The sequence below is a fragment of the Rhinolophus sinicus genome, chromosome X (genome assembly GCF_036562045.2).
Source record: "Rhinolophus sinicus isolate RSC01 chromosome X, ASM3656204v1, whole genome shotgun sequence".
Classification (NCBI taxonomy): domain Eukaryota; kingdom Metazoa; phylum Chordata; class Mammalia; order Chiroptera; family Rhinolophidae; genus Rhinolophus; species Rhinolophus sinicus.
In genome coordinates this window covers 56,080,937-56,153,025 of record NC_133768.1, presented here as the reverse complement: position 1 = coordinate 56,153,025, position 72,089 = coordinate 56,080,937, and the positions used below count along the sequence as shown (strand labels likewise).

Here is a 72,089-nt window from a genome sequence, read left to right as displayed (position 1 = left end):
TTTAAGCTATTAACCAGTCACTACCAAAAAAAGTCAGTATTATTGTACTGAGAGGTGAGTATAGAATTACTAAAGTCAATAGAGATTAGAAAACCCGCACATGCAAAAAGTATTTTATTGTGCCAATAATTTTTAAATGATAGGGTGGTAATGGTTTCTGATTCATAACTCTAGCAGAACCCTCACAGGAAACTTATGTGTCACAGAAATAGTTAAGCCTGTCACATGTATTTTTGCTCACTAGTCTAGTATAACCTGGAGACATCAGCTTCGTATTAATAACTATTAGAAGGCATTTTGGCATTGGAGAATTGACTGAAATTTCCTTTGATGACTAAACCATTCTCTTAGTTTTTCTTATTTGTCTTCAAAGACAGAGTCCAGCCATTGGAATTTCAATATATGCTCCCTATACCTATTGAAATGAATCTTTTGAAGTGGAAAGAATAAGAAGATTAAATTCATGGCAGTAAAAAGAGTGACAATCCAATTCAGTAGCTCAAAAGGGGCTCACATTTTATATGTGCTAAATATGCCTCACCCCTCTTATCATGCCACTTCACAGCTCATGCCACTTCACAGTTCCCTTAAAGCTCTCCATGGTTATTTTGACAGTGAAAACATTCTCTACAAACATCTCTCAAACTGCTTTGGATCATTTATGAGGATATGGAAACTTTTATTACTACTTTCTTTAAAGCGTTGAAATACTCAGAGGAAGCAAACACTTTAAGGAAAGTTTGCAACCTGCTTCTCATTTTACTGTGGATGAAGAGAATATATTGTGGTTAGAATTTTTATTTATTTATTTATTTATTTATTTATTTATTTATTTATTTAGATCAGATTGTGATGCAATATTATCAAAATAATAAGTACTAGAAACTTGAGAGAAAGTAGTATTTATGGTGGGTCAACGGCTGATTACCTGTTATACTCTCTCTAATTGTGTATCAAACGCAGCAAACTGTGTATTCAACATTTTATTGAACGTGACCTTACAGTTATAAAGACATTTACTACTCATAATGATGAGCCTTAGCCAAGCACTCAAGTACAAGTGATTTATTAAGGGCGTACACCCAGGACAATCATTAAAGAGAAGGGGCAGAACAAGGCATGCTCCAAGAAAGGATGCAATTTCAGATGAAGTCAGAGATTCAACTCAATACCTCTGGATCTCTGGAGTATAAATTATACTTCAAAACAGGGCCAGCTTCATGGACATGAGGCTTAACTGCACAGTCCTGCCCCACTTAGAAGGGCTCCTCTTAGTTGTTGAGCAAGAATCCCCCCATTTTTATTTTGCCAAGCCTCAGGTTATTTTGATTATTTGTTTTTCCCTATTTGCAGACAAAGATGCTGAAAACCTGTACTCTCTGTTTTGTCAGTATTTGGCTACAGGTGCTTAAGGGGCATAGGGTAAAACCTCCAGGAATCTCCATACGGGGCAGTAGATCCATTACCTAAGGGCGATCTCTACAAAGTTTGCTGGTCTAAATCTTTGGCACAGAACTTACTAAGAAGCTGAGAGATGGCACATGGATTAAGATACAGCACCAACAGTATGAGCTATGCACTGTTAGCACTTTGGGGCATATCTTGACAAACATCTTGACCTGGGTATGTGTGTCTTTTTCACAATGGATAGAGAGATCTACAGATTGTCGAATCAACCAAAAATAGATAAAACTTTACATATTTATAAGTGTCCGGTTCTTTATTTTGATTAATCTCTTATCTGGCTGCATTTATTCAGTAGGTTGTGTCTCCGCATCACCACTGCTATCAGACAGGGCTTATTTGTGTTCTATTTCCTCTCATTCATTTATTCAATACATACTGTTTAGCTTAATAAGTGCTCCAGCACTATTCAAGGGCTAGAAATGTAAGCCTCGCCTCGCCAAAACAAATTTCATGAAACTTGCAGTAGAAGGATACACACGGTATAAACAAATGCATGAGTGTGTATACGAGGTCAGACAATTAGTTCGAAAACTCATCCTAGAAAAAGTGCTTACAGACCTCATTGCTGAGTATCGATGTGGTCAGCTTTGAAGTACAGTGGTACCTCGGTTTTCGACCGTCTCCGTTGATGAACATTTCGGTTTAAGAATGCTGTAAATTTTATGGATCCATGGTATCATTAAATAGTAAAATTCATGCTAAATTTGCAGTTTTAGGTGTTGATTTTAAAGGTCTGGAATGGATTAATCCATTTTACATTACTTTCTATTGGGAAACTGTGCCTCGGGTTTCGAATATTTCAGAACTCGAACGGTCTTCTGGAATGGATTACATTCGAAAACTGAGGTACCACTGTACTTCCCTTGGGGAAGCTGTGCACTGACACCGGCACCTAGTCCACCCTTTAAAACAATTTTGGATCTTCGGGTAAAGAAAGAAGTCAATGGGGGCCAGATCAGATGAGTAGGGAGGGTGTTCCAATACAGTTATTTGTTTACTGGCTACAAACTCCCTCACAGACAGTGCTGTGTGAGCTGGTGCATTGTCGTGATGCAAGATCCATGAATTGTTGGTGAAAAGTGACGGTCATTTTTGTCTAACTTTTTTCATGCAGCCTTTTCAGCACTTCCAAATAGTAAACTTGGTTAACTGTTTGTCCAGTTGGTATGAATTCATAATGAATAATCCCTCTGATATAAAATAAGTTTAGCAGCATCGTTGCAACAAGTTCGCAAACATAGTTGTCAGAGCTCATGTATACATAAATAAATATAAATATATATATACCATATTTCCCTGAAAATAAGACCCTGTCTTATATTAATTTTTGTTCTAAAAGACGCATTAGGGCTTATTTTCAGAGTATATCTTATTTTTTCATACACAACAATCTACATTTATTCATGTAAAACAATCTACATTTATTCATTTATTCATGTACAAAAATCTACATTTATTCAAATACAGTCATGTGATCTTCTTCTGGAACATCGTTATAACTCTCCAAATCCCGAATTCTGACTTCAATTTCTTGTGACTCCATTTCCTGTAGAACCATTGGCTCTAGTCTCTCATGTCCAGCAATAGAGCTCTCCTTAAATGAGCACTTATTGTCCATGTAGCCTGCTCGTAGTGCATTGGCAACATAGCTGTCAGTGATTTTATCCCATGAATTCTTCACCCAAGTCCCAACCTCTTGCAGGCTAGGCTTCACAAAATGTCCACGCTGATTTCTCTCCATTCTTTTTTTCAATTTAGTCATTGATTTCCATGCGCAAATGGTCCTTGAATGGCTTGTTTATTGCAATATCAAGAGTCTAGAGATAGGCAGTCATCCTGCGGGAATCATTATTTGATCTATTCTTTTCTCTGCAAGGAAGTTCTTCATGTCTTTAGTGCAGTGAGTGTTGGCTGAATCCCAGACTAGCAGACCTCTTTGGCCACCTCACGAAACAAGTGGCAGCATTAAATCAACCCATTTTTTATAACTGCTTGTGTGCACCAGGCTTTTTCAGTTTCAAGAACATAAATGCCTGAAACACATTCAACCTTATCTTTCTTGCCCTTAGTGATGATTAGAGGTGGGGCTTTCTTTCCATCCAGGTGAATTACCAAAATGCAGGTAAAACATGCACTTTTGTAACCAGTGGAGGGAATGTAGATTGATGAGGCACCCCTCTGATCAATTGTCGTTTGAGATCCTTGGCCCATAAACACTGCAGTTTCATCCATAGCAATCATGTTGGAGAGTTGGTATTTAGAAAAGTCGATGCCATCAACAAAGGACTTGAATGCAAGTGCACATTTAATATCTTCAGTATCTTCCAGGTTGAACAGTGTTGTTGATCTTAAAGACAGTTCATATCGCTGAAGGAAGCCTTTCAGCCAGCGTTGTGATGCTTTGAATTCTTCTGGGGATAATTCTAACTGTGGTGCCATTGCAAGGGCAAATGCTTGAATATCAGCCCTGCACACAACCAGAGACTTTGCTCTCCTGTCAGCAATCCATTCACAGATGATGTCTTCCAGCTCAGGAAATAATGGTTGCTGAACTGATCCACACTTGAGCTTTTCAGCATTTCCCTCATCCACCTGTTGACGTTATCGTACTCTGCTCACCATTCTTGGATCATTCAGAGATGCAATTTCTCTTTGCAGAAAGCCATAAGATTCTTGCACCAGGTGTCCTCCATGATTTCTCTCTTGTACTCGACAGAATAACTCTTTCTTTTTACACTCATCTTGTCTGGGGGTCAAAATATCATTTCCTTTAAATCTACCATTAAATCAAGTGTTAATTGAAGACTCATGAAACAGGATTGGCAACAGAAATGATGACTGTTAAGAATGATGGTCCACACAAAAGCAACAAAAAATTGCAGGCACCAAAATTCAGAAAGCGTTTCTTTATTTCACACAAGTGCATTAAATATGTCCATTACAACACACGCCATATTGAATTATGAAACTTCATATTAGACACAACCCCGTCCATTAATTATCAAGTGTGCACATTATTCGTGTGTTCTTTCTGTACTCCAATTGGTCATTAGGCAATAAGTCTCGAGTTCATCTGTTTACATAGGCGTTTACCTCTCGTCCAAAGGTGCCCGCTTGGGTATTTACAAATACTTAATTATAATTTATATTATCATTTATTTTAAGTATTAATGTCAATAATATTATTTATTTATATATAATTATATATTAATATTATTATTTTATAATTCAATATTTCTGTCGTGTGTTGCAACGGATGTACTAAATGCGTCCATCTGGCTGACAATCTTAACTAGGCTTATTTTTGGGTTTGGGCTTATTTTTAGGGTAGAGCATCCAGAAAAATCATTCTAGGGCTTATCTTCCAGTTAGGTCCTATTTTCAGGGAAATATGGTATATATATTCAAATATAAATAGATGCAGTGGAGAAAAATAAAGCAGAATGTTGAGAATATGTAGTGCCAGGTACACATTTAAATATTTGTTGATCAAATGACTGCTTTGTGCTCTCAACTTCTTTTTCTACCTCTTTGCTCTTCCACTAACCAACTATATTAACTTGTTGTATCTGTAAGTTCTACAGAGAAATAGAACCAATAGGATATACATACATACATATATATATATATATATATATATATATATATATATATATATATATATATATGTTTACATTGAGATTTATCTTAAGAAATTGACACACACAGTTGTAGGGGCTGGCAAATTTGAATTTGTAGGGCAGGCCAATAGGCTAGAAACCCAGGCAAGATTTGATGTTGCAGTCTTGAGTCTGAAATTCATAGGGCAGGCCGACATACTAGAAACTCAGACAAGAATTGATATTGTAGTCTGGACTTCAAAGTCTGTAGGACAGGCCAGCAGGCTGGAAACTCAGGCAGGATTTCTGTAGTTACAGTCTTGAGGCAGAATTCCTTCTTCTCTGGGAAACTTCAGTTTTGCTCTTAAAGTCTTCAGCTGATTGGATGATACCCACCCACGTTATCTAGGGTAATCTGTTTTCCTGAAAGTCAACTGATTGTACATGTTAATCACATGTACAAAATACCTTTATAGCAACATCTAGAGGAGGGTTTGACAAAACAACTGGACACAGTAATTTAGACATATTGACACATAAAATGTAAACATCAGGTTTAAGATCTCCGGATCAGCTTTTTCCCTTTTGAAATGAAGATAAAAGTCCCTTACAAGGCTGCTGGGAGAAGAAAATGAGAAATTACATGTGATAGGCATCCTCCACAATGGCTCCCATGCTCTCCATCTCCTGTTATTCATGCCCTTGTATAATCTCCTCCCCTTGAGTGTGAGCAGGATCTATTGACTCACTTTTAACAAATAGAAATAGAATATGGTAGAAGTGACGGGTGTCACTTTTGAGATTAAGCTATAGAGAGACTTGGTTTCCATTTTGCTCACCCTCTCTTGCTCTTACGCAATCACTCTGACTGAAGCCAGCTGTCATGTTGTGGGCTCCCTATGGGGAGGCACATGTGGTGAGAAAATGATGTCTCTAGTCACAGCCAGTGAGAACCTGAGGCCACCAATAGTCACGTGAGTGATCTTGAAAGTGGACCACCCCCCTCATGAAACCCTGAACTACAGGTACCCAGTTAATCCACATCAGAATTAATGACCTGCAGAAACTGACATTAAAAATGTGTGTTGTTTTGAGTCTTTAAGTTTTGGGGTGATGTGTTACACAGTAATAGATAACTAACATACCATAATGGGTGGTAAATGCCTAGCAGTCTCTGGCACACACTAGGTGCTCAATAAATGTGATTGGAAACTGATTCTAACTGACTTATGGCTTTATGTGAAAGTTCTCCCAGAGAGATTTGCATTTTCACAGAAGAATCCATTCCAAAGGCATGATTTTGTCATGGAATTTTCCAGCAAAATAATGGGATGGAAGGCACTTCTGAAACCACTTGAGGTCATAACACAGAGTTGGCCACGAGTTTGATTCCAGGTGAGGCAAAGAGGTAGTTCTCTCCCTCTTGAGAGAGGGCCTACTAGCTGATAGTGTCCCTGATTCAGGGGCTCCGGCAACTTCCTAAAAAGAAAAAAAAAAAAAAAAAAAAGAATATGTAGTGTCAGGCTAGAGGGTGTCATTGTACATGAGGTAGTTCAGAAAGGTTTCTCTAAATTGATGGCAATACAACAGAGTCCTTAAGGAAGTGGAGAAGACATGTACATATCTGGGGTAAATGCATTCAAGGAAGAAAGAACAATGAGTGCAGACTCAGAGACAATAGCATACTGAGTGTGACTGAAACAGAAAGAAGGCCAGTTTGCCCAAAGCAAGTGAGCCCCAGGCAGAAGGATAAAAGATAAGGTCAGAGAGGTAGGCAGAGACCAAATCATCTGTGACTCTGTAGGCAATTATAAATGCCTTGGTTTTTACTCAGTAACTCCCTGAAGAGTATTATGATCTCACTCACGTTTTAAATGGACCACTTTGTATTTTCTGTTGCTTAGGACATGAGGTGTGAGAAAAAAATGGAGATTTCATATATGTTGTCAAGAATTAGTGATCCTTGTGTTGATGGAACTTTTCTGTTTCTTGACTCCTGTGGTGGTTGGTTGCATGAACCCATCCATACATGTGACAATATTGTGTACAACTAAATACTCACACATTCACACACACACACACACACACACACACACACACACACACACACACTCACACACACACACACACAAATAAAAAAAAGTAAAACTGGGAAGTCAGAATAAGATGTTTGGGTTGAACAATTTCAGTATCTTGATTCTGATATTGTAGTGTAATTTTGCAAGATATAACCATTAGAGGGAAATTGATAAAGGGCACCTGGAATCTCAGTGCTATTCTTACATCTGCATGTAAATCTATAATTATCTCAAAATAAATTTAATTAAAAATATGTTGCCAAGAATTTTGGCCTGAACAACTGAAACTGAACTGAGTACTTGTTTTCCCACCACTTCACCAAAAAAATGTGGGGTTTTTTTTGGCCAATCTGATAGGTGAGAAATGGTGTCTTACTTTTTTTAAAAATGTGCATTTCTCTATTTATGAATGAGCTTGAGATTTTAAAAATATGTTTAAGAGTCACTATTATATCTTTCTGTGGTCAATTGTCTATTAATGTCTTTCCATTTTTTCTATTGGGTTTTGGCCCTTATTATTTAATACTACAATACATTGTTTATTAGGGAAAGTAGCTCTTTGTCTATAGTATAATGTTGCAAATATTTTCTTTTTGTCAGTTGCCTTTTGACTTTACTTATGATGACTTTTGTCATACAATTTTTTTTAAAACTGTCAGACTTATCAATCATTTGTTTAATTGTCTCTGGATTTTGAGTCAGAGTTAGGAAATCTTTCACTGGACTAAGATTAAAGAGAAATTCAGCTGTATTATACAGCATGGTGACTATAGTTAAAATACTGTCTTGTATAATTAGAAGTTGCTTAAAAGTCCTTATCAAAATAAAAAAAAACATTTTTGTCACTACAAATGGTAATGAATGGTAACTAGACTTATTTCAGTAATGATTTAACAATATATACAAATATTGAATCATTATGTTGTATACCTGCAACAAACGTAAGTTGTATGTCAATTACACTTCCATTAAAAAGGAAAAAATAGATTTCTATCAAGAAAAAAATCACCATGTTTTCTTCTAGTACTTTTAAGAGTTCATATTGTATATTTAGATCCTTAATCCATTTGAAGTTTATTCTTTTGTATAGTGTGAAACACAAGTCTAATTTTACATTTTCTACAAATGATTACACAGAAATCCAAGAATCATTTATTAATTAGTCCATTTTTTTTTCAAATCAAAACCACAATGAGATTCCACGTCATACCTGTTAGAATAGCTATTATCAATAAGAGAAATAATGACAAGCATTGAAGAGGTTTTAGAGAGAAAGGAACCCTCATACATTGCTGGTGGGAATGTAAATTGGCACAGCCACCATGGAAAACAACGTGGAGATTCCTCAAAAAATTAAGAATAGAACTATCATGAGACCCAGCATTCTCCCTTCTGTGTATCTACCCAACAAATCTGAAAACATTTGTCTATACAGATATATGTACCCCTGTCATACGGGGTGACAGGCGGGGTCTCTGGTCCCGCTCCCCACATAAGAACGCAGGATATGGTGAGGACAAAAAGGAACACCCACGGAGCCATAGATAGGGGAGTCATACTACTATAGTCTCACGGGCAGCTGGGTTGGAGACACAGGAAGCAGGAGCCACACTGTTCGCAACCCTCACTGCACCACTTGTAGGCTCAGCCACCATCTTCTTGCTAGCCCCCATTTGCTGCTAGTGTAGCCACAGCAGTTATATTAGTGGCCAATGGCTCACTGGTTACAGCTGACGGCCAACCAGCCACAGCTGATGGCCATCCAACCACAGTTGATGGCCATTTACTACCTGACTCAGCACCTTTCTATGTGAGGCCGAGAGCCTGGAAACTGCATTCTGGGTCTCTGTCCCCACAACCCCTATGTTTATTGCAGCATTGTTCACGATGGTGGAGACATGGTAACAACTTCTACTGAAGTGTCCTTCAGTAGATGATTGGATAAAGAAGATGTGGTGCATATGTAAAATAAAATACTGCCACTTGTGACAACCTGGGTGGATCTTGAGATTATCATGCTATGTGATAGACAAAGTCAAGAACCATATGATTTCACTCATATGTGGGATATAAAACTGAAAGCAATGAACAAGACAAACAAAAATTCATAGACACAGACAACAGTTCAGTGGTTACCAGAGAGTAAACGGGGGAGGCGATGGTAGAAGATGGTAAAGGAGATCAAATATATGGTATTGGAAGGAGAATTGACTTTGGGTGGTGAACACACAATGCAATATAGAGATGATGTATTATAGAATTATACAGTTGAAACCTATACAAGTTTACTAACGAATGTCACCCCAATAAATTTAATGAATTTTTTTTTTAAAACCTGAACTTAAGCACATCAATAACCCAGAAATTTCACCCTTAACAGAAATGTGAAAATATGTGAACCAAAGTCATATACAAGAATATTCATAGCATTACTGTTTGTAATTGCCAAAAGCTGGAAAATCGTGGTACGCTCATACAATGTAACACTGCACAGTAATGAAAATGAACAAACTACTGCTACTCATAATAGAGATTAACCTGAGAAACAGAATTTTAATTGAAACTATATACAAAATAAGAAAAAAGCACTCCATTTTTACATTGTTAATTGAAACACCACCTTTCTCATACAACTAAATGTCCATAATTTTTGTGTCCAATTCTAGACATTAAATTCTATTCCACAGGTATATTTTTTTTCTATTTATTTGCCAGCACTAGTTTTTTAAAAAAATATTTTTTATTAAAAATATAGCTAATATACAATATTATATTAGTTTCAGGGCTATTCCACAGTTATTCAACATTTACATACCTAAAGAAGTGATCACCATGATAAGTCCAGTAGTCATCTGAAACCATGCTATATTATCACAATATTATTGACTATATTTCCTATGCTGTACATTACATCCCCATGACTTGGGTGGGGCTGGGTCTCAGCTGAATCAGCCAGGCAGAGCAGCAGAACTCACCAGACCAATCAGATTCAGATTTGGCCTGTGTGGGTGGGCTCAACAGGAAAAATGGCGCCCACCTGCCGGCTGCATGGAAGCACAGCCTTTCGCTAGGAAAATGCTGACTGTTCTCTAGTCCTCTTCCCCCGGAGGCAGACACCTCAGTCTGCCTCCCTGCGTGCCTCTGACACCCCCTGGGTAACTGTCCTCTGCCGGAGCCAAAGGTGAGTACCTGTGAGCGAGTGAGTCTGTGTGTGGGCTGTTTAAGAGGATGTCTGGGTTTCCCGCTGCCTTCCTTCCCACCCAGATGGTCAGAATCCCCACTGTTTTTCACAGCCAGATGTTGTGGGAGCTCCTCTTCCCAGCACCTGTATTCCTGCCTGGGAGTCTGGTGTGGGGGCTGGGGTCTTTCGCTTCTCCAGGGGCAACATCCACTACCGAGATATCCCTCCTGATTCTCAATCGCAATATGCAGATTTGGGTCCTGTTCTGTGTCTCTGCTTCTCGTACCAGTCTCGACATTGCATCTTCTTTATATTTTTAGTTATAGGACTTCTGTTTGGTTAAACCTCAGATGATTCTCCAGGTTGATTGTTCTATAATTTAGTTGTAGTTTTAATGTGTTCATGGAAGGATGCAGGCACAGTGTTTATCTGCTTCACCGTATTGCTAAGACAGCACTACACTGTTTTAATTACAGAGTATGCAAAGTATGTTTTAATGACTGGTAAGGCTAGTTCTCATAGTTTTTCTTTTTTTTTTTTTTTTTACATCTATCCATCATGTTGTTGCAAATGGCAAGATTTAATTCTTTTTTCCATTGAATATATGTACCACATATTCTTTATCCATTCCTTTGTTGATGGACACCTAGGTGGCTTCCATATCTTGGCAATTGTAAATAATGCTTGTGGGGACAGAGCCCCAGAAAGCAGTTTCCAGGCTCTCAGCCTCACGTGGAAAGGTGCTGGCTCAGGTAGTAAATGGCCATCAACTGTGATTGGATGGCCATCAGCTGTGGCTACTTGGCCGTCAGCTATAACCAGTGAGCCATTGGCCACTAATATAACTGCTGTGGCTACGCTAGCAAAAAATGGGAGCTAGCAAGAGCGGATTGCAGAGAGGCAGATGCCGCCAGCGAGAATATAGTGATATGACTTCCCTACTTATGGCTCCGTGGGTGTTCCTTTTTGGCCTCACCATATCCTACATTCTTTTTTATTTATTTATTTATTTATTTATTTATTTATTTATTTATTTATTTATTTATTTTTTATTAAATTTATTGGGGTGACAATTGTTAGTAAAATTACATAGATTTCAGGTGTACAATTCTGTATTACATCATCTATATATCCCATTGTGTGTTCATCACCCAGAGTCAGTTCTCCTTCCATCACCATATATTCGATCCCCCTTACCCTCATCTCCCACCCCCCACCCCCCGCCCCCGTTACCCTCTGGCAACCACTAAACTATTGTCTGTGTCTATGAGTTTCTGTTTCTCATTTGTTTGTCTTGTTCTTTTGTTGTTTTTGGTTTATATACCACATATCAGTGAAATCACATGGTTCTCTGCTTTTTCTGTCTGACTTGTTTTGCTCAGCATTTATTCAGTACTTTCCTTGCTATTCTTTCATATTTCTTTGACCAAGTGAACTTCAGTGTTAAAATGTATAACTTCATAATATCAGTTTTGTTTTTAATACATTTTATTGGAATTGTATTGGATTAATACATTAATTTAAAAATAATTTACTCTTTGTAATACTGATTCATGCTATACAAGATTAAGGGATATTTCCTATTTCAAGGTTTCTTAAATGTCACTAAGGAAGGTTTTAAAATTTTCTGAATATAGATTTTGCACAATTCTTGTTAAGTTTATTCCTAAATACTTAATGCTATGTATTGCTATTATAAATGAGATTTTTGCCATTATTTTATTTTACTCTTTATTGTTTGGGTATATGAAGTCTATTAATTTTTGTATGCTAATTTTGTGTCTTGTTACTTCACTGGGTTCTTTTATTTTTTTTTTTAAGTCAGTCTTGTCATTGATTCATTGGGGTTTTCTTGGAACACTATTGTCTAGAAAATAATTAACATAGCAGGCCTAAGAGTGTTAACTTTAGAAATTTTTTTTTCAAGTTTGACCCTTAAGTGGCATGTGGGAACTTGGATTTGGGAAGGTTTATCACCATTCCCAGAACTGATACTAGTGGCTCACTGTACCTAAATTGTTATACAAATAATAGGGTTTATGATAAATGCTTTTCTTCTGAGAGAGTGGAATTTTGATATGTGTCAGGCAGAGGATATTTCCACGACCAGCCTCCAATAAAAATCTTGAGGACTGAATCTCTAATGAGCTTCCTTGGTAGGCATTTTATATCTGTTGTCCTTTTTTTTTTTTTTTTTTTTTTGCTGGAGGAATTAAGTGCATCCTGTGTGACTTGACTGTAATGAATTCTTGCAATATTGTAACTGGTGTCATCCAGATTTTTCTCAGTGCACCTTTTCCTTTGCTGATTTTCCTATGTACACATTTACTGGCATAAATAACAGCTATGGAATACAACACATCCCGAGTCTTGTGAGTTCTAGCAAATTACCAAAACTGGTGGTAGTCTTTGGGAACACCCTTCCCAACACAACTAGCAGATCATCTGCAAATAGAGATAATTTTACTTTTTCTTTTGATCTATTCTTATGCCTTATTGACTTTTTTTGCCTAATCACATTGGGTAATATTAAATATTGAATACAATATTCATTAGTGTTGAGCAGAAATTAATAATGGTGTTAAATAAAAGCAGAAATAGTAAGTACGCTTGCCTTGTCCCTGAACTTAGTGGAAACACCTCTACTCTTCTCCATTAAATAAGATACTGGTTTTAGGATTGAGATGTATATATTACCATTTTGTGAACGTGTTCCTCAATTACAATTTCCTTGAGTCTTTTTATTATGAATAGGCATTTAATTTGTCAAAGCAATTCTCAGTGTCTAAAGATAGAGTCATATGATTTTTTTCCTTAGATTTAATAGTACGGTGTGTGATATTAATAAATTTCCTAATCTTAAATGACCTAGAATGCCTTGAATAAATACCACTTAATCATGGTATATTATTTTCTTACTGTGGAGTTGGATTCTGTTAGTTAATATTTATTTAGGTATTTTGCATTGATTTTTATGGTTCATTTTCTTTCTTTGTACCGTCTCCACCTGATAGAAGTATTAGTGTTACATTTGTTTCATAAAAGGGAAATAATCCTTCTTTTTCAATGCTCTGAAATAATTTATAGTACATTAACATTATCTAGTCTCTGTATCTTTGTTATAATTCCCCCAGTGAAATCATATGGGCCTAGTGCAGTTTTATGGGGGTAACTCGTCAATAAGTTCATTTTTTCTTCAGAAATTGACTTGTTCAAGGTGTCTAACTGTAATGGGATCAAGTTTTGTAATCTATTTCTTTAGGAAACTATTTCATCTAGATTTTCATGTTTATATGCATAGAGGTGTACACAGTTGTCTTTTTTTAAAATTTGTTTTGTTTCAATAATTATTCCCCATTATTATTTCTTATTTTATATATTTGTGCTTGTTCTCTTTATTACAAAGATGTATATTTATATATTTTATTATCAAAACTGACTAATAAGAGCTATCATTTTACTAGTTAATTCTTTATTTCTCCTTTTATTTTTATTATTTTCTTTCTTGTGAGTTTTTTTTAATTTACTTTGTCTCATATATTAATACTTTGATCTATCCCCTTGTTTTTAAGTCTTTCTGAATCGTGTTGCTTTAAGTATGTCTCTTATAAACAATATATTTTTGGATTTTGTTTTATGAGGTAAATTAAAATATGTTTTCTTTAAATAAGTAAGTTAAGCCAATGCATATTTATTGGTATGATTGATATGCTTGCTTCCAACTATTTCATTATTTTATAAATACGAGGTCTGACAATTAAGTTTGCGAACTTTGTTGCACTGATGTTGCTAACCTTTTTTTTTATATATCAGAGGGATTATTCATTATGAATTCATACCAGCTGGACAAACAGCTAACCAACTTTACTATTTGGAAGTGCTGAAAAGGCTGCGTGAGAAAGTTAGACAACCTGAACTTTTCCCCAATAATTCATGGCTCTGGCTTCACGACAATGCACCAGCTCAGACAGCATTGTCTGTGAGGTAGGTTTTAGCCAGTAAACAAATAACTATATTGGATCAACTTCCCTACTCACTTGATCTGGCCCCCAATGACTTCTTTCCTTGCCCCAAGATAAGGAAAATATTGAAAGGAAGACATTTTGATAACTTTCAAGACATCAAGGGTAATAGGATGACAGCTTTCATGGCCATTCCAGGAAAAGAGTTCCGAAATTGCTTTGAAGTGTGGACTAGGCACTGGAGTCAGTGCATAGCTTCCCAAGGGGAGTACTTCGAAGGTGACCATAGTGATATTCAACAATGAGGTAGGTAGCAAATTTTCTAGGATGAGTCCACAAACTTAATTGTCAGACCTTGTATATACAGTTGACCTTTGAACAGCATGGGATTTGAACCGCATAGGTCTATTTATACATGGATACCGAAGACTAGCTATAAGTATTGATCTACACTTTTATATATAGGGGACTTGAGCATCTGCAGATTTTGGTATCCTCAGGGGGTCCTGGAAGAAATCCTCTGTGGATACCAAGGGACAACTAATTTTTTGGTGAGTCAAAAGTTATATGTGGATTTTTGACTACATGGAGGGGTCGGCACCCCTAACTTCTAAGATATTTAAGGGTCAACTGTATACACACAGCCATATAAATAATTTTGTGTATTTTGTTATAGTTTTTGTGTTTCTTTATCTACAAGATGTGTATTCTTTGTGCTTTTATTTATTTATATTTTTAAGTTTGAATATTTAAAAAATATTTCAAATTTGTTCTACAGGTTTTTCTTATACGTGTACCTTTGTTAAAATGTTCTTAGTCCCATGTTTTCTTATTTAAACTTTTACTGTCTGGTTTATCAGGTTTCTTTTGTTCCCCATTATCTTTTAATACCCAACTATTGCCAACACAGCAATTAGCCTTTTCTACTGTCCTCTTTTCCTCTCTCATCACTCATTTTTTGATTGCAGTATCTCTCCTTTGTCATAATATGAAACTGTCATAAATTAGTCTTTCACCTGCATTGCAAAATTTGTTTCAATTATATGTTTAGATTTATAGATATTAAAATGCCCACTATTGTTCATTTTATTGAAATTTTTCTTTTCATCTTTTGGTTGAATGAAGCCTATCCACTAATAGATTCCTCAGGAAAGTTTGATGAATACATAATTCCGTAAGTTCTTATACATTGAAAAGTATTTTTGTGTAGTCTTGAAATATGAAGGAAAGCTTGGATTTATTTAAAACTCTTGGCTTATACTTTCCTTTTCTTTGTTTAATGCTCTTCCAGTGTTGTGTCAGACGTTACTTTCTAAAAGTCTTATGATAATATAATTGCATCGCATTTGTGAGTTATTACTTCTCTCTGCCTGTAAGGCTTGTGGATTTTATCTTTATATTTGACATGTAATTTTTGGCTATAAGTCTCAGAGTTATTTGTTCTGGGTTAATTTTCCCAGGTAACCAGTGAGCCCATTAAATGTGCAGTTCAGGGCTTTTTGTACAGCGGGAAAGTTTTATAGGATTATCATTTTCAATGTTAGCATCTTTCAGTTGTTTTGTTTTGTTCCTCAGGAACTTTAATAGTATAAATATTTTTTCCTACATTTCTTTCATTTCAATTACTTTTACTCTGGCTTGTTTTACTTTATTTATGTCACTTCTAGTCTTGTAGTTTGTTGTTTTTTTCTTATTTTTCTATGTCCCTTATTACGTTTTAATTTTAGTGTAGTCTTCTCTAGGCATCATGTAATTTTTCCTTCCTTTCTGAAATAATGTTTTTTTCTTCAATTGATTTTCTTTCTTTTACAAAGATTTTTATTAAAATATAGCTAACATACATTATTGTATTAGTTTCAGTGTGTACACAATAGTTATTCCACATTTATGTACCTAAAGAAGTTATCACCGTAAGTCCGGCACCCATCTGACACTGTACCATGCTATCACAATATTATTGACTATATTCCCCATGCTGTACATCACATCCCCATGACTTATTGTTTTATACCTGGAAATTTAAACCTCTTATTCCCTTTCACCTGTTGCCCCCTTTTTAAAAAGTTTCAATAAGGTTTGACATTAAATATTATTTTATATTAATTTCAGGTGTACACATAGTAGTTAGACATTTATATAATTTAAGAAGTGATCCCCCTGACTAGTCTAGTACCCACCAGGCACTACACATAGTTATTAATATGTTATTGGCTATATTCCTTATGCTTTACTTTACATCCCCAGGACTATTTTGTAACTACCAATTTTTACTTCTTAATGCCTTCACCTTTTTAACCCTATACCCCAACCCCCCTCCAATCTATTACCCCAATAAATCTGGTACACATTTAACACCATGAATAGTTATTACAATATTATTTACTCTATTCCTTATGCTATACCCTACTTCCCTATGGCTACTGTGTAACATCCAATTTGTACTTCTTAATCCCTTCCCCTTTTTCACCCATCTCCAACCCCCTCGCATATGACAACCATCAAATTGTTCTCTATATCTATGAGTTTGTTTGTTTTGTTTGATTCTTTATTCTGTTTTTTAAATTCCACATATAAGCATGTGTCTTCCTCTGTCTGACACTCCAATCAGCGCAATACCCTCCAACTCCATCCATGCCACTGCACATGGCAAGAACCCATTCCCTTCCATGGCCAAGCAATATTGCATTGTATATATGTACCACCTCCTCTTTATCCATTCATCCATCGATGGACAGCCAGGCTGCCTCCACATATTGGCCATTGTAAACAATGCTGCAGTGAACATATGGATGCATATGAAAATAGCATTTTAGGTTTCTTAGAATAACTACCCAGAAGTGGTATTACTGGGTCCTTCTTTGTCTCTTGTTATAGTCTTTGTTTTAAAGTCTATTTTGTCTGGTATAAGTATTGCCACCCTAGCTTTTGTTTGTTTGTTTGTTTCCATTTTCATGAAATATCTTTTTCATTCCCTTTACTTTCAGTCTGTGTGTGTCTTTCAACCTGAAGTCTCTTTTTTCCCCAGCTGTTTTTCTTTTTTCTTGAATTGATTTTATTGATCATTTTACACTTTATTTATTTACTTATTTGGACATTCACTGATATTTTATATTAATTTCAGGTGTACAACATAATGTGTAGACATTTATGCAATTTAAAAAGTGATGCCCCTGTCTTATCTCGTAACCACCTGGTGGCACTATGCATAGTTATTACCATATTATTTACTATATTCTCTATGATTTACTTTACATCCCCATGACTGTTTTGTCATTACCAATTTGTTCTTCTTAATTCCTTCACCTTTTTCACTCTGCCCCATTCTCCTGCCCATCTATCACCTCAATAAATCTAGTGCCCATCTGATAGCACACATAGTTATTACAATATGATTGAGTATATTCCTTATGCTATACCCTATATCCCTATGATTATGGTGTAACAACAAATTTGTACTTCTTAATCACTTCCCCTGTTTCACTCACTGGCATCCCACCTCCTATCTGGCAACCATCAAAATGTTCTCTGTGTCTATGAGTGATTCTGTTTTGTTTGTTTCTTTATTTTGTTGTTCAGATTCTTCATATAAGTGAAATCTTGTTGCATCTGTCTTTCTCTGTCTGCACAATACCCTCCAATTCCATCCATGCCACCGCAGATAACAAGCACCCATTCCCATCCATGGCCGAGCAATATTCCATCATATATATGTACCACCTACTCTTTATCCATTCACCCATCGACACCCAGGTTTCCTCCACATCTTGGCCATTACAAATAGTGCTGCAATGAAGCTATGGATTTACTCATTCCCTGAAGTAGCATTTTGGGTTTCTTTGGATAAATACTTAGAAGTGGGATCACTGGGCCTTTCTTTGTCTCTTGTTATAGCCTTTGTTATAAAGCCTGTTTTGTCTAGTATAAATATTGCTACTCCAGCTTTTTGTTTGTTTCCATTTTCATGAAATATCTTTTTCCCATCCCTTTACTTTCAGTCTGTCTGTGCCTTTTGATCTGAAGTGAGTCTATAGGCTGCATATGTAAGGGTCTTGTTTTCTAATCCATTCAGCCACCCTATCTTTTGATTGGAACCTTTAATCCATTTACATTTAAAGTAATTGTTCATAGATATTTAGTTATTGCCATTTTATTACATTTTTTTTTTTTCATCTTAAAGAACTCCTTCTAAGAGTCCTTGTAATACTTGTTTGGTGGTGATAAACTCCTTTAGCTTTTTCTCAACTGGGCAGCTCTTTATCTGTCCTTTGACTCTAAATGATAGCTTTGCTGGGTAGAGTAATCTTGGTTGTAGGTCCTCACTTTTCATCACATTGAACATTTCTTGCCAATCCCTTCTGGCCTACAAAGTTTCTGTTGAGAAATCAACTGACAGTCTTATGGGAGTTCCCTGGTAGGTAAAAACTACTTTTCTTTTGCTGCTTTTAAGATTCCCTGTTTGTCTTTAACCTTTGGCATTTCAATTTTGATGTGTTTTGGTGTGGGCCTCTTTCGGTTTATCTTCTTTGAGTCTCTGCTTCCTGGGCTTTTATGTCTATTCCCTTCATCACATTAGGGAAGTTTGCATTATTATTTCTTCAAATAAGTTTTCAAATCCTTGCTCTCGCTCTTCTCCTTCTGATACCCCTATGATGCGAATGTTTGTACACTTGATCATGTCCCAGAAGCCCTTTAAACTACCCTCATTTATTTTTTAAACTCTTTTTTCTTTTTGCTGTTCTGATTGGGTATTTTCTGCTACCTTATCTTCTAAATTGCTGATTCAATCCTCTACTTCACCTTATCTATGGTTGATTCCCTCTAATGCGTTCTTCATTTCAGTTATTGTATTCTTTATTTCTGACTGGTTCTTTTACTTGTTTTCAATTTCCACTTTTATATTTTGTTTGTTTTTAAAATATCTTTGTTGAAGTCCTCTCAGAGATCATTGAGCATCCTCAGAAACAGTGTTTGGAACTCTGCATCTCGTAGACTGTGTATCTCCATTTGGTTTAGTTCTTTTTCTGGAGCTTTGTTCTGTTCTTTTATTTAGGATATGTTTGCCCTTTTTGACTGTGCTCCCTATGTTTATTTTATGTATTAGGTAGGGCTTCTATGCCTCTCAGTCTTCATAGAGTGGCCTTATGCAGTAGGTGTTCTGCGAGACCCATTGGTGCAGTCTCCCTGGTCAATAGAGCTGGGTGCTCTAGGTGTGTCCATTGTGTGTATTGTGTGTGCCCTCCTCTTGTAGTTGAGCCTTGGTTGCTGTTTGCACATCAATGGGAGGGACTGCCCCTCAGGCTGATTTTTTGGGAGGACTGGCCATGACTACAGTGGACGAGCTGTGCTGCAAGGGCTGACCCTACAGAGAAGGATTCACTTTAGTAGGTCTCTGGTGCTTCCCCAGTCTGCCCTTTGTGTGTGTCCTTGAATGCGGCCAGGTCTCAGTTGAAGCTGACCACCAGGTGTGTCATCCCCAGGGCCTCCTGAGAGAGGCTCTGCTGTAGACCAGGTTTGGTTGCAGCCTGTGCCCTGCCCAGGGCCATCTAGTGTGAGCCACAAAGCAATCTGCAGATTACTGACACTTGTGCTGGGCTTGGAGGCTCCTCGAGAGGCCAATCTGAGAAGTATGCTGGCTGTTGCTAGTACCAGGCTTTGGGCTGCTCAGCCAGTGGTACAGGGCATGCTGAAGCCAGATATTGCTTGTTTGGATTTTGTGAACCTTTGAGAGATTTTAGGAAAATCTGGAGCATGAACCAAGACAGACCTTTTGTATGGAAATGCTGCAGGAAGCAGCTTGGGTTTACCAAAAAGTTGGGTGTGGTGGGGTCTCAGTAATCACCAGGGCTGGGAGGATGAACGGTGTTAGTCAGGTTGATGGAAAGTTAGATATGGTGGCTGCCTGTGTCTACACGCCGGGAAAGAGGAGGACTCAACAAAGTTACAACAGCTTCCACTAGCTCCTGTGTCCAGCAGAAACCTGCCCCTCTAGCCTTTGCTCTAAAACCAGACAGCTCAGTTTTTTCCCATATGCTCCTGGCCCCTTTTGAGCTGCTGTACCAACAATGGAGCTCAGAGCAAGTTAGTCCGTCAGTAAGTAAGTTCATACGTGGGCCTTTTAAGAATAATGCTTGAAACTACAGCCACCCTTCATCTCAGCTAGCCACAATTTTCACTGGTTTTCACAGCAGAAGTTATGGCAACTTCTCTCACCATCACTGCTAGGCTGGGAAACCCAGTGTGGGGGATGGGACCCCTTGCTCCTCCATGAGGTAACTTCCACAACTGATACCTCCCTCCTGATTTTCAACTGCCACATGCAAGTGTGAGACCAGCTTGTTCCATGTCTCTGTTCCTCCTACCAGTCTCGAAGTGGCTTCTTTCATATGTCCTTAGTTGTAGGACTTCAGTTCAGCTAGACTTCAGGTTGTGCTCAGTGGTGGTTGTTGTATAGTTTAGTTATAATATTGATGTGGTCATGAGAGGAGGCAGCGCAGCTATCTTGACCAAAAATCAATGTGTTCTAATTTTTATTTGTTTATTCTGATAATTAAGCTTTTTAGTGCACTGCTTAATTGCCAAATATTTTGAGATAGTCCATTTAATTTCTGTTGTTGATTTCTGTTTTAACAATCACATTGCACTTTGATTAGAGAACATATTCTGTATTATTTCAATATTTATATAAAGTTTTTAAAACTCATATATTCCTGAATATGGTCAAATTTGGTCAATATTTTGGATACTTAAAATTAATGTTTAATTTGAAGTTTGTGTGGGGAGCCATGGTTTCTTGTAACCCTGAACCTTTTAGACTGGCTCGGTTTCTGCCCCCATAACATTGTCTCTGACTTATCTGAGAGGCGCCTAACGGCTGCTGAGGAATGTGGTGGAAACGGCCAGTTCCCAGACACAGAAGACTAAGGGCTTTCTGGACAATTGGTAGGTTCTGTCTCCTTGAGATATTTACTTTTGTGAGTTTCAGTGACCTTGTATCTTCTATGTCAAAGTAAAAGATTTACTTTCGCTGAGATAATGCATATCTTCTTCGTTTAACTGCACGTACTCAAACTGTATATATTGGTTAGAGATAATAAACTCAGGGCTTCAGCATGACTGAAGACCGGCCGCATTAACATTTGTGTGTGTCTTTTATTCATTCCCACTCCCCCATTCAGGTACTGATCGACTCGTGGAGGCTGGCCCGTCACAAGTTTGTAATTCAGTTATACAATAGGTCTCATTAATCAAGCTGTCATATATATATATATATATATATATATATATATATATATATCTCCTTATTGATATTTTATATATTTGTTCTTTCATTCATATCCTATTATATTTATGGACTTTTCTCTAGTTCTAGTTTTTATTTTTTGTCCATTGTTTAATTTGTTTTGAATCTATAAATTAATAATTTTATATATTCCTAATTTATTTAATATTTTATCATTGCAAAATATCTCTAATTATCATTAGTAATCTTTTGTCTTAAGATCTAATTTACCTTTTATTATTATATTCTCAGCTTTCTTTTGGTTAGTGTTCCCTTAGTGTAGGTTTTCAACCTTTCTGCATTTCTACATTTCGTAAGTCTCTTATAAGAAGCATATACCATATTTTGCTGTGTATAATGTGCTCCCAGGTATAATGTGCACCTAAGTTTTTGGCCCAAACTTTCAGGGGAAAAATCTTTAACTTTAATTTTTTAATTCAAATTTTTATTTGTTTACATTTAGGTACTTGTTTTTTTGTATTATAAAGGAATTTTAGCATTTATTTTTTAACATATTATGTAACAAATAATTGCAAAGCACAAGAACAGATACAAGGTACAAGAAATTTTATATACCAGTAACAAATTTATGATACTTACGCATCACAGAAGACCAAGAACCCTTCACAATTGCAAGTTCGTCCTAAGTTCTACAAAACCAATTATCATATTCCAGTGTATTATTTTGCATACGGATATTGTTATTGATTTCTAGAGTTACACTTTTAACTCATAAGCATAAATAAAAGAATTTAAAACATTTATATAGGTACAGAATTATTAATAGTACTGCCCACGTATAAGGCACGTCCTTATTTTACCCTCACAAATTTGGGCAAAAAAGTGCACATTATACATGGTATAATATGGTAGTTGCCTTTTTCTAATGTGTATCATTTTGCAATTGTCAAGGTTATGCTTTTAATATACAACTCATCTCAGTGGCATACAATAAACATTTACACATTTTCAGGTTAGCCGTGGTTTAGTTTAATTCGTGTAGGTGCAGAGTTAAGTGGTTAGTAATTATATTGACAGAACTTGTTCATATATCTGAGTTCTAGCTGAGATTCATTGATCTAGGGCTTGGAATGAGTTGATTTTGTAGGATGGCTCTAATCCATGTTTTGTTCCTCTTCTTCCTGGGGCCATTGATCTAGCCAAGCCCAATCTTCTCATGGCAATGGCAGAGGTAGAAGAACATAAGCAAGTATTCATAAATGTTTTTCTGGGTGTACTCTTTAACATGTACATTTTCACGTCTTGTTGATATATTTAGATCTACAGTGATGATTGTGTGTGTGTGTGTGTGTGTGTTTGTGTATGTGTGAAAAACAATAAGGCCATGTGTCAAATAAGCATGGATACAAAGAGAAACAGTAATTGGAGATATTAATGCAACCTATAATAGTTCATAAAATTGGCCAAAAATATCCATGGGAAAATATGCTACACCCCCCCTCCCATACATATGCCAAAACACCATGATGGAACAAAGGTAAGTAAATTTCAGTAAGTATTCCCATGCAAAAGGAAATAAAATTCTATAGGGCAAATTTTACCAGATCCTTTTTTTCTGGAACTAGGAAGTATCCTTTGGTTGGACCCTGGTTCTGCTCCCTAGAAGTGGGTCTTGTATTCTAATTGATTTTCCTCCATGGTTCTTGGCTCTGTCATCTGTAAAGTCCTTCATTTTCCATCATACGTGGTCACTTCTGAAGAGGGAAATAGGATATGCACTTTTTTTTGTATGCCTGAGCAACTTTCTCAGTCTGCTTTCTACCAGACCAATTCTTGACTCAGAGGTAATTTTATACTTAATTAGAGTCCATTTATGCCCAAATGGTAACACTTCTATTAATAGAGCATTCTGGGGAAAAAATGTAGGTTTTCTATGCTTTTGATTCCAGGCAGCGACATGTGCCAGATGTCACCTTCTTGGTTATCTAGAGACATGCTTCTCTATATTTTTAATTACTGCTACTTTGGACATTTCACACTTGTGTGGATCTGTGACTTAAGCTCCCCAGGAAAACAATTTTGCAGCTTAAAGGGACTACTAGATAATAATTTATTTTTTTCAGATGTCTTAACAGTGTGGTATTGCTGCAAACTTGCTTTAGTTTATACATTGAGGATAAGTACACTGCCTGAAATTAGCCTACAACCAAAGATTTTAGGTTTAAAATGTTTGGCAGAATAAACAGAGTAGAAATAAATTGTTTTTTGTTTCTATTCTCTATAAATGCTGCTTTCAAACTGAGCTAATATTCATATTGAAGTATGCTATATGCAACTAAAAGAAGGCAGTTTATGTCTTCAATATGCTCCCTGGAGCACATCTTGCTTAAATCCAAAATAGTATTAGGTATATTTTCAATCTTCTAAATTATCTCAGGCAACAATTTTCCTGAACGTTTCATAATTACATATAGATCAATAGTTTTTCATCATACCTAACATTTTCATCTTCATTTTAGCAGTCTTCTGCAAAAGTTTCCTCATAACCCAGTACTTATTTCAAAAGTCAGACTCACTTATTTTAAGTTCATATGTTGGCACTCCATTTATAAGGATCAATTTCAGTATTAACTATTGCCACAGTAATGCTGTGTAAAAAACAGCCCTAAAGTCTATGTGGCATACAACAATAGGCATTTATTTAGGCCACAGATCTGTGGGTTGGGTGGGGAAAACTAACCTAGGCTGGGCAAAGTGGGGATCTGTTGGCTATGATGGTTTTACTGCATACGTGTCCCTACATTTTCCTGGGAGAAATAGTCTAGCCTGTGCATGTTTTTCTCATACTGACAACAAAAGCAAAAGAGAAAACACAGCACCTCTTAGTCCCTGGAATCTGAATTAGAAAACTGTAACTTCTGCCTCATTTAATGGAGAAATCAAGTCAAAGACTAGGGAAATTTATCTCAAAATTTAATTGAAGGAAGTGCAATGTCATAGAGCAAAGGACTTGGATACAGTGATGAGTGGACAAATGGGGATGTTACTGCAGTCTATCACAGTGTGATAAATTTTATCTTTCAATTAAAGCATTTAATGTAGTTATTGACACAAGCAAAATTTAATGTATCATCTTCCTATTTACTTGCCATTTTTTCACATTGTTTTCATTTAATTCTTCTTCACTTTCTTTATCTGTAGAGAATGTATCTTACTAAATATATTTTATTTTATATTCCTCTCCATAAGTTTCTTATTTATACAATTTTTACTATTAAGTGGTTGCTGTTTGCTATTCTTTTAATATGAGGTCTGACAATTAAGTTCGTGAACTTGCCACAGTGCGCTTATATTGGCAGCACTGTACAGTCAACTCAGTAAAATTTTATAACCTTAGTATATCAGTGTCTCACAGCTGTGTTCATGTCGACCTGTGGCGGTATCTTGCGGAATGACGTTCATTATTATTGTTGCGTGTTTTTGTGTGCTGTCAAAAGAATGTCTGAGCTTGAATTAGAGCACCGAACAAACATTAAATTTCTTGTTAAACTTGGCAAGAGTGGAAATGAAATCAGGGACATGTTAGTCCAAGTTTATGGGGATAATGCCATGAAGAAAACGGCAGTGTACAAATGGATTAAATGTTTTTCTGAGGGGAGAGAATGCATAACTGATGAAGAGAGGTCAGGGCAGCCAGTAATAAGCAGAACCGACAACAGCATTGCAAAAATTTGTCAAATTGTGTGTCAAAATCATCGGCTGTGAGAAGCATAACAGACCAAGTAAACATCGATAGAGAAACGGTTCGAAAAACCTTAACTGAAAATCTTGGCATGAGAAAGGTGTGTGCAAAAATGGTTCTGAAGGAACTTATCAATGAACAAAATCAAAGGAGAGTCGAAGTTTGTCAAGACCTTTTGAAGAGGCAAGATGATGTTTTGGACCACGTTATCACTGGTGATAAAACATGGGTGTACCAATATAACCCTGAAACAAAGCATACAAGTGAGCAATGCAAGTTCTGTCAATCCAAATCAAGAGTCAAAACGATGTTGCTAACCTTTTTTGATATCAGAGGGGTTATTCATTATCAATTCATATCAGCTGGATAAACTGTTAACCAAGTTTACTATTTGGAAGCGCTGAAAAGGATGCATGAAAAAGTTAGACAAAAACGACCGGAACTTTTTACCAACAATTCATGGCTCTTACATCACGACAAAGTACCAGCTCACACGACACTGTCTGTGAGGGAATTTTTAGCCAGTAAACAAATAACTATATTGGAACACCCTCCCTGCTCACCTGTTCTCGCCCCCAGTGACTTCTTTCTTTACCCCAAGATAAAAGAACTATTGAAAGGAAGACATTTTGATGACATTTAGGACATCAAGGGTAATACGATAACAGCTCTGATGGCCATTCCAGAAAAAGTTCCAAAATTGCTTTGAAGAGTGGACTAGGCCCTAGGATCAGTGCATAGCTTCCCAAGGGGAGTACTTAGAAGGTGACCGTAATGATATTCAGCAATGAGGTATGTAGCACTTTTTCTAGGATGAGTTCACTAAATTAATTGTCAGACCTTGTAATTACTCCTAGAGATTTAGCATGCATTCTTAATTTACTAAAATGTAATATATATTGGTGATTAATTTGTTCCTGGAAAATATAAATGATTTGGAACACTTTAAATTACCTTTATCGCCTTCATTTTTACTTAATGTTTCTGTTATTTATTTTAATTATGTGGTATGTATACATACAAACACAGATACAGATATAGATATGAGAACCCCAAATGATATTGCTATTAGGATTGTTTCATACTGTTAATGTTAAGATTATCCCCACATTCACTTTTTCTTGGTATCTTGCTTTATTACTTACTTAACATCTGAGATCATTTTTCTTCTGCCTGAAGAACACTATTTACCATTTGCTTTATGGTGGTCTTCAGGGAATACATTCGCTCAATTTTTAATTTTCTAAGAACATTTTAATATTACCTTAATTTCTAATGCCATTTATGTTTTACAACAGCTTTAGGCTTACAGAAAAACTAAGAGGATAGTACAGAGAGTTCCAATACATCCCACATCCAGTTTCCACCTTTATTAAGTTCTTACATGAGTATGATTTGTTACAGTTAAGAAACCAATTTTGATACTTTATTATTAAGTAAAATTCATATTTTATTTTTAGATTTACTTGGTTTTAAACCTAATGTACTTTTTTTCTGATCCTGTATTCCATCCAGAATACGATGTTCCATTTAGTTGTTATAGCGCTTCAGTTTCTTCTTGGCTTTAAAATTTTCTCAGACTTTCCTTGCTTTTGATAACATTGACAATTTTGAGAAGTTCTGATATCAGGTAGTATGTCCCACTATTGAAATTTATCTTATGTTTTCTTTATGATAAGAAAATGATTATGAGTCATTAGGAAGAAGACCCTAGAGGTAAAGTGTAACTTTTATCACATTGTTACTAAGGTCGCATATTATCAATTTGTCTTATTGCTAAAGATGTTAATCTTGATCATTTGACCAAAGTAATGGTTGTCAGGTTTCTACACAGTAAAGAAACTCTTTTTTATCCCTCTCTCTATACTATACAGTTTGAAAGAAAGTCAGTCTGCACAACGAGCACACTAAAGGTGGGAAATTACACTTTCCCTCATTTAGGGTGACATCCCCATCTAAATTATTTGGAACACTTCATGGTAGATTTCTTTTTTCCATTTATTTATTTATTTATTTTTGTTTTATTTGGGAAAAGTGCTTTTTACAAAAGGGTAGCTGTAAAATGCACAGACTTCTGTAACAATTAATTGTTTTCTCTTAAAGTGAAACACTGGGTGGGATCCAAAGAATCAAAGCAGTAGATGGACAACTCAGGAGCATCTCCAAGTTATTTTCAGAAAAAAGAGTAACAAAACACACAGCTAAAAATTTCTGATCAAGGAATCCTTCTAACAACTTGTCTCGTGGATTACCCCCCCCCCTTTAGTGGGAAAGCGTGACCTATTATGGCAAACCAAAGACCCCACTACAAGAAACACCTTAGAACATAATTCTGAATCATATCTGTCTACCTGCAAAGCTCAGGGATGGGATGAGGCAAACACCCACAAAAACAAACACAAAAACCCAACAACAAAACCCCTCAAAGGAGGATGAAGTTTTGTCAGAAAGTTCCTGGACTGGGAAGGCTAGGAGATCATTAAACATTAAATACAACTGTGTGTCCAAGACCCAGTTTGTGTTAATATATGGGTTAAGCAGATAGTTTTAACCCCTATGGTTAAGCCCATTTTTCTATTTATGTAGACAGACAGCAGTAGCACTGCTTTATTAACAGCTACCAACATGCTGCTTTGTCCTGTAAGATCTATTTGCCACACTAGGCTGAAGTGACTAAACCAAGGTTTTCCACTAAGGCTAAGAATGCCTTGCCTAGGCAGAAATGAGCTTATCACACACTCACAGTCACACAAGCCACGTCTATCAGCCCTGTGTGTCAACTTCCAACTCTGCATTTATTTTATGCCACTCTATCTTTTATGTGTGTTCTTTCACAATATTCCTATCACACTAAAGACAGTAAAAATCTCAGCACATTCACATCTGGTTACCCAGTAGTATTACTAGTGTGCAATTAATTAAACAAGAGGCCAAAATGACAGAACAAGAGCACAGAGTGGGGGTTACGGGCTAGAGAACAGAGATAAAAATACAGATGTGCAGATTTCACCAGAAACCTCAAGTTCCTGTAGCAGAAGGCTGCTTGCCACAGTTCAGATCCTTCACCCATCACACCTCTCCTTGAACCTCAAAGCAGGGCCGGTGCTGTTATTTGTGAGCCTGGGAACCTCAAAATGAGTGTGAAAAGTCCATAAACACTACCCTAAGAGCTATGTGAATAGGGTTGAAAACAGATGACGCAACAAACTTATACTAACTGTCTGACAGTTAAGTTCATGTTACAAAAAAAAAAAAAATAGCTTTAAGATTTATTTTTGTAACTTTTTTAAGCAGAAAAAAAAACAACTCACTCTGTGGAGAAAGGTGAGGGATTGTTGAGAAGACAGGCCCTGGGTAAAAGTTATTCCGACAGTACCTGGAGTTGACAGGCCTGCCTAGGAGAGAAACACCAGCTCTGCCACCCCACCACAGGGCACAGCTCCTGTCTGAGTCTCAGCAGACCAATTCCCACACCACGCAAAGCTGCTATAGATCCAAGTCATAAAAATCTTCCAGCTCATCATGAAACAAGTCCCACTCGTCTGCAGAGTCTGTCATGTTGCGCTTCCCACCTGCAGGCAAAAGCATAAGCAACATCTCGCCCAACTCAAAGGTGGCCACCTCTTCTTCGTTGCTATCAAAGGGGTTGCTGTTCTGTCTTTTCTCAATGAGCTCCCAGAAGTGGTTGCTTTGTTGGGTCTGGTATCTGCTTGATGTTCCCACTTTCTGTCTCTGTGGTCCCTCTCTGTGGCCATCGGAATAGGCATGCCTGTAAAAACAGTTCCCTCCAAATGGACAGCTCCCATGTCCTTCATCAAAATACCTGCATGTCTTGTTGCTCATGGCCTCCTTGTATTTCTGAATGAGTTTCTGCATCTCTTCTTTCTCTTACACCCAGTACTCACATGGAATGACAAAGATAGATGTGATCCGACATTTGGGGCAGGACTTTATGATCTTGCTCTCAAATTGCTTAGCACTCCTCTACTTGCGAATACACTTGAGACAGTAGGTTTGGCTGCAGTTGGACAGGATGCCAAAGCGGCGCTTGCTAGTGTTGGCTTTCTCGTAGACCACCTCCCTGCAGATGCCACACACCATGTCTTTGCTGCACTGGACAGCAAACGACAGCTCCATGTCCTCATGGGCCTCAATGCAAGATTTTATATGCTGTGATCTCTGGGTCCCATCTACTGGGTGGAGGACTTGCAGCCCACACATCTCACAGAAGTCTCCGTGGAGATACACACAGTTCTAGTTCTCCCCATATTGGCACTCTCCCACCACGGCGTTCGGGCAAAGCTGCTGCTTTGTTTCCACTGCACGTTTCTCCTTCTCAGAGTCTTCCTTGATCACTGAGCCCTACAAGGGTGCTTCAGTGCAGGAATGGGAAGTCCTGCCACAGTTGGGCTGGCCAGGAACAAACTCAATGGCATTCACCCAGTCTTCTGAACCTGCTCCTACAGTTGCAAAGTTTGAATTTCTTGACTTGGCCTCGCCGGTATTCATTTCAACAATCGGTCCAACTGTGGATAAGACTTGAGAAAGCAGCAAAGGACACCTTTGTAGTTGGATCTGCTGCAGTCGCTTCTTCCGGTTTCAATGGCTTGCTGTGCTCATATCTGCAGCGGTCTTCGTAAATATATTACCTTCACTGAAAATACTTGCACACTACACTGTATGGACTGTCAGAGAGGTCATGTGAGTAGCAACAGTTACCACCTTCCTTACAAACCCAATGCATGAAATACATACAAGGCTTATCTTGGACAGAGGCCAGAGGATGTGGATCGCCTCCATTTCTATTTATTTATTTATTTGATCATTTATATCAGTATAGACTCATTGTTATTTTTACTTTGTGTCATAATCCAATACTATATATATATATATATATATATATATATATATATATATATATTTCCTGTTTAAGCCTTTGGGAGCCTTTTCATTTGCTTCCTGTGGCCCTTTGAAATATCCCCATCTTTGCATCCTTTTGAAAATGTTTAATGCACTTTTATATTTTCTGCAAGCTCATCTTCTGTATTCTCTATTCCCATTCTAAATTCAGTCATTTCTCCAAGAAGCCCTGGTTATTTATGAAGTATGGTTTCAGAAACCAAGAACTATATGCTAAGTATGCTCATTTTCCTGGAGTTTCATTATTTCTTTAATTCTGTATTTTCTCAGTGGACAGAACTACGAAATATATGTATATATACTAGCCTATGTAGCACACACTTCTGTAATTATTTCTATACCTATTCATCAGTATCTGTGTTAACCTTAATATACTTTCACGCAGATTTCTCTGACACTAATCCATTACCACCTTGGTTACTCTAGTTTCTTCCTTACCTTCCTTGCTTACCTGAAAATTTCCGTTCCAACAGTGAGAAACCTGGCTCCAATCATCTGCCATCCATTTGTATAATTATTCCATTCCACTGTACAAGCAGAGCAGTATCAGAATTGTTAAACTACCTCACTGGAAAGCAGCTTTATTAATTACAGTGCCATACTTCTGTGCAGTTTATTTACCTTTATTCTTACAGATGCCACTCATTTACAAAGTTGCATAGGTGAGAATACCCCCCACATTTAATTCCGTGAAATTCTTTAATATATTTGTAATATAGCTATATTGTTTTTGCCACTGTAGAACTTGCTGGGATCCCCTGACCTCATAGATGTTTTTTTTGTTGTTGTTGTTGTTTTTTATTGGCATATATTAAGAGTCACTCTGTTCTGTAAAGTTCTGTGGGCTTTCAACAATGCATTTCTTGTTTCTACCATTATAGTATCATACATAATAATTTCCCTACACTAAAAGTCCACTATGCTTTACCGATTCAACCCTCCTACAACCCCCTAAACACCTCGCAACCACAGGTCATTTTAATGGCTTTAAAGTTTTGCCTTTTCCAGAATGTCATAGAATTGCAATCATACAATATGTAGCCTTTTCATACTGACTTCTTTCATTTAGCAATATACATTTAAGTTTCCTCCATGTCTTTAAATGGCTTGATAGCTTATTTTTATAATTACTGAATAATAATATATGGATATACCTGTTTAACCATTCACTTATTAAAGAACTTCTTGGTAGATTCTAGTGTTTGGTGATTATGAATAAAGCTGCTATAAACATCACCATGCAAGTTTTAGTGTGAGCATAAGCTTTCAAATCAGTTGAAAAAATACCAAGGAGTGCAATTGCTGGATCATACGGTAAGACTATGTTTAGCCTTGTAAAAGACTGCCAACCTATTTTTCAATGTGGTTGTACCATTTTGTATCCCCTTGAGCAATGAATGAGCATTTCTCTTTCTCCACATTTTTGCCAGGATGTGGTACTGTCAGTATGGGGAATTTTAACCATTCAAGTATGTGTAATAGTATCTCATTTTTTGTTTAATTTGAAATTTCCTCAAAAGAACTGATGATGAATATTTTTTATCATATGCTTATTTCTCATCTGTGTATCTTCATTAATGAAAGTATCCATCAGATATTTTGCCCATGTTTTAATTGAGTAGTTTCTTATTGTTGTACTTTCAGTTTTTGAATATGCTTTATTTAATTTTTTGAAAGGTATAGAATTTAAATTTGATGTTCTTATCTTTTTACCCATAGGTTTAACATTTTTTAAAATAAAAACAATTTGGTGGGAAAAGAGTACAATAAAATATATGTAATATTACAAAAAAAGAAAAAGAAAAGCAAAAATTCCCAGGTACTTACCGTGTTTCCCTGAAAATAAACCTAGCCAGACAATCAGCTCTAATGCCTCTTTTGGAGCAAAAATTAATATAAGACCAGGTATTATATTATATTATATTATATTATATTATATTATATTATATTATATTACATTACATTATATAGACTTGGTCTTATATTATAGTAAAATAAGACCGGGTCTTATATTAATTTTTGCTCCAAAAGACGCATTAGAGCTGATTGTCTGGCTTGGTCTTATTTTCGGGAAAACACGGTATATGTATTTTTTGTTTTGTTTTAATTTATTTTTCAGTTATAGTTGACATAAAATATTATATTAGTTTCAGGTGTACACATAGTGACATTTATATACCTTATGAAGTGATCACCCTGATAAATTTAATACCCATCTGGCACCATACATAGTTATCACGATGTTATTGACTATATTCCCTAGGCTGTACTATATATCTCCATGACCATTTTAATAGCTGGCAAGTTGTACTTCTTAATCTCTTTTACCTTTTTTATTCATCTCCCCCAACAACACATCTCCCATCTGGTAAACATTGTTTACTCTGTATTAATGACTTTGTTTCTGTTTTGTTTATTCATTTATTTTGTATTTTAAATCTCACATATAAGTAAAATCATGTGGTATATATCCTTCTATGTATGACTTATTTCACTGAGCATAATACCCTCTAGATCCATCCATGTTGTCACAAATGGTAAGATTCTTCTTTATGGCCGATTAATACTCTATTGTATAAATGTACCACAGTTTCTTTATCTAGTCATCTACCGATTGGCATTTTGGTTGTTTCCATGTCTTGGCTATTGTGAATAATGCTGAAATAAACATAGTTGTGCATATATTTTTTTGAATTAGCATTTTGGATTTCTCTGGATAGTTACCTAAGAGTGGAATTTGTGGGTCATAAGATAGTTCCATTTCCAGTTTCTTGAGATACCACCATACTGATTTCCATAGCGGCTGCACCAATCTGCAATCCCACCAACAGTGCACAAGGGTTCCTTTTTCTCCACATCCTCATCAACAGTTCTTGTTTGTTGATTTATTGGTGATAGCCATTCTGAACATTGTGAGGTGATATCTCATTGTGGTTTTGATTTGCATTCCCCTAATGACTTTTGATGTTGAGCCTCTTTTTCTATGTATATGTTGGCCATCTGTATGTCTTCTTTGAAGATGTGTCTATTCAGGTCCTCTGGCCATTTTTAAATCAGATTGTTTGTTTGCATTTTTTGTTTATTTTGAACTGTATGAATTTATTTTATGTATCATTTGCAAATTTCTTCTGTCATTCAGTAGGTTGCCTTTTGGTTTTGTTGATGGTTTTCTTTGTTGTTATATGCTTTTTTAAGTTTGATAAAATCCCATTTGTTTATTTTTGCTTTTGTTGTCTGAGATTCTGAGATATAACATATATATATATATATATATATATATATATATATATATATATATATATATATATTGCTAAGACCAATGTCAAAGAGTTTATTGCCTATGTTTTCTTCTAGTAGTTTTATGCTTTCACCTCTAACATTTAAGTCTAATCCATTTTGAGTTTATTTTTGTATATCATGGAAAAAAATAGTCCAGTTTCATTTTTTTCATGAACCTGTGCAGTTTCCTGACACCATTTGTTGAAGAGGCTTTCTTACTCTATTGTATATTGTTGCCTTATTTTTCTAGATTAATTGACCATATGGGTGTGGTTTTATTTTGGGGCTCTCTATTCTTTCCATTGATCTATGTATCTGTTTTTATGACAGTACCATGCTGTTTTGTTGCAATAGTCTTGTGGTATAGTTTAATATCAGGTATCATGATACCTGCAACTTTGTTCTTCATTCTCAACATTTATTTGGCTTTTTGGGGTCTTTTGTGGTTCCATATATTTTCTCTCAATCCATCACTATCATTTCTTTCTTTCTACTGTTCAGTATTTATCAGTCTAGCAATATTTTTTTTTTCACAGATCCCACTTTTGGAGTTGTATCTAAAAGTTTATTGCCAAACTCAAGGTTACATAGATTTTCTCTTTTTTTTTATTCTATAACTTCACAATATTGTGCTTTGCACTTAAGTCTCTGATCTTTATTAAGTTAATTATTGCAAAAGGTATAAATTTTGTCTGTAAATTATTGTATTATTTTGTATGTGGATGTCCAATTGTTCCTGTACCATGTGTTTAAAAGACTATCTTTTCTCCATTGTATGTCTTTTTCTACTTCTTCCAAGAATAAATAGCTATCTGCATGGTTTTATTTGGGGCTCTCTATTCTATTCCATTGATCTATATGTATATTATTTTGCTAGTCCCATGCTCTCTGGATTACTATAGCTTTATAGTAAGAGTTCAAGTCAGGTAATGCCAGTCTTCCAGCTTTGTTCTTTTTTGATATCATGTTGGCTATTTGGGGTCATTAGTCTTTCCACATAAATTTTTGTATAAGTTCGTTGATCTCCATAACACAACTTGCTGGGTTTTGGTTAGGATTTCATTGAATCTATACATGAAGATGTGGAGACTTTACATCTTAACAAAATTGAGTCTTTCAGTACACAGTCCTGCCTTATCTGTCCATGTGTTTAGACTGTCTTTGATTTCTGTCATCAGAGTTTTTTGGCTTTCCATATCTAGATCATGTATATATTCTGTTAAAATTTTATCAAAGTATTTATTACAAATTTTGGTGCTATTATAAATAGTGATGTGTTTTCAATTACAAATTCTAGTTCTTCATTACTGGCACATATAGGGAAAAAAATGGACTTTTGTATAATAAGTTTATATCACATGACATTGTTATAATCACTTATGAGTTCCAGCACTATCTGTGGATTCTTTGAAATTTTCTATGTAGAGAATCATGTCATTTGTGAGCAAATAGAGTATTATTTCTTCCATTCTAAACTGCATACCCTTTTTTCTTGTCTTGTTATATCAGCTAGGACTTACAATGTGATGTTGAGTAAGAGTGAATTCATCATAAGATGCATAACAAATATATCATAAAATTAATAGAATCATCCTTTTGTACTTGATGTTAGGAAGGGAAGCATCTACTTTCTAACCATTTAGTAGGATGTTGGTTGTAGGTCTTTAGCAGCTGTTCTTTGTCTCATTGAGGAAGACCTTCTCTATTTGTAGTTTGCTGAGAGATTTTATCATTAAAAAACAAATGAAAAAACAAACAAACAAAAAAATACCTCTGGGATTTTTTTTCATTAAAAAAAAACACACAAAAAAAACCTCTGCAGGGTAAATTTTGTCAAATTATTTTTCTGCATTAATTGAGACCATATGGTTTTTCTTCTTTGGTCTGTTGATGTGGTGCATTACCTAACATAATTTTCAAATTTTGAACCAGCCTTGCATATCTGGAATCAATTCTACTTTGTCATAGTGTATATTTATTTTTAAACATTGTTGAATATAATTTGCTAGGATTTTTGGAGAATATATGTGTTCATGAGAGATATTAGCCTATAACTCTTTTCCTCTTATAATGTCTTTAAGCGGTTTTTACATAGAAGTAATGCTGACCTAGTAGAATAAACTAGGAAGTATTCCTTTTGATTTTATATTCTGGAAGAGAACATAGAAAATTAATATCATTTCTTCTGTACGGTTTTGGTAAAACTCACCAATGAAACTATTTGGGTCTGGTGATTTCATTTTCAGAAAGCTATTAATTATTTAATTTATTTAATAGATATAAGTCTATTAAGATTATCTATCCCTCCTTGTGTGAATTTTGGTTGTTTCTGTCTTTCAAGAAATATGTCAATTTAATCCAAGTTAAACTTGTGGACATGATAGTTCTGGTTTCCAGTCCAACATATAAGGAGATTGGAAGTTGTCACTTCATTTTAATCAGTAAAAAACTTGAAAATTGAAAATCAGTAACTCTACTTAGATCCATCAGAGAATTGAGGTCATAGGGCAAATTGCTGCCCCAAAGATTGGAAATATAGGCGGATACCGAAAATCACAACTTACCAGAGCAGAATCCCATGAGTAGCAACCTCCTGATGAACCAGTAGGAGAAAAGAAAACCTAAACTGTAATTGATTAATTTCTAGAGGCTAAGTATGGACAAATTAAAAACACCAGGAGGATTTAGTATTTGGGGGGGAAATCCCTTTAATGAGTTTTAACTCCAGGAGCCTGACCAGGTTCTCAAAAAGAAGATGGAAGAAAAAACACTACTTGATTTTAGAGGTAGTAGGAATACCCATTTGGAAAAATGCCCCAAATGCCCAGAGAATTATTTTTTCTTAACAAGGCCTGATCTAAATTAAGCTATTTTAACAGAACTTAACCTACTGGGGCTTATCAAAGCACAACTCACCTGGGGGAAGAGAAATACCCAACTCCCACCCACTTTAGCTTTACAGATGGGAAAAGGGAAATAATAAATCTCAGTTTCCTCTAGTCATTTGGTTCCTTCCAAAGGGGGCTGGGAGTGGGGGGTGGGGTCTCTGAAAAGTACTAGTAAAAGCCACAGCCTAAGGGAACAGCCTGTCATCAAAATGAGACCTAATCATGGGACTTTAGAACACTTTCTCTCCTCAAAAACCTTACAAACACATCATTAAAAGACTATTTACTGGAGTTCCTTTTCCTCACCACATGCTACCCACTTTTCAATAAAAATTATAAGGCATACTGCAAAGCAAAAAAGTACAGTTTGAATAGATAATACGAGTATCACAAACAGACTCAGATATAGGAAGGATATTAAAATTATCAGTCTAGAGATTTTAAAAAATATAATTAATATATTAATGATACTAATTTTAAAAGTAGACAATGTGCAAAAACTGATGAATAATGTAAGCAGAGAAGTGGAAATTCTAAGAAAGAATAAAAAAGAAATGGTAGAAACAAAAAACACTATAAAAGTACTGAAGGATTCCTTTGACATACTCGTTAATAGACTGGACACAACTAAGAACAGAATCAATAAACTTGAGGATATGTCTATAAAACTTTAAAAATCTGAAAAGCAAAGAGGAAAAAGTAAAACGAATGAACAAACAAACAAACAGAACAGACTATCCAAGAACTGTGGGATAACTCTAAAAGGTATGTCATATGTGTAATGAAAGTACCAGAAGAAGAGAGAAAGCAACAAGAGAAATATTTGAAGCAATAGTGATGGAGAATTTCCCAGAATTAATTGTACGGACCGATGCAAAGATCCAGGAAGCTTACAGAATCAAGCAGGATAATTGTCAAAAAACAAAAACAAAAACAAAACCCTACACTGAGCCTATATTTAAATTGCATAAAATAAAAAATAAAAAAGAGAAATTATTGAAACAAGTGACAGGTGGGGGGAGGGGCTTGCCTATTGAGGGGAAAAGATAAAAATTATATAGTGTTGGTACATAGCATTAAGTTTTGTTTGGGGTTTGTTGAGTGGATTTTTTTTTTTTGTGTGTGTGTGTGTGTGTGTGTGTGTGTGTGTGTGTGATGTAAGTACCTGACATTAAGCTTTTGATTGCTGAGGCATCCATTTCTTAACATATTTCCAACAGTATGACATGGCCTCTACCAAAACAATATATAAGGAACCAGGTCACCCCCACCTATGAAGTTCTCCTTTTAGATATTCCTGGGTAACTTAGATAACTGACCATTTGAGTCACCCCACTTTTTCCTTTCTGCATTCTAATTACCACTCTTATGTTTTAAATGTGCCAATAGGTAGAGATTGATATCAGCATTATGGCTAAGTAAATCATTCCTTTTTTTCCCCCTGTCCTTTGATTTACAACGTATTGGGCACAACAGCCAAACATAAGTGCACCTGCAGATTACACCAGGCTACCTTGGAGGGTTCTACCAACCTGTGCATCCAAAACTTGGCAGATAGAAACTTAGTGGGGGCTGCAGATACAAGGGAGTCAGTGAGCCTGCCCCACCACCACTTGCCATAATCAGGAAAAAGGAAACCTCAAGGGTGCAAAATAGGGCTAATACCCAGGGTTGATAGAGAATTTATGGAGGTACAACCTCCCTCATGGTAGACTCCAGCATGCCATTGTAGTGAGATAGGGGTTAGTTTGGAAGCAGAGGACGCAGAAACTTGCCAAAGCAGCACCCCTGTTCAGTGCAACACTTCAAGGGTGCTGGGCTTTTGGCAGCATCAAAGGCAACTTCTCTGACAGAAGAGGTGAAAAATATTATCCTTTTCCATGGAGGATGTGTAAAGCAAAAGTGTTAAGTGATTTCCTGGCTGGCATTTTCTATGGGTTCCAGCCGGAGGGACCTGTTTCTCTCCAAAAGCACATGGATTTCTGAGGAAGGACGTTTATGACTGTGAGGAGGGGGAGGAAAAGGAAGGAGGCAGACAAAAATATCAAATGTCATTGAAAGCACATGTTTCCTGTTGTCTGTTTTGGAATTTCAGCAGAACGTGCAATGAAGACCTCTGGAAGTGCCCCACTCAGTGATCCCCTACCAGCCCATGGGCAGCCCCAAAGCCCCAGATGTTAAGCCCACACCTACCCCCTATGCCGCCAGCTCTTGTTTATGCTCCCAGATGTATTTACAAGAGCCATCTCCAGTAAGAGAAATCACAAACCTGAGCTATATGACCGCCTTCTGGAATATGTAAAAAGGTGTCTTAATGCCAGCCTGTTAAATTGTAAGAACCAGAGCAAACATGAATCATTAACTTTAGGAAAGTTATCTGCTACTTCAAATGTAAAATCAGAAGTACATTGTTGCCACGCAGCAGCCTAACCGTCTGTCCCCTCGTACCTACCCCTAAAGAAAGAAGAGTCTGTGAGACTGATCCTTTCAAGGACTTTGCTTCACCTTTGTGTTTACACTTTATGTCTCCCTGTTTGGCCCCAAAGGATGGCTGGTTAGTCAATGATGGGTAATATTCCTCAAAGAAGGAACAACCTAAGACAGGCACAGTCGCATAGGGGCCATCAGGAGAACTTATGGGGTTGACAGAGGTAGGCATAGACCTCCACCTTCCCCGGCTAAGGAGAGCTTCTGACTCTGTGGCTATATTCCTTCCCACAACCTGCTTGGGAAGAGATTCAATGATGTGCTAACATCAGTTTTCCATCTATTCATATCAGTAAGTTTCAGCATGAAGGTTTTGTCCCTTGGGGAGGTACATAAACAAATACTAAGACATCCTGGGACTTTCGGTTCCGGCCGCTTGCAGGCAAGGGTGATTGGTTTGAATCAGTTTTCTGGTATGATGTATGAGATTCACAGACCGTGGAGAAAACAATGCTACTTCTTTGTGTGTACATCAATAAATGCCACAAGGTGGCCCGATTCGGGGCTCTCAGTCCTTTGAGACTGTGAGACCCTTGGCCCCTAGTGCATAACTCTCTTGACTTCAGTTTCTTTCTTAATCCTTCGTCGCCCCTTCTCATTCTCTTACTGCCCGTGTCCTGCTGGATGCAACAGTACATATTGTCATAGTATTAAAGAGAAAATATGGTATCACACAAAAAAAGAATTCTCTCCAACAATCAAACTCAAAATTATAAAATATTGTAATATAACTGATAAAGAATTAAAAATAGCTGTTACGAAGAAATTCACTGAGATAGAAGAAAACTCAGAAAGGCAATTCAGTAGACTCAGGGAAAATATTAATGCACAGAAGAAGCTATTCACCAGAGAGATTGAAATTATAAAAAAAGAACCAAACAGAAATTCTGGAGCAGAAGAATTCAATGACTGAGATGAAGAATGAACTAGGGAGCATCAGTAACAGGAAAGAATAGATGGAAGAAAGAATAAGTGACTTGGAGAATAGGGATTTATATATGATTCAGTTAGGAGGGAGCATTAAGATTTTAAAAAAGGAAATAAATGCTACAAGACTTACTAGAATCCATCAGATTGGACTTTGAGTTCAAAGAGGATTTTATGAATTTGACCTCAAAAACAAGGGAAGTAAAAGCAAAAATAATGAATGACACTCTATCAAACTAAAAAGCTTCTGCACAGCAAAAGAAACCATCAACAAAAGAAAGAGTCAGCCAAGTGAATGGGGGAAGATATTCGCAAACAACACCTCCAATAAGGAGCTAATATCCAAAAAATATAAAGAACTTGTACAACTCAACAACAGAAAAAACAATCCAATAAAAAATGGGCAGAGGACCTTAGCAGAGACTTCTCCCAAGAAGGCATACAAACAGCCAACAGATATATGAAAAAATGCTCACCTTCACTAGCTATCAGGGAAATGCAAATAAAAACCACAATGAGATACCACCTCACACCTATCAGAATGTCTGTCTCCTCCCACAACTCCAGGGTCCATAAAACTGCAAGAGTCTTTTGTTTTGGGCTCCCTCAACAGTTAGATGACCCCCATCTATTTTGATCCACCTGACCCTCCAGCAATGTGCCATTCCATGGGGGAAAACACTGTGAGGTTACTTTCACTAGAACCCCCCTTTTTAAATCCACAGTTGTTAATTTCATTTGTGGATAAAAGGGGGGTTCCTGAAAGTTCTAATCATAAATTCCTAATTGGACAAGTCATGGTGGGTAGTCATGCCTCAGGCCTGTGACTTCAATGAAGAGGATTTTAAGGAAGTCCTGTCCTTTGTTCTTGTGCATCTACTTAAGCCACCTTTGAAATGCCAGAAGTACCGTGTTTCCCCGAAAATAAGACCTAGCTGGACAGTCAGCTCTAATGTGTCTTTTGGAGCAAAAATTAGTATAAGACCTGGTCTTATTTCACTATAATATAAGACTGGTTCTTATCTAACAATATAAGACCGGATCTTATATTAATTTTTGCTCCAAAAGACGCATTAGAGCTGACTGTCCAGCTAGGTCTTATTTTCGGGGAAACACAGTAATACTACTAAAGGTATATGGGAACAGAGCTAGGAGTGCAGTTTCCAGGCTCTCGTCCTCACGTGGAAAGGTGTTGGCTCAGGTAATAAATGACCATCAACTGTGATTGGATGGCCATCAGCTGTGGCTGGTTGGCCGTCAGCTGTAACCAGTGAGTCATTGGCCACTAATATAACTGCTGTGGCTACGCTAGCAGCAAAATGGGGGCTAGCAAGAAGATGGTGGCTGAGCTAGCAAGCGCAGATTGCAGTTAACCCAGAGGATTGCAGCTAGCAAGTGTGGTTGGTTGGCAGAGAGAAGTGGACGGCAGGTAGTGGACAGTGTGGCTCCTGCTTCCTGTGTCTCCAACCCAGCCGCCAGTGAGACTATAGTGGTGTGACTCCCCTATCTATGGCTCCGTGGGTGTTCCTTTTTGGCCTCACCATATCCTGGGTTCTTATGCGGGGAGTGGGACCAGAGACCCCAGAAGAGACCCCGCCTGACACCCTGGATGACAAGGTGTAACCTCCCTAAATGAGCAACCAAGCTTGTTAACTATCCTGTAATCCAATCCCTGTTTTGCTTTCTCCCACCTTCAAGTAATCATCCTTAAATTTCCTCCTTAATTCCAAATGTATAAACAAAAGTGCAAACTGTTATTCTCTGGAGTATTTTGGATCTTACTTCCTGGCAATTGACATCAGTTTGGGTTCAAATAAACTCTTAGAAAAATTCTCTACAGGTTTGGACATTTCTTACCTGGACACATGTCATGCAGGGAGGCCTGCGGGGTCTCTGGTCCCGCTCCCCACTGTCATGCGGGAGAGGCCTGCAGGGTCTCTGCTCCCGCTCCCCATACAAGAACGCAGGATATGGTGAGGCCAAAAAGGAACACGCAAGGAGCCATAGATAGGGGAGTCATACTAGTATATTCTCGCTGGCGGCACTATACTCTCACTGGAGGCTGGATCCACACTGTCCGCAAACCACCATCCACGCTTGCCAGCCCAGCTGCCATCTCCTTGCTAGCCCCCATCCTTCTCTCTTCCTCTCTGCTAGCCTAGCCACAGCAGTTATATTAGTGGCCAATGGCTCACTGGTTACAGCTGATGGCCAACTAGCCACAGCTGATGGCCATCCAATCACAGTTGATGGCCATTTACTACCTGAGCCAGCACCTGTCTATGTGAGGCTGAGAGCCTGGAAACTACTTTCTGGGTCTCTGCCCCCACAACACATTTTTGGTATGTGCTTTAATTGGCTTCTCATACATGGCAGTTGTGTTCTCAGTTTCTCTAGTTCAGCTGAGCTCCTGACAGTTTATTTCCCACTGCTATGTACCTCCATACCATGATGTTAAGCCTCTGATCCTGCTCCTCAGGGGGTGCAAACTTGAGTATTCCCACAATTACCATAGAATGACAGTGATTTCTGCAGGGCTCTTTTCGACAGCTTCTGTTCCTGACCACACCCAGCTGTTCAGCTCCCCTAATTGCTGTGATTACTCTGTTATTCAGCAATGCTCTAGGACACAAATTGCTCTTTAGACGACACCATCAAAATCAGACTACTTCTGAAAAATAGTTAGCTGCCAAGGCACTTTCTACTACTAGGTAGGAAGACAACTAATTAATAGTAATCCAGCCAAATAATGTATGAATGTGACATTTCCTAAAGCAATACCTGCATTTTACCAAGGATTTTTCTGGAGGCTATACCATGCCTTGTTGTTAAAGATACTGATATATCCTGAGATATCTCTAGATGTCCAGAAGCACTCCCCCTTAGCTCGACTCACATATGGGGAAGGGGAGGTCCAAATTTGGGTTCTCCCTCTTGTTTTTAATTTTCTTCTCAGTAGTTTTGTACTATTAAGGGAAAAAAAACCCTGTGTATATGGATGGTAATCTTGGGTAAAGATTATTTTCCCAAATTATGTTTTTCATCACAGGGACTGAAATTCTCATGGTGGCCATATAGATGGGGGCATAAAAAAATGAAGTCATAATTCTCTAAAAATGGTTTGATATCCTAATTTCTACTTTGAGTTTCTCAGCATGTGAGAAAGCTTCCATGTCAATTATCCCCTACATTTGGATTGTACTTATTTCCTCTTTAAGAATTTTTTACTTTTTATACAGTTATTAATAATTGTACATAAAATCTTTATGTACACTCATTTTCATGTTTATAAACAATTTACACCTTTCATGACACAGTTATGTAGTGAAACTTACAAAACAAGTCTACCAATTCTAACACATAAAGCAGCAAAATTGTAAGTCAAATGTCATTTTTTTTATTCCAAGGTGCCAACAAATTGTTTTCATCATGCCTTGCAGACATATATATTGTTTATGAAAGAATGTTTTACTTTTGATAAGACATATAGCTACATCAGAGACCAGACAAATCATTATAATTCATTTTAAAATATATAATATTGAAATAAAAGTTTCTGTTAAAATACTGTCCTTCCAAGAATGACCATTTGGGGGACAAAAAGTGAAATGAAGTTCTTAATTTGCTTGTTTCTACAAGTAAAACATTTGAACTTCAATAAAACATTTGAAGTCTTGTTCATAACTTTCAATGTATTTTTACATCCATTATTCTATTTGATCATTATCATCCTGAGATGATTATCACCTATACTTTAGAGAATAACAAATTAAAGACAAATATTGAGAACATGTATCTATTGTTTGTTCCTGGTGTGTCACATTTTCACATATATATCATAGTATAAAATAGATTATCTTTATATACGTCTACATCTGTGTGTATGTATATGTAGATTATTTTAATATATAAAAATCATGAAATATGTAGCAAAAATAATTTCTAAATGTTAGAAGTTTATAATTTACTGAAGATGAGACAGGAATGCAGAAAGAGATGTAAACTTTATTGAAAATAAAATGATATCTTACTTATCTTTGCTATATGTCCTAGCAGTTTCCAGTTTCTTTCTATGCATGTGTTTACATATGTGTTTATACTCATATGTGTGTCTATGAGCTATATAAAAGGTGTGTATAAATAGAGTAATTTAATTTATTCTTTCAAAATGTATACCTCTCCATTCCTTTTCTAATACACAAACATTTATATTCAATCAATAGAATAGAGATTATCTAGGATTAAAATATGTTTTACTGAATAATACTGTACTTTCTACTCAGTCAAACCATCAATCATTTTCAAAGTAAAGAAACTATTTTCAGACCTGCAAGGAATTAGCAAAACTGTTAACCACAGATATATTGCTTAAATAATACATATTGATTGATAATTAAAATTAACAGAAAAAAATCATATTCTGAAAAAGTTGTGGACAAAAAAGTACATAATAATGATGTATGCAAGTGTTTTTTATATGTGTTTTATATATGAAACAAGACAAGTGTGAAATTGACATTTGAAATCTACTGAAGTGGTTTTTTTGTTTTTTATTATGATAAGATATAGAGAACATAAATTTATGATTTTTAACCACTTATATGTATAGGTAGGTATGCCATTCAGTGACATTAAGTAAATTCACAATGATGACCAAACATCAACGCCATCCATCTTCAGAACTTTTTCATTTTCACAAACTGATACTCAGCCCCAGGCAAGTACAATTCTATTTTCTGTCTCTATGAATTTGACTACTCGGGTACCTCATACAAGAGGAATCATATAGTACTTGTCCTTTCATATCTGCTTATTTCACTTAACATGAAATCCATAGGGTTTATTCATGCTGTAGCATGTATCAGAATTTCATTGCTTTTTAAGGGTGAATAATATTTTATTGTACGTATACACTACATTTGTTTATCCATTTATCTATCAGTGGACACTTGGATCTTTTCCACTTTTGGGCTACTGTGAAAAAGGCTACCATTAACATGGGAGTACAAGTATCTGTTCAGTTCTCTGCTTCCACATACCTAGGAGTAAAATTGCTGCATCATGTGGTAATTGTCTTTAACTTTTTGCGAAATGGTAAAGCAGTTTTCCACAGTGGCTGCACCATTTTACATCCCCACCAACGATGCTCAAGAGTCTCGATTTCTCCACCTCCTTGCTAATACTATTTGTAAATTTTTTGGTTTATTTTAATAAAACACATCTTAATTTATGTGAAGAGTTATCTCATTGTGCTTTTAATTTGCACTTCCTTAATAATTAATGATAGTGATGATATTTTCATGTGCTTGTTGGCCACTTGTATACCTTTTCTTGAGAAACATCTATTAAAATACTTTGCCCATTTTTATTTGTGCTGTTTGGGTTTGATTTTTTTTTTTTTAAAGTTGAGTTACACGAGTGCTTTATATTTTCTGGCTATTGACCCTTTATGAGATAAATAGATGATTTGCAGATATCTTCTATTCCTTGAGTTGTCTATTCGTAATCTTAATGATGTCCTTTGACACGTATGAGAAATTTTAAATTTGTCAAAGCTAACTTATTCATTTAAAAAGTTATCTGTGCATTTTATAATCATTGCCAAATCCAATATCATGAAGATTTATCCCATGCTTTCTTCTAAGTGTTTTATAGTTTTAGCTGTTACATTTAGGTCTCTGATGCATTGTGAGTTAATTTTTATATATGGTGTAAGGTACATTTTCAAATTCATGCTTTTGCATATGACTATCCAGTTTTCCCCCATCATTTATTGAACAGACTGACTTTGACCCAGTGGGAGGTTTTGGCATCCTTATTAAGCATTATTTGACCATATATCTGAGGGTTTGTTTCTGGGTTCTTTCTTCAATTAGTTGATATGTCTCTCTTTATTCTAGTACCACACTATTTTGATAAGTCTAACTTTAGTAGTGAGTTTTGAAATCAGGAAGTGTGATTTTAACTTTGATTTTTTTAAAACTAATTAATTAATTTTCAATTACAGTTGACATTATTTTATATTAGTTTCAAGTGTGTAGCACAGTGGTTAGACATTTATATAATTTACAAAGTGATCCCTCTGATTAGTTTAGTGCCCACTTGGAACTATACAGTTATAACATTACTGACTATATTCCTTAGGCTGTACTTTACAACTTTGTTCTTTTTTTTCAAGATATTTTTGGCTATTCAAGATCCCTTGGTATTTCATGTGAGTTTCAAGATATAATTTTCTATTTCGCAAAATTATTATTTGAATTTTGATAGGTATTGCACTGAATCTACTGATTGCTTTGGGTATTATTAACATCTTAAAAATGTTAATTCTTCTAACCATGAACTTGGAATGTCTTTCAATTTCTTTGCGTCCTCCTTAATTTCTTTCCTCAGTGTTTTATAGGTTTTAGTGTACACATTTTCAGCCCTTTAGTTAAGTTTATTCCTAAGTATTTTATTTATTTTTTGATGTTATATAATTTGAATTGTTTTCCTAATTTTCTTTTCAGAATTTTCATTGTTAGTGTATAGAAAGGCAACTGATTTTTGAGTGTTAATTTTAGATCCTACAACTTTACTAAATTTGTCCATTACTTTTAACTTTGTATATATGAATGCTACATATAAGATCATGTCATCTGTGATCAGAGAAAATTTTACTTCTTTCCAATTTGGATGTCTTTATTTCTCTTTCTGCCTAATTGTTCTGAATGGAACTTCAAATACCATGTTGAATAGATGTGGCAAAAGCAGCTATCTCTATCTTGTTCCGAAGGTTAGAGGAAAAACTTTTTCCTCTTTCCATTGAATACATGATGCTGTCTGTGTGTTTTTTATATGTGGCATTTATTATGTTGAGGCACTTACATTTTTTTAAAGATTTTTATTAAAAATATAGCTAACATACAATATTATATTCATTTCAGGGGTGCACCATAGTCATCCAACGTTTATATACCTAAGGAAGTAATCATCATAAATCTAGCAACCTTCTGACACTGTACTATGCTATCACAATATTACTGCTGATATTCCCTATGCTGCATATTATATCCCCATGACTTATTTGTTTTATACCTGGAAATTTGGCCCTCTTATTCCCCTTCACCTTCCCCTACCCCTTTTTTAACATTTTTCAATAGGAGTTGACATTCAATATTATTTTATATTTAAGGTGTACAGCATACTGGTTAGAAATTTATATGATTTAAGAAGTGATCCCCCTGAGTAGCCTAGTGCCCACCTCGCACCATACATAGTTATTACCATATTATTGACTATATCCCCTATGCTTTACTGTCCTTTGTATGTGCCACTTGTGGGGCTAATTGTGCAGTACTCTGCTATGATCTGAAGCCAACCACCAAATATGTTGGTTCAGGGACCTCTTACGAGGGACTCCAGTGCAGGCCCAGGTCACCCACTACCTGTGGCTGTTTGGGGACTGCCTGGTAGGAGCTACAAAGTGATCCATAATTGTTTGCCACCTGTGCTAAACCTGGAGGTATATGGGAGATGCCATGCTATGAACTGAGGACGTCTGCCACCGATACGAGGCCTGGCATATCTCTTTAAGAAGCCAGGACACCCCAAGGCATGCTGCCACCTGCCAGCTCCCTTCATGTTCAAACTCTTATAGAGCCTCATGATATATGTGTGTTGGGTGATGCAGGGTCTTGAGGAGTCACTAGAGTGGGAAGAGTTATAGTCACCAGGTTAATGTAGACTCTGGTTTGGTGGCAGTGCTGAGCCTAGAGTGACTCAGCAAAAGTCTCAGAGCACAGTGAGGCCAGTCACTGCCCGACGGGCCCGTGCACTCCAATAGTTTTCCGAGAGAGAGTAATGTGGGTGGGGCTGGGTGCTCATGGAGAAAGTACCTCTGGTGTTGGGGGAATTGGGTGAGGTGGAGTCCCAGTGAGTCAGTAGGGTAGAGCAACAGAGTTCACCAGGCCAATCAGATTCAGATTTGGCCATATTGGGGGCAGGCTCAATACAGGCAAGGTGGCACCCCCCTGCCAGCTGCACAGGGAAAATGCCAACTGTCCTCCAGTCCTCCCCCTGGAGCCACACACCTCAGTCTGCCCCTTCTGCCCATATGTTTCCAACACCCCACCAATTCACCATCCCTCTGCCAGAGCCCAAGGTGAGTGCCTGTGAGTGAGTGAATGTGTATGGGCTGTTCAAGAGGACGCCTAGGTTTCCCACAGCCTTCCATCCCACCTGGATGATCAGAATCCCTAGTTTTTCACAGCCAAATGTTGTGGGGGCTCCTCTTCCTGTTACCGGTATTCTGGGCTGGGGAGGTTGGTGGTGTGGGGAGATAGGGTCCCTCACTTCTCTGGGGGGAAACTCTGTGGCTGAGATATTCCTCCTTGTTCTCAATCTTCACATGGAGCTTTGGGGCCCATTCCACGTCTCCCCCCTCCTACCAGTCTCAATGTGGCTTCTTTAGATTTTTAGTCATAGGACTTCTGTTAAGTTAGACTTCAGATGGTTCTCTGGGTTGATTGTTCTATAATTTAGTTGTAATTTTAATATGTTCATGGAAGGGTGCAGGCACAGTGTTTATGTATTCTCCAAAATCTTGGCTCTCTCTCGAGGCATTTTATATTCCCTGTTTCTTCAGAGGTATTGTTTGTTTGTTTGTTTGTTTGTTTGTTTTAAATCATGTAATATTGTTGAATTTTGTCAAATGCTCTTTGTTGATTAATTTGTAAACCTTTTTTGTTTGTTTGATTTTTTAAGAGCAGCTTTAGGTTAACAGCAAATTGAGGAGAAAGCATAGAGATTTCCCAAATACTCTTCTACCCTCACATATGCATAGCCTCCATTACTAATATTCTCCACCAGAGTGGTTCCTATGTAACAACTGATGAACATACATTGATGCATCATAATCACCCAAAGTCCGTAGTTTACAATATAACTCACTCATAGTGTTGTGCATTCTATGGGTTTGAACAATGTATAATAATATATATTCCTCATTATGGTATCGTACAAAATATTTTCATTGGCTTAAAAATTCTCTGTGCTCTGCCTGTTTATCCCTTTGCCCCTACCCCACCAATCCCTGGCAACCACTGAACTTTTTTGCCTTTTTCATAATGTAATATAGTTGGAATCATACAGTATATGGCCATTCAGGTTGGCTTTTATTCAGTTAGTAATGTGCATTTAAGATTGCTTCGTGTCTTTTCATGGTTTTATAGCTCATTTCCTTTTATTACTGAATAATATTCCATTGTGTGAATGTAACACAATTTACTAATCCATTCACCTACTGCAGGACATCTTGGTTGCTTCCAAGTTTTGGCAACTCTGTATAAAGCTGTTATAAACATCCATGTGCAACGTTTTGTGTGGATGTAAGTTATGAAATATTTTGGGTAAATACCAAGGAGCACAAATGCTGGATCATATGTTAAGATTATGTTTAGCTTTGTAAGAATGTGCTGAAGTGGCCATACTATTTTGCATTCCCACCAGCCACGAATGAGGGTTCCTGTTGCTGCATCTCCCCAGTAGCATTTTGTGTTGTCAGTACTCTGGATTTTGGCCATTTTAACTGGTGCTTAATATATCTCATTGTTTTAATTTACAGTTCCCTGATGACATATGATGTGAAGCATCTTTTCATAGGCTTATTTGCTATGAGTATCTTTTCTTTGGTCAGCTGAGGTCTTCAGTCCATTTTAAATCGGATTATTTTCTCATTGTTGTCTTTAGGAGTTCTTTGTGTATTTTGGATAATAGTAGTTTATCAGATGTGTCTTATCTAAATATGTATTGTTAAGTCTGTAGCTTGTTTTCTTCTTCTCTTGACAATGTCTTTTGTAGAGCAGAAGTTTTAAAGTTAATTGCAGTCCTGCTTATCAATTTAGTTTTTATGAACCATGCCTTTAGTGTTATATCTAAAAGGTCATTTCCATACCAAAAGTTATCTAGGTTTTATCCTATGTTTCTTTCAGGAATTTCATAGTTTCGCATTCTACATTTATGTCTGTGTTCCATTTTGTGTTCATTTTTTTGTGAAGGGTATAAGGTCTGTGTTTAGATTCATTTTGTTGCATGTGGATGTACAGTTGTTCCAGCATCATTTGGTGAAAATGTTGATTGAGTTTTGTCCCACATGGACATAATGTACAGTCCTTTTAATATGCTCTTGAATTATTTTGCTAGTACTTTGTTGAGAATTTTTTTGCATCAGTATTCATAAGCGATACTGGTTTTTAGTTTTTTCTAGTGTCATATTTTTGGCTTTGGAATGAGTAATACTAGCCTCATAGAATAAACTGGAAAGTGTTCTTCTTCAAGCTTTTGGACAGAACCTAAGGAGACACCATGACTAAAAGTAATGTGATGATATTGCTAGATGGGATACTAAAACAGAAGGAAGAAAAAAACGTATGGTCAAATGAAGAAAATCTGAATATGGAGTATAAGGGAATTCTATGTACTGTCCTCACAACTTTTCTGTATTTCTAAACTGTTCTAAAATTTAAAAAATTTTTAAAAATATATATATACCTTGAAACAATAAGGATGCTTTTAGAACATTTCAGAAGATGAAATGTGTTAGATTGGCTAATAGTTCCTTTTTGCCCAGACTATCCCAGTTTTAACACTGAAAGTTATTTCTCTTTGTAGACCCTTTTATCCCAGGCAAATCATTGCAATTTTTCACCCTGAATGTGACTCAGTAAGTAGCATTTGAGGTAGTTAGGCCCTTGCGGACTTGTTCTCTCTAAGCCTGAACTCATTTATAATTTTCACATACGGTCTTTTATTTTTTTAATTGAAATTTATTGGGGTGACAATTGTTAAAGTTACATTGGTTTCAGGTGTACAATTCTTTTTTTTTTAAATAATTTATTTTTTAAATTTATTGGGGTGACAATTGTTAGTAAAATTACATAGATTTCAGGTGTACAATTCTGTAATACATCATCTATATATCATATTGGGTGCTCATCACCCAGAGTCAGTTCTCCTTCCATCACCATATATTCGATCCCTTTTACCTTCATCTATCTCCCCCCTCTCCCCTTACCCTCTGTTAACCTCTAAACTATTGTCTGTGTCTGTGAGTTTTTGTTTTTTCATTTGTTTGTCTTATTCCTTTGTTGTTTTCAGTTTTATATCCCACATATAAGTGAAATCATATGGTTCTCTACTTTTTCTGTCTGACTTACTATATTTTGCTTAGCATAATAATCTCAAGATTCATCCATGTTGTCACAAATGGCACTATTTCATCTTTTCTTATGGCAGAATAGTATTCCATTGTGTATATATACCACAACTTCTTTATCCATTCATCTACCGAAGGATACTTTGGTTATTTCCATGTCTTGGAAACCGTAAATAAAGCTGCAATGAACATTGGAGCACATATGGTCTTTTAGCACTTGCATGCCTTCAACATTGATGATTGCTAAGCTTTTTCTAATCATACAATATTTTTATGCCATTGTTCCATAGTCCGTGATAGTAATTGTGCTACCATATCTGCCTTATTTAAGCTTGCCTAATCCAGGTGCATATTTCAAGTACTCTTGCAGAGAAAGGGGTTAGAGGTTTATCACAGATGCCATACTAAAAGCACCTATATTATCCACTACTACATTCCTGATCTATCTAAGGTTGGTTGCTCATTCAGGGACTACAAAGGCACATGAACTGTTGGCAGTACATCTATGTCTGTGGTCAGCTGGAGCAAAACAAAACAAAACAAACATTCATTTAGTTTGTATTTTGTAGCTTCAAACTATTCTTGCTTATAACCCAGCATTTTTATTTTGATTATTTGATTAATAATTTATGTTATAGATATTTTATAGAGTAAGCCCCATGTATCTCTGAAAGCAGCAAATTATTTTTGAGACACCTATTTGTGTCATTGTACTAGAAAATATTCATGTGGTAAAGCCGATTGAAGAGGTTGTTTCTCTGTTGTCAAAATATTTTTCAGAATGTGTGTGTGTGTGTGTGTGTGTGTGTGTTCCATTAGCATCTAAACAACACAAGCTAGTAGCTATACCTAACAGGTGAGCTTAATCATCAAGTATTTAGTTACTGCTTAGTTCTCTCATTTTGAAATTGTAGTAATGAACATGGGTTCCCATACATCAGTTTTTCGCAACCCTGTATGCATATTTGAATTGCCTGGGTATCCAAAGACCAGGCCACATCCAAGATAAATAGGTGGGACATAGATGTGAATAATTTTTGAAGCTCTTACGATGATTCCAGTGTGCAAATAAGTTTGAGAACCATTGAGTTACATTCTAAAATATTTTAGGAGAATTTTAATAGTTCCAAGTATGTATAAATAAAGTGTGTGGGAAAAAAAGTTAACACTCTTACAGACAATAATTTAGTGGTTGCCAGAGGGTAAGAGGGGTGGGGGTGTTAGATGAGGGTAAGGGGGATCAAATATATGGTGATGGAAGGAGAACTGACTCTGGGTGGTGAATACACAATGGGATTTATAGATGATGACATACAGAATTGTACACCTGAAATCTATGTAATTTTACTAACAATTGTCACCCCAATAAATTTTTAAAAAAGTTAACACTCTTAAAAATGTATATTAACAGCCAGAAATGCCTTAACATTATTAGCCTCTGATATAGTTACCATCTTATTTGTTGCCAAATGTTAGAATATAGACTCCATAGTACTAATTTGGAAAAATCATTATATTCTTAATGAAGAATCATACCCTCTCTACATTCATAGTTTTCTATTTTTTGTGATCATAGAATTGTGTGCATATCAATAAGGCAATCATTTTCTAAAACAAGCTTTTACAAAATAAGAAGTGATCTATTTAACTACTCTAGATCCTCTCATTATCTCAGAGTTTAAAAACCATACCAGAAAAACAGCTATGAAATGATAGTACACAATTTTGTTTTCTATACTGAGGAAACCTGTTACTTACAGGAAAAGGAATTAACCATTGTGTCATTTAGAAGTTTTTACAATTGAAAGTTTTATTCCTGGAGGAACTACAAGACAATTAAATGAAATGCTAACAACAAATTAAATGCTTTATAGGTCAGTCATCCCATTAGATCTCTTTAGGGAAGCTGTTCACATATACAGCATGCCATAACCTATTTGCATAATGATTCTATCTTAACTGTGCCTTCTGCTCTTTTATGGCATGTTGTTTATCCTGACACATGGCTGATATAGGAGAGATGTAAAGGATGTAAAAGCTGCTATTTATGGCAGATACAATTTGCAGAATCCAAGCATAGTAAACTAAGCATATTAAAACTGACAGAGTCTTTAAAAGCCATAGATGTGATTTGATATAAAATACATTAAGACTATGACTTCACAGGCAAAGAAAAGCAGAGGGTTGAAGTAATAATATAGGTAATTTAGAATTAAAAAAAAAAAAAGCCTCCTATGGAGGAAGTTAACATTTGGTTGCCTGATTTTTCAACATTCTTTATCTACACAGCTTGAATGAACTTAGGAGTGCTCAACCCTTCATTTTGCTTTGCTTATATGCACAAAAACATATTCAACATTTATAAATTTAGCAATTTTTTGTCATGTAATTATAATGAATTTTGTGATAAAAATAAAATATACATATTACTTTAAGTTGTATAACTGTCCTCTCTTGTTAAATTTATTCTAAAATGGGGGGAAATGAATATCATAATATCTGGGTATGCACCCTGTGCCTACCTTAGCAGCCTTCATTTATTTGAGCTTCTGATTTCCAGTTTACTAAGTGATAAGAAAAATGTTGGTCAGAAGACTAAATAATCAAGATGTACATCTCTTCTATTCTTTTACAAACTTTTATTATATACACACATGTATTACATATATAATTGTAAATATATATTTCACAGGGGACATTCTTTTAATATATATATATATATATATATATATATATATATATATATATATATATATATATATATATATTTTGCTTTGCATTTCAGATTCCACTAGCTTAATATTAGTTTATAAAATTATGTTGTCCATTGTATTCTTCATTATAAACTTCATAGTTGGTTTTGTTAATGAGCCAAGGTGACGCTTTAAACCAAAGAGATAGATTTCAGCATAAATATTTTTTGCTGTTTTTTTTATTGTATGGGTTTTAAGGTGTACAATTTAATGTTGTGATATACAAATATTGTAAAGTAATTAATCTAATTAACATATTCATCACCTCATATAGTTACCTTTTTGTGAGTGTGTATGGTGAAAATGCCATTGGAATTTTAATAGGAATTGCATTAAATCTACAGATGACTTTGTGTAGTATGGACATTTTTACAATATTAATTATTTCAATTCATGAACATGAGACATCTTTCCATTTTTTTTGTGTCTTCAATTTATTTCATCAATGTTTTATAGCTTTCAGTGTACAGATTGTTTACCTCTTTGGTTAAACTTATTCCTATTTTACTGTTTTTTATTACTATTGTAAATGGGATTACTTTTTCAAGTTATTCATTGTTAGTGTATAGAAAAACAATTAAATTTTATATATTGATATTGTATCCTGAAACTTGACTGAATTTGTTGATGAGTTCTAACAGTTTTATGGTGGATTCTTTTGGGTATTCAGCATAAAGGATCAGTCATCAGCAAACAGACAGTTTTACTTCTTCTATACCAATTTGAATGCCTTTTATTTATTTTTATTGTCTAATTTCTCTGACCAGGATTTCTAATACTATGCTGAATAGAAACGGCAGGAGTGAACATTCTTGTTCTGTTCCTAATATTCGAGGACAAGGTTTATGGAATAAAGTATTCTTTGTTGGCAGTTTTTTTTTTTTTCTTTTTTTTTTGCTCTTAGCACCTACTATCTCCTGACATGCAAGGATTCTGCTGAGAAATCTGCTTAGAGTATTATGGATGTTCCCTTTAATGTGATAAGTTGCTTTTCTCTTGCTTCTCTTGAAATCCCCTCTGTCATTAACTTTTGGCATATAATGTATCTAAGTGAAGATTTATCAATGTTCAGCCTATTTGGGGTTCTTTGGGCGTAATGTATCTGAATGTTCATTTTCTTCCCCAAATGTGGGTAGTTTTCTATCATTATGTCTTTAAATAAGCTTTCTGGCCCTGTTTATTTCTTTGACCCTTCTGGGATTCCCATAATTCTGTATATTAATTTGATTGGTGGTGTCCCATAAGTCATGTAGGAATTCTTTACTATTTTTCATTATTTTTTTTTCTTTTTGTTCCTCTGACTGGATTGTTTCAAATGATCCAATTTCAGTCTGCTTATTCTTTCTTCTGCTTATCAAGTCTGTTGTTGATGCTCTCTATTGAATTTTTTTCAGTTTACTTATATATTTATTCTTTATTTCCAGAATTGTTGTTTGGTCCTTTATTTGTTGGTATTTTTGTACTTCTCATTTCGTTCATGTGTTGTTTTCCTGATTTTGTTTAGTTGTTTGTATGTGTTTTTTTATAGTTTACTGAGCTTCTGTCAGAAAATTATTTTGCATTATTTTTCAGGCAAACCATAGATCTCCATTTTGGGTGACATCATCAACTGGGGCTTTATTGTATTCCTTTTTGTGGTGTTACAGATCCTTGATTCTTCATTTTCCTTCAAGTCTTGCATTTCTCTCTTTGCATTTGAAGAGGCAGTCCCCTCTCCCAGTCTTACTGACTGGCTTTGGGAGAGAAAAACCTTTACCAATCAGCCTAATTAGAGATTTAGGGGGTTCTCAGGCCTTTCCTCTGGATGCATCTTCCCCACTCTTCCTTTTCCCTCTTGAGTAGGGGAAGTCTTAGAATTGTTTGCCTTCTCTCAATCCCACAAATTCAGGTCTACTGCTAAGTGCATCCTGTTTAGTTTCCCAAGGCAGTGTCTTCAAGTGTTCCAGCTTGTGTACCTTTTTCCAATCCTGTAGAGTTGAGACAGCTACTGATATCCATATGACGTCTATGGATTTTTTTATGTGCCCTTTGCAGAGGTGTCCTTACCATCTGTGGAAGCTAGCATGTGCTGTCTGTGCAAGTGTGCATGTTATCTGTGGAGGTTTACATGAACTGATAGAGTGGTGAAGGTGTCTGTTGGCCAACTGGGTGGGAGGTTTCTGGTGGGGAATCTTACAGGGTTTGTGGGTGGGCCTCTTGGTGGATTCCATGAGCCAGTTATTAGGACCCGTGGCTGGTTTTTGAGATCTGTGCAGTGATTACTATGAGTCTCTGCCCCTTCCCATGATCCTACCTCCCCTCAGATTACTCAGCTATGTTGATCCCCTCAGTTATCTGAGTGAGGCTATGCAGAAGTGAGCCTCTTGGCCAACAACCTGCAATGCAGAAGGAGCCAGGTGCTTACTCTGTTTCCATTTTCTCCTGTGGGAGATATATGTGCTGCCGGTGTCTCTTGACCCTGAGCTGTGCTGCCTTGTAGGAGGATTGTTATGGTTAAAGTGAAACTTTTCTTACCCTCTTTATTGCATCTGTTCTCAGAAAATTTGCTCAAATGAGATTCTGGAATCTCTCCACTGTATTTCCAGGTTTTCACAGAAGTGTGTGCATCCATGAAAAGTTGTCAAAATTGCTCTTTCTGTGGTGGCGTGAGAGTTGGACTCTCCTATTCCACCATTTTGCTGATATTACTCCTCAAGTATCCTTTATAATTATTTAACTTGTTGTTAAGCTTTAAAGTTTAAAAACAATAAAACTCCAATTTAAAAAAATATTTCATAAAGCGAAAATTTAAATGCTCTCTCTCTATTTAATGTATGGACATGGGCATTACTTTTGGCTGGATAATATTGGGAAAGAAAGCTGTTAGCAAAAAGATTGTGATGGTTAATTTTTTTGTGTCACTTTGACGGGGCCATGGAGTATCCATATATTTGATCAAACATTAGTTTGGGTGTGTCTGCGATGTTGTTGTTGGATGAAATTTACATTTAAGTCAGTGGACTGGATGAAGCAGATTGCCCTCCCACACGTGGGTGGCCCTTGTCCAGTCAGTTGAAGGTCTCAGTACAATAAAAAACAACAACAATTTTCCCATGAGTAAGCATATCCCAACAGTCTTTCTGCCTCACTGTTTGAGCTGGGATATCAGTTTTCTTCCTGCCTTTGGACCCAAACTAAAACATTAGGTCTTCTTGAGTCTCAAGCTTGCTAGCTGTCAGATTGAAATTTACACCATTGATTTTTCTGGTTGTTAGGCCATCAGACTCGACTGGAGCTACACAATTGGCTCTCAGTCTTCAGTGGGCCAATTGCTAATAGTGGGATTTTAGCCTCTATAATTGTGTGGTTCAACTTATTCATTGTTGCTACTTCTCTAGAGTAATACAGAAGAAATCACCAACTAATGCAAAAATGATTTTTTTGCGTTTGTTACATAGGTATACAGAAACATCTTTCTCTGGTCAACTTCCCCCATGCTCCCATTTATATAGCATAAGGAATCAAAAATAAGAAAGGTGTAATTGAAAGAGCTACATCATCTTAATCTTGAAAAGAATACCTCTTTGTAAAATACTTTCTAGTAAAAGAAATAGTCCTTTCTATTGCAGAAATGTTTCTTTTTCACGTCAACCATTTTTTAATAGAGTTGCAAATAACAGCAAATGGTTCAGTTTCCATGTCACTCAGACCCTTCTGAATACACATTCCTTCTTCTACCTGATCATCAAGGCTTATCTATTGGTTACATTGATTGATCCGCAGGGCTATGCATGGTATTGAACTTGGGTCAATCAAAATATTAACCTATGCTTTATATATTTAAAAAAATAAGAAAGATGTTCATGCTTCAGTCTCTACTCTTTGAGATCATTAATGGAGGAATAATGTGAACCTAGAGCAGGTTGAAAGTACCGTGTTTCCCCGAAAATAAGACCTAGCCGGACAATCAGCTTTAATGTGTCTTTTGTAGCAAAAATTAATATAAGACCCAGTCTTAATATTATATTGTATATTGTATTACATATTATATTATATTACCCAGTCTTATATTATTGTAAAATAAGACCAGGTCTTATATTAATTTTTGCTTTAAAAGATGCATTAGAGCTGGTTGTCCAGCTAGGTCTTATTTTCGGGGAAACACGGTAATGCCTGATCTCTCCCACCCAACGTAACTTACTATTTCAATTCTATCAATTCTAAGTGCTATATCAGTGCTCTTATAATAAATGGCTTTATTTTATTCATGATAATCTGCATTGCATTTTGTTATTTGTGGACCAAGTATTCCTTATAAATACAATCATACCTGATAAATTAGGAAAAAATTGACATCATTCTTTATGGCAGATGACATGGATTGATACTCTATGAAATGAATCTAATCCATAACAGTGGTCTGTTATAAAACCAGCTCTCTAGAATATAAAGGATAAAGAAAAGGAAAATATTTGTAGTGTTTGCTTATTTCTGTGGTGTAAATACTCCCACCATGTCCAATTTCAAGCTACCAATGTGATATTGTTGAGACACCATTTGGAAAATATGTGCACAATTCACTCTCTTGAGCAGATATGAGCTTACTGCACTTATCCACACATATGTTTGGAAGAATAAGGGAGGAATTTGATCCACAGCATTGGTCTGTCATGTCATCAATATGTACATCATTTGCTATTATGTAAAAATGAAATTTAAAAATTACTTAAAATATTAGCCCTTAAATTTCTCTTTCAAAATCACAAGATTTTGTCTTTATTCACAAATAGGAAATATTGGCTAGAACTGCATCTCTTCTTCCAGTGTCTCATTGACCCCTATTATTCCCATAACAATAAGACTGTCAATTGCCATTTATATTCTCATACACAACCCATATTTATACTTCCTCCTTGGCCCCTGAAAGTATTTGCATTTGAGATCACTGCCTTAAAATTATTGGTTGCATTAACACTCTCCTAGACCAGCATGCAACATTTCAATTTTAAATGACATAGCTAATCTTAGTATTTATTAGTAGTTAAAAAGTAACTGCAGTATCCACTAATTTCCTTTTCAGTTTTATTTGTCCACTTATTTTAGGAAACAATTTCTATAAAATACACAATAAAGTCCATAAGGTATGTAAGTTAAAATGTCTAACTAATCTGATGGACCCTAACAAAGAATTTTAGACAGCAACAGAAGTCTCAGGTGTTTCTATTAACACAATATTGTATCTTTTTTTAGATCCATTACTTTGTTTGCTTTGCATAGCTGAAGTTAGTGATGTTTTGATATTTCAATTACTATTAGCTGTCTTGGGATAGGTATTAAAATTCTAATTAGTTTTGAACGGTCTGAAAGATTTGTTAATGTGGGCATAGTTTACTGGTTATTTGCAGATAGGACCAACTGTAAGTGAGTACATTATCACATATCAGTTAATACTTAATTTGTTAAATTGAAAATTGGAGAACCTAAAATATAATTGTTTTTCTCTGTTATATATAGTAACATAATACTCTAAATTTATTTCTTTGGTCAAGGGCTAAATGATTTCAAAAGGCTTGGGATATCAATCTTAGACTATATAATTCTAAACAATAAGTGATTTTGGAAAATTTTCCCTTGTATACTAAACAAGTGGAGGATATTTTGTCTTGTTTCTTAAATGTTGAGCATAAAATGAAGGCATAATGTAGTGTTCTGTGCAATAGTTGAATCAGAGAATCCTGAATTCTAATCTCAGATCTCCTAATTCCTAGCTAAGAACTTTTGGATAAGCAACTTATTTTGTGTGCCTTAGTTTTCTCACTAGTAAGAAGGACAACACAGTAGCACCTAACCTATTGGCATAACGTAAAGGTTATCAGATTAATGTATGTAAATTTTGTATTATAGTACTTGGCTAATAGTCAAATCTCAATAATATTAATTATTATGAGTGTAAATTATTATACGACTTTGTTAACAGATCACTACATGAATGCTAAACCACTTCTAGAGCACCCATTTTTCTACTTTTTCTGTAGGAGACTCCTTAACACTTTTGCTGCAATGTTTGGATGTGTTTTCCTATAGCTTGCACTATCAACAACAAAGATGTTTTGTATGCCATATTGTGTAACATTTTGTACTAATTTTTTATGTCATCAATGCCATTAGATTCTAATTCATCTATATTAAATCTAATTGATGCCACTTAGTATGTTTTGAGTATGTTTTGCTAAAATTCAATATAATGGTAAATTCATTACCAATAACAAAGGTTTAAAATAAAAATAATGTAACTTATATACAATGTAGCTCAAACTGTTATTATTAAATGCATAAAATAGTCAAAATATCAACTTTTTATTTTGTGTGGATTTTTGATACATTTTGGAAAAAACAACAACCTTGAAATCAATTAATGCAGTGAAAGGGTTAATAATCTAGGTTAATAATCCACCATAACAGTACATAAAAATCATCTGGAGAGCTTAAATATATTCCTCGGACCAGTTCTTGAGAGATTCTGATTTAATATATCTGGAAATAAGGTGAGATCTTCAGAATTTTTATTAACTCCTGAAATAATTGTAATGTGCTGCCAAGATTCGGAACCACTCCTCTAAAGAAATCAGAAGCCCCATATTTTATAGACCATCTGCTTATGTAAATTATTGATCATGAGTCTTCAAATGTATTATGTTGGATAAAATGTACAGTCTCAACTGCATACTTATGTAATTATTACAGCAGACATGTTACAGTCACAGATTTAGCACTGTAGTATCATCTGCTTGCATTGAACTCTGAAAGCTCCATGATTGGCATTGGTTTGTCCTGGTATTGGCAAACTAATTCAGTGGACTGGGAGGGGACCTTTGCCCTCAGAACTGAGACAGTGATTGAGCCTAGTAATCAACACAGTATCTCCATGAGAGCAGGCATTACTTTTCTCAATTTGTGTTCCTATAGCACTCAGGAAAAGAGAAAGAGAGAGAGAGAGAGAGAGAGAGAGAGAGAGAGAGAGCTTTTTATGGGCTCTCACACTTTAGATCACCCTATCCCTAAGGTTCTAGATGAAGTTCCTCAAACATTATTCTAGTCTCAACAGAAAGCCCAGTGCCTTATCTAGGATTTCTGTGAATTCCTACTGGTCTTAATACTTTCAGGATCACTCTAGCTCTGACTGATTGCCTCAAAGTCTTAATCCCCATTTCTTGTCTTGGTGACATAGCCATTTCTCTACCCTGGTTTTGACCAATTTGGAACAGACAACTCCAAATTTCACATTAAGACTTAATCTCTTTATTGCGGCTCCTGACAGTACACTTAACTCTCAAATTAGAACTTATACCTATCAGTGTTAATGCAAATTCTAGTGGTGGCAAACCACTTATTTTCTTTAGCATATCTTAGTTTGGATATACACAAAAAAGTAATCTGCAAATATGAAGTCCCCTTACTTATCTCAAAGAAGATGTCAATGTAAAGTCAGTCTTCCTACCCAAATAACAGCGAAAAAGAAGAGATAATTATTCTAGTTGAATGTTAGACATATACAAGTAATACTACATCCTGATCTATTGACTATTTAGAGACACAGAAACCTAAATGAAATCATCAGTGTGAACATCATGCAGCAGTTGAAACTCTCAGTTAACTCCTGGAGGTGGGAAGAGTTACATTTTTATCTCATAATTTGAATATTCCATTCGGTTGACAAATCTCAAAGCACCTCCTTTGATGTGAGTGATTTATACTGAGAAATCCACATACTATTTCTTCCATTACACCTGTGTAACTATGTAATACCTTTGTTTTCAGTGGGATAATGTTACTCGTAGAAATTCAAGTGATCGTTTATTATCAGTTTATCATATATCACTTAACTACCCTGTAATCTGCTCTCCACTGTGACGACTCCCAAGAGAGCACATAATCTTGTTAACTACCATGTAATCCCATCCTGCTTAGCTCCCTCCCACTCCCAGATTATGCTCCTTAGGTTCCCTACTTAATTTCAAATGCATCAAAGAAACTGCAAAACTTATTCGCTGGAGCATTTGAGATCGGGTTCCCCGGCATGTGTCATCAGTTTGGTTCAAATAAACCCCTATAATAACTCTAAACTGGTTTGGACATTTCTTACATTGACAATCAATTTGAGGAGATTTAAAATTTTAACAATATTGAGTTTTCCCATACATGAACAAGTAATATCTCTTTACTTAGGTCTTTTAATATTTTTCTCATCAATATTTTTAGTATTAACTTTATATTTTTATAGCAGTTTTAGATTTACAAAAAACTTTGAGAAGGATGTACAGAAATTTCCCATATATCACCTGTACCCACACGTTTGTAGCTTCCCCTATGATCAACAACACTCAACAGTGACAGTTCCCAAATGTTGAAATCGGGGACCTCAGCTTCTGGCCCCCCACAAAGAATAATTAGACAGCTATCCACAGAGTAAAGCAGCTCTGAGAAAACTCTGGAGTCCACATAAAAAAAAAAAAAAAAAAAAAAAAAACTTTAGCAATACAGTGGTACAAAAACATGACAATGACTGCACTAGAAGAGAAAAAAGGCAGCTTAATTTTGCCTGCAACATCCCATCCCCTAAGCCAGCATTGTTCAGCACAAAAAGGGACTTCTCGGCTAGAAAGAGTTTCCTTTGCTAGGAAAGGACAAGTGAAGTGAGTGATCCACAGCCTTTTGGGATATTGCAAGAAAGTCGTACTTTGGTTTACCCCATCTAGACTAACAAAGCTAGGAGATATAATGAAAGCTAAGAACAAGAAAGAAAAGCAGAGACTACTTTCAAGGTGTCAGAAACTTTCCTCTATCCTGAAGTTTCTTTTGGTTGGTCTAATAATCAAATAGACATGAGACTAATTAGCATGAGAAAATGACCAAATTTAATTACATACATATGTATTGGAACCACATACACCAGAGAGTTAGATACCCCACATGCATTAGAAGTTCAAAGACAGAAAGGAAAAATTAGTGTAGATGACATTCTGAGCTAGGGATGAGGTAAGGTACCTTGGGGTTTCAGAAGGTCATTGCAGGAAGAGCACATGTTTAGTAATTAATAGTTTGCACTACCCTATAGATAGGTCAAAAGAGGTTATGTCTGATAATCTCTTAATGTGCGCAAGGCCCCTAATTCAAGTTCTTCTAGGTAGTTAAGGGGCAGGGTAGGGGTTGCTAAAATCTCTTGAGCCCACAGCTAAAGTTGCCTTTAGCTCAAAACAATCTGTATACCACAGAGGCACATCTTGGGATACTCATTCTGAACTCCCACACTACCAATAGCAACCATAACTGGGAGTGATTATAGTTCAGAGTGACCTGCTCTTCAGACAAACTCAATGGATTTCACCACTGAAGATCCACTGAAATTCAAACTCAATGGATTTCACTACGGTAGCAAGCTTAGCTACCGTAGACGTTTTGCAGATCTCACCAGCTGGTCCTCAAGTATTTATGTTTGCAGGTGCCAACAACTTGAGTCCCTCCTTGGTCCTTCCCTACCAACCCTGCTGGGACCAGGACCCACAATGATAGTCAGCACAAGTATTGCAGCTCTGGGAGTACATGGTACCAGCCTAGAGCCCTATGGCTGACCCCCACACAGTGTGCACACTTGGACCAAGCCCCACCAGTTATGCACTTGCATGCCACTAGCCTGACACCAGTCACCAGCCTCCACTGCATGCACACTACTGGGGAGAGATTGTGTGGACATGAGACAGTATACTAATAGCCAGGGTCCCTGCAGTTGCTTATGGGCCCAGATCAGGTCTTGTCTTCTGTCACTGACCTGTACCGCCATGCTCACTGGAGCTACCCCTTCCAGTGCACCTGCATACCCCCAGCCCAACCTCCATCACTGGCCTGCACTGAAGTATGCACACTTGGGAGGAGACTGTGTAGCGAAAAGACAGTACAACAGCCAGGGATCCACAGCTACCAGTGAGCCCATCACTGGCCTGAGCCCTTCTTGCCTTCCCTGGCCCCCACCACTACATGTGACCTGCACCCGACACCTGTCACTACACAGGCACTATCAGATGGCCCCTACAGCTGAGTATGTGCACACTGCTAGCTCAAGCTACCACCAGTGCCTGCCTTAGACCCTAGCTGCTATACCTGGAAGTGCCACTAAGGATGCCAAAAACCTTATAATTACTGCAGACCCTCAGCAGTGTTTGCAAAAAAAAAAAAGAAAAAACAAACACACACACACACACACACACACACACACACACACACAGTTGTTGATGCTGTGCATGTCAGCAGCCTGAGCTGAAGAGCCATTACACTTTACTGTATTGGAGTCACCATATATCTCCACACTTGGTCACCTGCACCACTAGACACACAATTATGAAATGCTCAATATGCCCCCACCCTCATGTGAAAATCTTCCCTTACTGAAGTCAGCCTATAAATTCTGAAAAAGGTAACTGCTTCTTGCAGATTCTTCAAATGTGCAGACACATTCACAAAGCTATAGGCTCTTGTAGAACAGAAAAACATGACTTCACTAAAAGATACAGTAAATATCCAGTGACTGGCCCCAAAGAAATGGAGATCCAGTAATTACTTGACAAAGAATTCAAAATAATTGTTGTAAGGATGCTCAGAGAGCTAAAAGAGAACACAGAAAAACAATATAACAATATTGGAAAAACAATACAAGAACAAAATAAAAATTTCAACAAAGAGGAGACAAAAAATTATAAAGCAGAAATTTTGAAGCTAAAGATTTTAATGATTGAACTAAAGAATTTATTAGTGAGCTTGAACAGCACACTTTATGAAGTAGAAGGAAGAAACGGTGAGCTACAAAAAGAAAATCAATTGAATTTATAAATCAGTGGAAGAAAAAAAGAATCAAAAGGAATAATGAAAGCCTATGGAATTTAAGGGCTACCATTATGAGAAATAATATGTAAATCATTGAATTCCCAGAAAGAGAAAACAAGGAGAAAAGGGTAGAAAATTAAAGAAATAATAGCTGAAAACTTCCCAAACCTAGGGAGACATTTGGACATGTATAATCATGACACTAATGGTCACCCAAAAATTCAATCCAAAATATTTTTCCTCCAAGACACACTACAATATAACTGTTAACAATCAAAGACAGACGGGTAATTTTAAAACCAGTAGAAGAAAACAACAACAATAACAACAATCTCTCATACAAGGGAACCTCCATAAAGCTATAAGTGGATTACTCAGCAGAGACCTTGCAGGCTAGGATAGAATAGGATGATACAAAGTAGTGAAAGAAGGAAACTGCCAACTGTCACAGCTTGTGCGACCAGGAGGGCTCTGCCTGAGGGGGAAGGGTGAGGAGATTGAGAAAAGACACAGAGACAGGAAAGCTGGGAGCGAGAGGTCCACCGTCCACGGATAGTATAGCAGTGGCCCAGTCTTTATTTCACACACAGTTTTTATACAGTCTTAGAATAGTTATCTATACAAACAAGTATAAGCAGAACAAGCAGGATTCCCATAGGGATGACCTTGCAACTGCAAGGCCCTTATCAGCTTACAGCCCGCTCCCCACAGTCAACCAAGAATACACTACCCAGCAAAATTGTCCAGAAATAAAAGTGAGCTAAAGACTTTCCCTGACAAACAAAATCTCATTCTTTCTGATCTAAACCTGTACTACAAAGCTATAGTAATCAAAACAGAATTGGTACTAGCAGAAGTATAAACACATAGACCAATGGGACAGAATTAAGAACTCAGAAATAAACTGACACATAGATGATGAACTAATATTTGACAATGGGTCCAAGATTATTCAGTGGGGAAAAGATAGTCTATTCAATAATTGGTATTTAGAAAACTGAATAATTATATGCAGAATAACACTGAATCCTCACGTTACAACTCTTGCAAAAAAAATAACTCAAAATGGACTAAAGAAGACTTAAGCACAAGAACAGAAAACATAAATTCCTACAAGAAAACACAGGGATAAAAGTCATTGAAATTGATCTTATCATCAATTTTTTTATATGAAACAAAAAGCACAAGCAACAAAGGCAAAAATAAGTACATGGGACTAAATGAAACTAAAAATCTTCTGTACAGCAAAGGAAACAATCAACAAAATGAAAAAGCAACCAACAAAATGAAAAAGCAACCTACACAATGGCAGAATATATTTTTAAGTTATATGTCTGATAAAGGAATAATATTCAAAATATATTAAAAACTCATACTATTCAATAGTAAAAAAAAAAAAAAAAAAACAACAACCACAAACAACCTGATTTTTAAAAATGGCAGTGGAAATGAATAGACATTTTTCCAAAGGAGACATTCAAATGGACAGCAGGTACATGAAAGGTGCTCAACATCACTTATAACTAGGGAAATGCAAATCAAAACCACAAGGAGATATTACCTGACACCTGTTAGAATGGCTACCATCAAAAATATAAACAAAAACAAAACAAAAAGACCAAGAGATGTCAAATGTTGGCCAAGATGTGGAGAAAAAGAAAACCATTTTGCACTTTTGGTGGAAATATAAATTGGTTCAGCCACTGTTATAAACAGTGGAGTTTTCTTTAATAATTAAAACTAAAACTACCATATGATCCAGTAATCCCACTTCTGGAGATATATTCAAAGAAATGAAAACAGGATCTCACAGAGTCATATGCACTCCCATGTTCCTTGCAACATTATTCACAGTATGCAAGATAATGGAAAGAAACTAAGTGGACATTTACAGATTAATGGATAAATAAGATGTGGTGTATACATACAATGGAATATTATCCAGTCATGACAAAGAATGAAATCCATGGATGCACCTTGGGGGCATTAGGCCAAGTGAAATAAGACAGAAAAATACAAATAATGTATAATATCCTGTATATATGGAATCTGAAAAAGCCAAAGTGTAGAAACAGAGAGTAGAATGGTGGTTGCCAAGGGTTGAGTGGTGAGAGAATTGGAGATAGATGTTGGTCAAAGGGTACAAACTTCCAGTTATAAGGTAAATATGTTCTGGGGATCTAATGCACAGCATAGTGATTAGAGTTAATAATGCTGTGTTTTATATTTGGTGGTTGCTAAGTAAAAGGATTTTAAATGTTCTCACCACATAAAGAACTGGTAATTATGTGATGTGTTAGAGGTGTTAGCTAGCGCTAGATTGGCAATCATATTGCAATACAAGTGTATCAAATCAATACATTGTACACTTCAAATTTACACAGTTTTATGTGTTATTGATATCTCATAAAGCAGAAAAAATCACTCACCAAAATGGTAATTATTTATTCATATATTTATTTAACCAATGATGAACCAACATTGACTTATAGTCACACAAAATCCATCGTTTAAGTTAGGATTCACTCTTGGTGTTGTACATTCTATTTGTTTAGACAAATGTATAATGATATATACCCATCATTATAATACCATACAATATATTTTCACTCCCTTAAAAATCCTCTATGCTCTGCCTATTCATCTCTTCTTCCTGACCACCCCAAGCAGCCAGTAACTGATCTGTTTATTGTCTTCATAGTTTTGCCTTTTGCCAGAATGTCATATGGTTGGAATCATACAGTATTTAGACTTCTATGCTTGGCATCTTTCACTTAGTAATATGCATTTAAAATTACTCCATGGTTTTTCATGGCTTGATAACTCATTTTTTTCAGGACTTAATTATATTCCATTGTCTGGATGGACCAGAGTTTATTTATTCATTCATCTACTGTAAAACATCTTGGTTCCTTTTACATTTTGTTAATTTTCAATAAAGCTATTACAAATAACTGTGTGAAGCTTCTTGGACATAATTTCCAACTTGAGTAGATATTATAGAACACTGTTGATGGATCATATATTGCGAGTATGTTTAATTTTGTAAGAGACTGCCAACTGTCTTCCAGCATGGCTATATCATTTTGTATTCCCACCAGCAATGCATGATAATTCCTGTTGCTCTACATCCATGCCATCATTTGGTGCTATCAGTGTTCTGGATTTGGGACATTCTAATATGTGTGTAGTGATGACTAACTATTGTTTTAATTTGCATTTCCCTGGTGGCATATAATGCTGAACATTTTTTCAATGCTTATTTTCCAGTTTGCAGCATAAAAATCTTGCATAAATATTCTGTTTTAACTCCCAGGTATTTTATGTTCTTAAATGCAATTTATGTGATATTTTTATTCAAAATTTTATTGTTTATGATAATATGTAAAAATATTATTGAATTTCGTATACTGATACTGTTTATGGTATAATTGTAAAAGTCACTTAGTAGGCTAAATAACTAAATACTTATTTGATTTTTTACATACTTGATCATATTGTCAAAGAATAAAGACAGTTTTATTTCCTTCTTTACTATTTTTCTTTTTCCATTGTATAGGTTAAGATCTCTAGTACAATGTTGCTTATAATGGTGCAAGTAAACAACCTTGTCATTTTAAGCTGAAAACATTCAGTATCCTTTTTTTTAACATTCAATATTATTTTAAATTAATTTCTGGTATACAACATAGTAGTTAGACATTTGTATACTTAAGAAATGATTCCCCTGACTAGTCTAGCACCCATCTAGCACTGTACATAGTTATTACCATATCCTTGACTATATTCCCTATGCTGTACTTTAAATCCCCGTGACTATTTTGTAACTACCAATTTGTACTTCTTAATCCCTTCACCTTTCACACCCTGCCCCTCAACCCCCTCCCATCTACCACCCCAACAAATCTAGTACCCATCTGACACCATACATAGTTATTATAATATTATTTATTATATTCCTTATAAAATACCCTACATCCCCATGATTACTGTGTAACAAAAAATTTGTACTTCTTAATCCCTTCACCTTTTTACACCCTGACCCCAATGCCCCAATCTATTACCCTTACAAATCTAGTACCAACATGATAGCATATGTAGTTATTATATTATTATTGACTATATTCCTTATGCTATATCCTATATCCCCAAGATTACTTTATAACAACCCATTTGTACTTCTCATTCCTTTCCCTTTTTCACTCACCCCCAACCCTCCTCCCATCTGGCAACCATCAAAATGTTCTCTGTATGTATGAGTTTGTTTTGTTTTGTTTTTAGAGTCCACATATAAGCAAAATCACATTTCATCTGCCTTTCTCTGTCTGATACTCAACTCAACACAATTCCCTCCAGGTACATCCATGCCGCTGCAGACCGGAAGAACCTATTCCCTTCCCTGGCCAAGCAATATTCCATTTTATATGTATATACCACCTCCTCTTTATCCATTCTTACATTGATGGACACCCAGGCTGCCTCCACTTCTTGGCCATTGTAAACAGTGCTGCAATGAACATATGGATGCATACATCCCCTCGAAGGGGTGTTTGGGTTTCTTCAGATAAATACCCAGAAGTGGGCTTACGGGGTCCTTCTTTGTCTCTTGTTATATTCTTTATTTTAAAATCTATTTTGTGTGGTATAAGTATTGCTACCCCAGATTTTTCATTTGTTTGTTTTTCTCATTTCCATTTTATGAAATATCTTTTTCTATCCCTTTACTATCCATCTATGTGTGTCTTTCGGTATCAAGTGAGTCTCTTGTAGGCAGCATATGAGGTCCGACAATTAAGTATGCAAACTTGTTGCAATGATGTTGTAACCTTTGTTGACATCAGAGGAATTATTCATTATGAATTTGTACCAACTGGACAAACAGTTGACCAAGTTTACTATTTGGAAGTGCTGAAAAGGCTGCGTGAAAAAGTTTGACAAAAACGACCTGAACTTTTCACCAACAATTCATGGCTCTTGCACCACGACAATGCACCAGCTCAAACCACATTGTCTGTGAGGGACTTTATAGCCAGTAAACAAATAACTTTATTGGAACACCCTTCCTACTCACCTGATCTGGCCCCCAATGACTTCTTTCTTTATCCTGAGATAAAGGAAATATTGAAAGAAGGACATTTTGATGACATTTAGGATATCAGTGGTAGTATGATGACAGTTCTGATGGCCATTCCAGAAAAAGAGTTCCAAAATTGCTTTGAAGGGTGGACTAGGCACTGGTGTTGGTGCATATCTTCCCAAGTGGAGTACTTCGAAGGTGACCATAGTAATATTCAGCAATGGGGTATGTAGCACTTTTTCTAAGATGAGTTTGCGAACATAATTATCTGACTTTTCATGTAACGGTCTTGTTTTCTTATCCATTCAGCCCTCCTATGTCTTTTGATTGGAGCATTTAATCCATTTACATTGAATGTAATTGTTCATAGATATTTAGCTATTATTCATAATTTGGATCTTTTTTTCCCCCATCTTAAAGAAGTCCCTCTAACATTTCCTGTAATACTGGTTTGGTGATGATGAACTCCTTTAGCTTTTTTTTGTCTGAGAAGCTCTTTATCTGTCCTTTGATTTTAAATGATAGTTCTGCTGGGTAGAGTAATCTTGGTTGTAGGTCTATGCTTTTCATCACGTTGAAAATTTTGTGCCAATCCCTTCTGGCCTGCAAAGTTTGTGTTTAGAAATCAGCTGACAATCTTATGTGAGCTCCCTTATAAGTTACCAGTTGCTTTTCTCTTGCTGCTTTTAGGATTCCCTCTTTGTAGTTAACCTTTGTCATTCTAATTATGATGTGTCTTAGTGTGGGCCTGTTTGGGTTCATTTTATTTGGGACTCTCTGTGCTTCCTGGACTTGTATGTCTATTTTCTTTGCCAGGTTAGGAAAGTTTTCGGTCATTATTTCTTGAAATAGGTTCTCAATTCCTTGTTTTCTCTGTTCTCCTTCTGGTACCCCTATGATGCAAATGTTGTTGTTGCACTTGATATTGTCCCAGAGGTCTCTTAAACTGTCCTCAGTTTTTGGGATTCTTTTTTCTTTTTGCTGTTTTGATTGGGTATGCTCTGCTACTTTGTCTTCAAATTGCTGATTCAATCCTATGCTTCATTCAGTCTGCTGGTGATTCCTTCTAGTGCAGTCTTCATGCACTATTTATTGTATTCTTCACTTTGGACTGGTTATTTTTTATGGTTTCTGTGTCCTTTATTATGCTTGCTATTTCTTTGTTGAAGTTCTCACTAAGTTCCTATAACCATTGTTTTGAACTCTGTATCTGGTAGGTTACTTGCCTCCATTTTGTTTAGTTCTTTTCTGGAGTTTTCTCCAGTTCTTTCTTTTGGGATGTATTTCTTTGTTTCCTCATTTTGGCTGCCTCTCTGTGTTTGTTTCTATGTATTAGGTAGATCTGCTATGTCCCTAAGTCTTGACCAGGTGGCCTTATGTAGTGGGTGCCCTGTGGGGCCTAGTGGCATAGTCTCCCTGGTCACCTGCACCAGGTGTTCCATGAGTGTCCCTTGTGTGGGTTGTGTGTGCCCTCCTGTTATAGTTGCGCTTTGGTTGCTGCTGGCATGTCCGTGGATGGCCTTGATCCTTAGGCTGACTGGCTGTGGGGTTTGGACACATCCACAGATTATAGGCTACTATGCAGAGGGCTTACCTCACTAAATGGGATTTGTCCCAGTGGGCTCTGGTGCTTGTTGAGACCACCCTTTAGGTGTGCTGTTTGTGGGGCTAATTGATTGGTGCTCTGTTGTGATCTGAACCCAACCTCCAAGTATGTTGGTTCTGGCACCTCTTGGGAGGGGCTCTGGTGCAGGTCCAGGTCACCCACTTCCTGTGATCAGCCTGGAAGTACCTGGTAAGAACTACAAAGTGATCTGTGATTGTTCACCTGTGCTAACCCTGGAGGCACGTGGGAGAAACCACACTGTGAACCAAGGATTTCTGCCATCATTACTTGGCCTGTGGTAGCTCAGCCAATGCCTGAACACCCCAAGGCCTGCTGCTACCTGCCAGCTCCCTTAAAGTTCAGCCACTGGTAAAGCCTCATACTGTGTGCAACTTGTGTGGTGCAGGGTCTCAGTGAGTCACTAGAGTGGGAAGAGTTGTGGTCACCAGGTTAATGTAAATGCTGGTTTGGTGCCAGTGATGAGCTTGACGCTACTCAGCAAAAGTCTCAGCACACAGAGACCAGTCACCACTTGCCTGGGACCTGTCAGTGTCAGGTAGTTTTACAAGAAAGAGTGCAATGGAGGCAGGTCTGGCTGCTCGAGGAGAAAGTGCCTCTGGCATTTCAGAAGTTGGGTGGGGCAGGGTCTCAGTGAGTCAGCAGGATGGGGCTATGTAGCTCACCAGACCTATCAGATTCAGATTTGGCCATGTGGGGGCCGGATCAACACAGGAAAGATAGCACCCATTTCCTGGCTGCATGGGAAAAGGAGCTCCTCACAGGGAAATAGCGACAGTCTTCCAGCCCTCAATCCTAAGGAACACAACTCAGTCTG

At 36.4% G+C, this 72,089-nt stretch overlaps 1 pseudogene; it reads right to left on the bottom strand.

Moving 5' to 3' along the window:
• Positions 1-28,755: 28,755 nt before the first annotated feature.
• On the bottom strand, positions 28,756-30,013 carry LOC109436355 (E3 ubiquitin-protein ligase makorin-1; annotated as a pseudogene).
• Positions 30,014-72,089: the final 42,076 nt, after the last annotated feature.